The sequence below is a fragment of the Pongo pygmaeus genome, chromosome 3, assembly GCF_028885625.2.
Source record: "Pongo pygmaeus isolate AG05252 chromosome 3, NHGRI_mPonPyg2-v2.0_pri, whole genome shotgun sequence".
In the NCBI taxonomy this organism is placed as follows: domain Eukaryota; kingdom Metazoa; phylum Chordata; class Mammalia; order Primates; family Hominidae; genus Pongo; species Pongo pygmaeus.
The window spans coordinates 82,331,586-82,386,806 of NC_072376.2; the positions used below are offsets into that span (position 1 = coordinate 82,331,586).

The 55,221-nt window shown below is 34.8% G+C and overlaps 1 protein-coding gene across 6 annotated transcripts; it reads left to right on the forward strand.

Annotated features, from left to right (window-relative positions):
• The first annotated feature begins 24,912 nt into the window (after positions 1 to 24,912).
• ODAM (odontogenic, ameloblast associated) lies at positions 24,913 to 38,851 on the forward strand. 6 transcript variants are annotated; one of them, XM_063663208.1, is made up of 12 exons: positions 25,000 to 25,226; positions 30,410 to 30,475; positions 30,573 to 30,614; positions 31,155 to 31,202; positions 31,801 to 32,034; positions 32,460 to 32,507; positions 34,388 to 34,492; positions 35,345 to 35,392; positions 36,149 to 36,220; positions 36,652 to 36,813; positions 37,051 to 37,109; positions 38,075 to 38,134. In XM_063663208.1, the coding sequence occupies exons 2-11, from the start codon at positions 30,425 to 30,427 to the stop codon at positions 37,078 to 37,080; spliced, it is 840 nt and encodes a 279-aa protein (XP_063519278.1). In that variant the 5' UTR covers positions 25,000 to 25,226; positions 30,410 to 30,424; the 3' UTR covers positions 37,081 to 37,109; positions 38,075 to 38,134. The 6 variants fall into 6 exon arrangements, with proteins under 6 accessions (XP_063519293.1, XP_063519278.1, XP_063519294.1 ...); XM_063663202.1 differs by lacking the exon at positions 25,000 to 25,226 and adding an exon at positions 29,555 to 29,672 and having other exon boundaries at positions 38,075 to 38,851; XM_063663223.1 differs by lacking the exons at positions 25,000 to 25,226; positions 30,573 to 30,614 and adding an exon at positions 24,913 to 24,935.
• Positions 38,852 to 55,221: the final 16,370 nt, after the last annotated feature.

Below are 55,221 nucleotides of genomic sequence, written 5' to 3' on the forward strand. Positions count from 1 at the left end.
ACCATTATTCAGACATAATCAATAATCACTGTATTATTTGTATAGATTACTCATGCTATGGTAATAGATAATTCTCAAAATATTAGTGTCATATATGATACAAGATTATTTCTTCTTCACATCACTTCATATTCTAATGCAGGCATGATATATGAATTTCATGTGCTACCTCTTGAACACATCACCTCCAAAGTTCTATATCAGAGTAAGAGAGAGATAGGGGAACATACCAATTCTTATTGAATTGCTGTAGCCAAAAAATGGCACACACAACTTATCACAGCCCATTGGTCAGAACTAGACATATGCCTTCACACTACCTGCAAAGAAGTCTGGGAAATATAAAGGAGAAAGTGTAGCACTTACTCTCTCTACAATAGTATTGTGTCTATTAGTAATAGTGTGGGTGTATGAGGGGGTGGAGATAATTTGGAGGGCAATCAAATCAAATTAATGAAACTTTTATCTTAAATTTTGAGTCATTATATATCATATATATTCAAATTTTTGGATATGGATCCCTGAAACATCTCCCTACAAAATACTGACTTATATACTTCTAACAAATCAAAATCTTACTCAATACTCCTTACTCAGAAGTTTGGTCCTACTATGGTAGCATCTGTGGATTATATCATGTACACTAACGGAAATGAATAACAAATGACTTTGGGATGTTAATTGCTTTGCTTTTACTAATAAATCTCCCTTGCAAGTATATAATTTATTGCTACATTTTATTTCATTTTTCTAAGACTCACCTATAACAGTCAAGGTTCTTATTTTTCCTTTGGCTTGTCTAACTGTTAAGTCTCTGTTTTTACCAAATGTGTATTACTAATGGTATCATACCCCTTACCATTCATCAAAAAATAGCTAATTTATCCTGCAAAATAAAAGACCCAAAATCACAAATCATAGACTTAAGTAATATATATAAAGGAATCAGACCTCACTTTGCTATTCCTTGAGCTCTGCTCCAAAGATATTCTTTCAACAAAGAGCTTTTTCATTTCCTCTGTGCCAGGAGCTTTTCTACATGCTGGAAACTTAGACATAGACAACAGCAAGGAGTCTACTCTCACTGAAATTACATTACAATGGCATTAAGCAGAAAATAAGTAAATTTAAAAATTCAAGATTAAGATAAAACAGGTGCTTAAAAAATACTCCTAAAACATAGTGCTATGAAAAAGAGTTTGGGGGAACCACGTGCAGTGGTTCATGCCTATAATCCCAGCCCTTTGGAAGGCCAAGGTGGGAGGGTCCCTTGAGGCCAGGAGTTCAAGACTAGCCTGGGCAAAATAGTGAGACTCTGTCTCTACAAAAAGTAAAAAAAAAAAAAAAAAAAAAAAAAAATAGCAAGGCATGGTAGCACATGCCTGTAGTCATATCTACTAGGGAGACAGAGGCGGGAGTATGGCTTGAGTCCGGGAGTTTGAGGTTGTAGTGAGCTATGATCATTCCACTGCACTCAGCCTGGACAACAGAGCAAGACCTAGTCTCTAAAATAAATACATACATAAAATTTAAAAGAAAATAGTTCAAGGGGATTTCAACATACTTTAACACAAAATTTAAGTGTCAGCTAATAATATATAGCAAGTCCTCACTTAACGTCTTGATTATATTCTTGGAAACTATGACTTTGAGCAAGAAGATGTATAACAAAACCAATTTTACCATAGGCTAATTGATAGAAGAAAAAAGTGTAAAGCTCCCATGGCATATTTCTGGTCATTAAAACATTGAAATACATGTGAGCTATACATACATTTAAGAAAGATTAATAAAAACAAATAAGAAAATCATTTACCCAATTTTTGGTGAGTCAATGAGCAATGGCAGTCACGGTGGTGGTAGCTTAGATCAAAATGCAAATGTTTGCAAAACAAAAATTGTAAGGAGCACCTTCTGCCACCATGTAGTTCAAAAACAAACAATAATTAATGTGATGGTCTTGCTGAGCTCTTTTGTACCACATTGTTCATTGTTGTGCATTTATATGATCTTTTACCATTTTTCTTTTATATCCTTTACAATTCTTATTTTTCAATAATTTGTCTTCATTCATTCATTCATTTTCCAACTCGTTTATTTCAGCTTCAGTGATGAGAGACTATCCCAGCAGCTTAGGGAACAAGGTGGGAACAGCCCTGTACAGGACATCATCCCAACTCAGGGCACACTCACATTCACACCCACACTCAGACTGGGACAACTTAGAGAAGACATCTCACCTGTCCTGCTCATCTTTGAGATGTGGGAGGAAACCAGTGTATCTGGAGAGAACACACAGATTTGGAGAATGGAAAGAATAAGCAATCCCCACATAGACCATAAAGTTACAAACAGCCCAATAAAAAAGGTATAATATGTGAACTGTCATTTCCCAAAGAACATAACTAAATGGCCAACAAAAGGGAAGTTGATTAACATCTTTGCTTACCATAAAAATGGATATTAAAACCACAGTTAGTTGCTTCTACACATTTGTCACAATGGCAAAAAAAACTAATGGCACCATATGTTGATAAAGTTGTGGACTAACTGGAACTAAAACCAGTAGATGCATAGATGACACAATCACTTTAGAAAACCGATGGTGATCTTGGGGAAAGGAATTGGTTTATATCTTGGACCTAAGCAAATACATGGATACATAAAAATGTAATATTTTCATGAGCTGTACACTGATATTGTATATGTTTTACAGTATGTAAATTTTACATAAATTTTTAAGTGTTCCAAAATAACATTTTTTATGTTCCTTTTCATCAAACATTATCAAGAATCTAGGGGTGGGGGATCCAATAAAAGAAGGGCATGACTTCTGTGGGAAAGTTTATAAAACTTTGGTAAAGTAGACCAAAAAACTGCAGATCCTATGTTCATAGATTGGGAACTTTGATAATGTAGATACAATAATATGTTTCAGAAATTCAAACCGGTAATTGAAAATTGACAATATGATTTCTACATTGTCAGATAAAATCAAAGAACTTGGAAAAAATCAATAAACTTAAATAAATGCATGTTTGAGGGGCCTATTCTAGAAGATAACAAGAGTTATTATAAATCTATAACTAATTAAAACTCTGGTATTGAAAAGACAAAAAAGCAATGGCACAGAAAAACAAACATAAAAACAGTCTCATGCATAGGGACACAATTTATGAAAGGGTTAGTGCTGCAGTTTTTTTCATGGTAATACCATAACCAATTAGTTATAAATATGGAAAAAAATTAAATTTGATTTCTACTCAATATCAGGTCAAAATTCAACTCTATGGTTGTTATGGACCCAAATGTGAAAGAGAAAACTAAAGTCTTTCAGAATATGACATTGCAGAATATCTTCATGACATTTAAGTAGAGGAAAAGTTTTAACCTGAAGTAAACTAGTGATGATTTTGACTGTGTTGAAATTAAGAATATCTGTTCATCAGCATATTCTGTAAAGATAGCAAAAAGACAAGCCACAAATAAGCAATAAAATACTCACACCTTGAACATATATACACCCAAACATATATATGCATGCGTATGTTTCTGTATGTATGTAGCTTCTATGAATAAACTGCACAAAATGTGTGGATGAATTTTAATATTTTAATATTGATCAAAAGAAGCAAATTATAAAAAAGAATACATACCATTATAACTTCCTTTATATAATGTTCAAAAATAAGGAAAGCTAAAATATGTTCATCAGGGATGCAACAGATGCAGTAAAGCTATAAAGAAAACAAACAGTAATGACAGTCGTCTTTAGAGATTAGGGAGGGTACAAGAAAACAGACACACACGAAGATGTTGGCAATGCTCTATGTTTCATGAACTGATGGCCTGTGGTTCATCGGTGTTTGCTCGATAGTTACATTTAAGGTACTTTCTGGTATTGACATTATATTTTATAACGAAAAACTATAACAAAGACTTGCAATAGGAAAATTTTGTAGCAATTGAATATAGTATATTATGAAAAGAATGCCATGAGGGAATTCCAATTCTCTGCATTAGATGACTCTACTCAAACCCTCAAACCTAGTTCCTTCTTTACAGAGAAATGGTTTTGAAGAAGAAAGCATTCAACCACCAAACCACTGAATGCACCACTTTGCATATCCACACACGCTCCTCTCCTTTATTTTTTATGTAAGACTAGCCCCTCTTTTTGAGGACCATCTCTGTTTACTATCCTCTATCTTTGACTTCTAGATCTCTACTCTATTCCACCTGTCATCACTTGAACAAGCTAAATTCTCTAACAGAATATAAACTCTAAAGAAATACCAAAGGCCTTGACATTCTTAATCTTGAGTTGTATTTTTTTTTCGCCATCATAGCCAAATTTTATCAAGAAGCCTGCACCAGCAGTAATTTTTCTTTTCATTTAGAATTCACTTCTCAGGCCCTACAGTCTAATTTTTACCTTTTTCTTACTCTGAAACTGTCTTATTAAGGTCACCGGTGACTCCTTTTTGATAAATCCGTGGATATTTTAAAGACCTTATCTTATTTTATATCTCATCATCATGGTATAAACCTCAATCCTCTTCTTTTCTTTCTAAAGACTGACTTTCTAGGAAATTTCAATTCCATGGCTACCCACACACATTTAACACTGGGTGTAAAGGCCATAACCACAATAGCTATGTAAAAGACCACTATTATATGTCCTATAATTGAATTTATTTTCTTTCCTGAGTTCCTGAAGTAGAAAACTTAATCTAGTCAGTTCTAAGTAAATTCAGCCAGCCTAGGCGACGCCTCATTTTACATGTAGTTAAAATTCAGACTCATTAAGGATTTTCCTTCTCTCCTTCCTGAGTATCTTCTGTTTTTACTAGATACTGACATAACATCCTGCCTGTGATAAGGTGTATATATTTTGGCCAAAGTCTACATTCTGGCTTTTACAGATGTGTAATTGTTCTCAACTGGCCCACAGGCCTAGTCGTTTCACTCCATTGTGGTCAGCCTAAGAGGACCACAGCCTTATCTGATTCCTGTAGAGTGCCCACTCCTTTTTTCTCGTTCTCTTTGCTTTCTTTCTTTTCTTTTCTTTTTTTTTTTTTTTTTCTTTTGATAGAGTCTCACTCCGTCTCCCAGGCTAGAGTGCAGTGGCACAACCATGGCTCACTGCAGCCTCGACCTTCTGGACTCAAGCAGTGCTTCTGCCTCAGCCTCCCAAGTAGCTGGGACTACAAGCACACACCACCATGCCCAGATAATTGTTGTTGTTGTTGTTGTTTTTTAAGGAGAGATGGAGTCTCACTACGTTGCCTATGCTGATCACAAACTCCTGGGCTCGAGGAATCCTACCGCCTGGGCTTCGCAATGTGTGAGGCACTGTGCCTAGCCACCAGCACTCTTTACATCAGGTAATTTTTGTACCCTACTTCAGGCTGAAAATGATATGTTCAGAGGAAAATTTGAATGCTCTCCCATACCCTACTTTGTCTGTGGAAGTATGAAGCCATCGCTCTTTCATGCCATTTATCCAGTTTAAACATAGATGACACACAAAGATGCACAGGAAAGTTCTCTGCAGGGGCTCTCATCTCCCCAGTCTAGACCCAGAAAGAAATGCACTGGGATATCCCAACCTCACTTGAGAAGGAAGGGTGTCATCTCCCATTAGGCTGGAGCTTGGCTCTGTTTGTGGGTAAGAGAGAGGGTCAGGATTTAGCATCAAAAACAATCGCTTTTTAAATATACATATACACTTTAAGTTCTGTGATACATGTGCAGAATGTGCAGGTTTGTTACATAGGTATACACGTACCATGGTGGTTTGCTGCACTCAAAACCAAACATCTCATGTTCTCACTCATAAGCAGTTTTTAACTCTCTAGTATCATTTCCATCTTTCACTTTTCCCCACCTTAAGTCTGTTAATAGGCTTGATGATCTCATATACTTCCAAAGGTTTTTTATTACATCTGAAAGCCTGACTATTTAGTTTAAAAGCTAAGATTTTGTTCCATTATTCTTAAAAAAAACAGATTTAATGAGGTATAATTGATATATAATACACAGATTTAAGTGTTCCTATTTTGACAGTTACATGCAACATCTAAGGTCAATGAGACCCTCATAACTCATAGCTCAAATTGAGAGGCTCCTGAAGGAAAAATGGGGAGAGAAAAGAATAAAACCTTACTAATATTTCACATAAATATACCTTCACGTATCATTGATTCTCAAGTCCAGATTTCTTACTGCTTGTGGGTTACTATTTAGATACATGACGACACCAATGTTTGGTAGGCATGCATAGAAGTAAGAACCCACTAAAGACAGCAGGAAGAAATAGTCAAAGAAGTAGGACACTCTCAGAATGTGACCTTACCTTAGAAAACTACATCTATAGGGTTAAGAGGGAGCCACTACTGTGTGCTTGAAAAGACTTCCTTTGCCTTCCATTTTTCATCCACAAGAGTTAAGTGAGAGACAGAAAATGCTGTGTGCTCCTGACAAACATGACTTTCTTCTAGCTTCTCTCCAGAGCTCACAGCCTAATCACACTCTTCCTGCCAACCATCAGGACTAAGCTTGTCATGTCTCTTATTTCTATTTTTCTGTGATTTTAGCCTTCACAAACAACATAGATTTCCCAATGTTTCCTCTTTTTCTGGACCCTAATCTTCATACATATCCAGGTATTTTATTTTTCTGAACCATCTGACAGCACTTCCCATCTCCTGAGTACTGTATGTTATATCCTATGACACTCATAAGTCACCGGTAAATATATTATATTCTAAACTTCTTCTCTAAACCTTCACTTTATCCCTTGATCTAAATTAAACCTGGCACATTCCTAAGGACATTGTTGGAATAACTTACAAAATATCTAAATAAATGAAAAGGTATTTCATGTTCATGGACCAGATGACTTAATATTTTAGGATGGCAATACTCCACAAATTGAACTATAGATTTAATGCAACTTCTATCAAAACCTCAGCTTCTCTTTTTGCAAATTTGACAAGCTATTTCTGAAATTTATGTATAAATGCAAGGAGTGTGGAATAGTCAAAACAGTCATATAGAAGAAGAACAAAGTTGGAGGACTTATACTTCTGAATTTCAAAGTTTACTATATGTTACTGTAGTACTGACATAAAGATAAACATATAGAACATTGTATTAGAATGGAGAGTCTAGAATGAGACTTTACACTTATAGTCAACTGAATTTCAATAAGAATGCAAGAAATTCAATGGGGAAAGAAATTTTTTTTCAAAACATAGTACTGGGACTATTGGACATCTACATGCAAAATAATTAAGTTGAACCCCTACCTATTAATCATTAACAAAAATGGATTATAGACCTACTTAAAAAAATAAAAATTATAAAAACTCTTGGTATAAAGCACAAGATTAAATCTTCACAACCATTAATTACACAGGGTTTTCAGATATTACACCAAAAACACAAATGGCAAAATAAAAAATAGATAAATTGGAACTCAATACATATTTAAAACTTTTGCGCATCAAAAAAGCACCATTAAGAAAATGAAAAGACAATCCACATATAATGAAAGAAAATATTTACAAATCATATATCAAATAAAGGACTTGTATTCAGAATATAAAGAATTCTTACAAATAACACAATTTAAAAATGGGCAAAAGATTTCAACAGACATTTCTCATGACAAGATATACAAATCGCCAATAAGCACAAAAGATGCTCGACATCATTAGTCATCAGGGAAATGCAAATAGAAATCGTAGTGAGATATCACTTCACACACCTACAAACACGGTTAGAATAAAAATAGTCAGAAAACAAGTGTTGACGAGGATCTGAAGATATCAGAACCCTCATACATTGCTAGTGAGTATATATAATAGTATAGCCGCTTTGCTGCTTTGAAAAACAATTTGTCAATTTGTCAAAACATTAAACATGGAATCATTACTATATTTACACGTTTTTACTTAGCTGTCCAGTAAACGACTTAAATACAATGCTTGTCTAATACTCCACTACTGATTACCTCCCCACAGGATCTCTCCCTACTGCTATCTTCCTCCTCTTAGTAACTCAAAACTTGAGTCCTTCAGTTGTGCAAGCAAAACACTTAAAAGTCTTTCTTAATTATACTCTTTTTCTAAACCCCAGTAGCTGACATGACAATGTATTTTGGAAATGCCAACTTCAACATACATCTAGAATCCAAACATTTCTTTGTTTTAATTCTTGTGGATACATAGTAGATGTATATATTACGGGGTGCGTGAGATGTTTTGATACAGGCATGCAATGTGAAATAAGCACATCATGGAGAATAGAGTATGCATTCCCTCAAGCATTTACCTTTTGAATTACAAATAATCCAATTACATTCTTTAAGTTATTTTAAAATATACAATTAAGTTATTATTGACTATTGTGCTATCAAGTAGGTCTTACTCATTTTTTGCCATCCCTCCTTATCACTATCATATACAAACCACCATAATCTCTCACTGATTATCACAATCACCTTCACCTCCTAACCTCTCCTTTCTTAAGTCTTCCACATCCTCCTAATGTGTTTTCTACACAGCAGTAAAAGGGATCATGTCAGAGTCATCTCTGTCCTCCCGAAATTCTGCAAGTGAATCACTGTGTCTCATGCGCAAGTTTAACAGGGAGAATAAAGTATTTGAATAAGTGAATCATATACTTAAGATTTATTTTTCCAATAAAAGTACAAAAGCAATTCTACTATTCTACAAAGGAAACGTTCGCTGTATTTATATTGACAAACATTGCTTCTTAGCAGTCTGGAATATCTCTTTTTTAAATTAAAGAGATAAAGAAGACATCTACAAAGAATACTGCAAATCTGTCATGCTGTGCTCCCTTTTTTATAATAGAGGAGATTAAAAACTTCTCGAAATGATAAAGGATATGAAAGCCATTAATTCTTTGAGTAATGATATAAATTACTAGTGGTGCTTAGATGAAAAGACTGGTATGTTTAAAGATAACAGGCCCTGAATTTTTAAGAGTTTATATAGCTGTAAATCTAGGCATTAGATCCTTTCAGAAGAATTATTTGCTTATCATTAATCTTGGAAATAAGGTAATTTTGTTAGCAACAACTTTATTCCCTCTGTTCTCTTCATATATGTGCCAGAGGAGAGGAAGTTATTCAAAGAATGGCAGTAAAGTTTCTTGTGGAAAGCTATACTGATTGTATCTTAAATAAACCATTGATTAATTAAAATTCAATGATTTGTGAAGGGGAAAGTAGGTTAAGGAGTCATAAAAATAATACACAGCATAAGCACTGTGCATGACAATGCTAATATTAAATATTATCAAGATTTACTTATCATACTACAAAGAAAAATGTGAAGTTCAAAAGCCCAAAAGAAGTATCAACATTACATTGTCAATATATATGTCTATGTAGGGTTGGGTCATATATCTCATTGCTTTGAAATGTATTTCTTTTTTCCAAAACATTTCATTATTTTTTCGCCTTCCTGTTCATTGCTTGCCATGTGAAATAAAACTTCTCTATACATCTCAACCACAAAACAATGCAGCTTCTTTTCTTAGGGGTGTTTATCTCTTCCATTGTGTGAAAGTACAGCGTTGCTTTCATTACTTGGACAATAAATATATTCTCACTAAAATCAAAGTTACATCCTGCCACTCTCTTCCTGTGCTTTTCTTTTTACACATTTCTTCAGTTTCAATGCAGAATCTGATGTAATATTTTACAGGACATTAAAATGTCAATTTAATAAAAAATTCACTATTTTTAAAACTTAATCTAAACACAGTAAGGAGACATCTATTATTAGATAGATCATGAGTTGAGGATATTTAAATATGAAAAACATGCACCTAAGGATCAAAGAAATACAGCACCTTTGAGCCGATCATAAAAGATAATAAAACGGTGAATCAGAGATTATACATGGAGATGTCAGAGGAATTATTAATGATTTAAAATGATTTAAACTTTTCTTGCCTACAGCATGAATAACTAAAGTATGATTTCATAAATTATTTTAGATATATGAAGAACAGTGACATATAATTCATGAGAAATTAACCTCCATCTACATAGGGAGGGAGAGTAGAATTAGTCTCAATCCAAAGAGAAGGACCAAATAAATATGCAATATGGAGGTTATGGGTTGCTCTTCATAAGGGTCTTAATCCCAAATTTCCCACGTCCTAAAACTCTGCCTAACTCCTTTAAGCCTCAGATTTCCTCATCTTCAAAAAAGAAGATAATGACTTAGAATCTTACAAATTCATATATAGAATTGATGAAAGAATATTCCAAAGAATTTGGCATAGTTTAATCATTCAAAAATGTTTCTTCATGTTAACATTATTATTAAGACATTTAACAGGAAATAAGCCAGCACTTCTAAATAAATTGAAACAGAGGGTTGTTTTCAAGCAAGTAGTCGTTATATATAAAATGTAATGCTTCCCACTCAGTTTCAACAGTTTCACATGAATTATTTTATGCATACATGACACATTCAAAACCCTGAAATAATAACACAGTTTTTGGGAAAATAATAAAAATAAAATGGTAATTAATTAATTAGTGAGAAAAATTAATTACATTATTTGAATAATTAAATCATATTACTGTCATCTCCAAGTATCTAACTCTTTTGACTATGAGAAAGTGTAAGTATTTCTCTTGGAATAGTTCTATCAACATTTCATTAGCATTCAATTAGTGTTCAATGTTGAATTTAATATTTTATAAATGTATTGGCTAGTTTTACTTATAATGTTTTACTGTTGTTTCTATTTCAAAATATAATTGGATTCTCATTTCTTTTAACTAGCAAAAAAAGCTTTATGAAAAGTTTTTATTATTAACCAAAAATATTTATTAATTGAAACTGTGTTTTTCCATTTTTCCTTAGCATTTAAATGACCTTGAATATGATCAAAACAATGTTCATATTAAACACCTAACTATAGAATAGAGTCCTTGGTTTTCTGGTGATCAATATACCTCTGTTTTGTGTACACCATTAATGGATACTGGTAACTTATGATTTACCCTGGATGTAACAAATGAGCTCTAAATTGTTTTGTTATAAAATATTTCATAAACTCAGACAAAAATATGCGTAATAGATAGTAGAGTATATAGGTTTAGTGGTTAAATAATATGGATCTGGAATCAGATAAAATAGAATTAATGCTAGAATAAGATACAATAGGTTAGAATTTCAGGTTCATTAATTAAAAAGAATGTAGCTCAAGGCAAATTGTTTCTCTGGTGTTTTCTCAAACAGCACTGGGAAAATGCTAGTACAGCAGGTCCTCACATAACATCGTTTAGTTAAACGTTGTTAGTTACAACGTTCACGAGGAAAAACGTATATCGAATCCAGCTGGAGCCACTGTCTACGGAATTTGCACATTCTCCCCCAGTCTGCATGCATCTCTCCAGGTACTCCAGTTTCCTTTCACATTCCAGAGATGTGCACGTTCTGGCCACCTGCAGCCCTGAACTGGAATCGTTGGGTAATTAATTGTCTTACTTGTTTTTATTAACCTTCTTAAATGTATGTATGACTCACATTTATTTCAGTGTTTAATATTAGAAGTGTTTTGGTCTTTATTTAGAAGTTTGGTGATGGTTTTGTGAGCAGAAATATACCATAAGAATTTAACTCTTGTTTATATCCATTAGCCATTGGTTTCCTTAGACATCATTTCACTTAAAGTCACAGTTTCCAAGAACCTATCAACAATGTTAAATGAGGACTTAGCATACTGAACTAATAATTTTTAGTAGCATATGAGATTATGTAATGTGTCTGTAATATAGTAAGCACTCACTAAATTCTGTTATTGCCGTATCCTTTTACATATCAATGGGATTTTTCCTTTAGAAAAAGATTTCTTTCTATGCAAATAATATCAGTCAAGTACTGGCAAGCACAATTATTTCTGGCCTAGCCTCCTGACTTATCTAAAATATAAAATTGAACATTTCCAGAAATAGTCTAAATCCAATTAACTTTCCACCTTTTCATAGGAGTAAAGTCTTGAGTACGTTTTACTAAAATAAAGGAGGCAAACAGGATGTGGAGGAAGTAAATTGTAGAAAACAAGTGATTATCTGGCCTCTTCATGAATACTCCAGAAAACGTGAACTTAACACTACTGGAAAGAACCAGACCACTTCAATTTAATTAAAATTGAAGTTAATTAAATTGACCCCAAAATGATCAATATAATATTTTACAATATTACTACTAAAGTTGAGAGAAGAATAACCATATTGGAGTTAGGATGGTTGGTACAGATATATCATTTGTAAAAACCCAACCCTCATACTTGCCCCTGTCTTCAAACCACAATTTTAGAATATACGTTAAAATAACACAGTCTTAAAACATCCACAAGCCCTCCTTCTTCCCTTCTCCTCACTCCACATCCCTCTCCAATTCCTTACTCTATCTCATTCCTCCACTCTTTCCACCTCCCTTCCTCTACTCATCCCTATCTACTCTCCTCTCCTCTCCTCCCCTCCCCTCCTCTCCTCTCGTCCCCTCCCCTTCCCTCCCCTCTAGTCTCCTCTCCTCCCTTTCTGTCTCTCTCCTTCCCTCTTCCTCCTTCCCCACCTCTCACTTTTCTCTCTCCTCCCCTCCCCTTTCTCTCCAGTGCTCTGATTGGCAGGAAAATCACGCAAGGATTTTGCTGGGCTGCAAATTCGATTCAGTGTGTCTGCAGTGGAGACTGAAATTCTACATTTCCAACAGATTCCAGGTGATGCCGATGCTGCTGGTCTAGAAGCCACAGTTGTGTAACAAGGCAATCCAGGGACACAAGAAATCAACACCATAATTCGATGTTCTTATTTTTTTCCTTCCAAAATCAGTCTAAATTTTAACTATATACTATGCATTGCAAGAAAATAGTAAAGCTTGTTTTACTTTTTTGGCAAATCTATATGTCTACTGAGTAGGAATCAGTAACTGCATAATTTAAATTCACAATTAAAGCAGTGATAACAATTCTTCTAAATACATACGTGGCTCCAATAATTTAAAAGCCTGATGTTCATTAAGTCATGATATCTGCTGTCTTATTTTTTATTGTCCCCACTATCCAAAAATTTATTAAACATTTTAAGACAGAATTCACATTTAGTTTATGAATGTAATTATTAGTTATTCGTTTACTCCGAATTTTCCAAAAAGCCTCTCAAGAAAGATCTTTCAACATAAAGCAAAGGAAGACCACCAAGTAAAAATTTTCAATGACAGTACCAGTAGATAATATTGATCAGACAATCAGAATCCCCACATATGGCATTCGCATATATAAATGATAAAATACAAAAGAAAGACCCTGAATTATTTCCAATGCCTACGCCTATTATAAATCTGTTATTTAAAAAAGGTTATTGACTGCCAAAGTCTTATTTTAAGAAATACTAAGTTGCAGCAAAAAGAAAATGTTGAAATTACAAAGCCAGAGAAACTTCAATTTTGCTTTTATGAGCCTTTATGCATTTTATAAATACCAACTTAATATTACTGTTATTTTAATATTATTGTTCTTTTTACAGATGAAATCAGTGAAATCTATATTAAATGCCTTTCCCCTCTTTAAAATTTTACTTCTGATTATGCATTAAAATATATTTTTGTTTTGCATCGTGTTCTTTAGTCAGCTTAATTACAGAAGTAATGATTATGTGGATTGTCTTTCATTCTCTTTTAAGAAAAAATGTGTTCTATAGCTGTAAAAGAATACTGTTAGAATTTAAAATATGCAATGGCAATAAATATGCAATGGCAAAAAATAATTCTTCAGAATGTATGTACTTCATAAACAGACTATTAAATTGTTTTTATTTATTTAATTTTGTTTTTTTATTTCCTAAACCTTCTTCCTGAGAGAGTGCAGGAAGTAGCAGGAAAGGAAGAAGCTATTGATCACCGTTGACCTCTCGCAACTCTCCACTATGCCCAATCTGCATTTTCCATCTCAGGGAAGGACAGGACTGTCTTGGAGGTGTCCCAGTGCAAGATAGGGAGACATCACTTTTCCTTCCTCCTTTATCACAGTAGGGACCAAGTCTTGTCTATTTCTCTGGTTCCAACTTTCCTGTGCATTTCTACCACTCCATCCTATTCGTGATGCCTCTGTCCCACTCCATCCTATTCATGATGCCTCTGTCCCTCTCAATTAGGTGGCATGCTTCCCGTTTCTCACCACATCCCAGCTGTTGTTAATCTAGTCTTGAGATTAACATAAGCTCAATGGGAATTGCATTCAGTTTCGTTGGCAAATTTACAAGCACTCATATTTAATTGTGAGATATTTAATAAGATCTCAGATCTTATTTGTAGGCCTTATACATTTTTAAATGTTCATTCTTGGGTTTTCTTTCATGCTATTTTGTTTCTGTTGATTTATTTTTATTTTGTTTATTTATTTTTAAATATTTTATGAAGTTGTCACATGCATATCAAAAGTATACAACTTATAATTTTGCAGCTCAATGAATTATTGCAAAGAAATTATATTATTCTTGAAATAAAATCTGAACTGTTCTCCTCTGGTCTAATAGACACACTCTATACACTCTCTTCTATATATAACTAAATAAGACAAAATTATTCTAGTTGTTCACAACAAAAACACTGATGTTATCCTTTGTTCCTTTGTCATATGCCACATAGGAAATCATTAATCAGTCATAATAACACTACCTTTAAAAATATCCAGAATCTAGCAACTTGTCATCATCTGGACTACAAGTTCCTTATTCACAACCACTATCATTTCTCATGTGAGTAGCACAGTAGCCTCCAAACTGGGCATCTTGCTTCCATTCTTCTCATTTTGAGTCTATTCTCAAAATCAACATCATTACAACAGCGATCATTTCAGAATATCAGCCATGTTTTTTCACTCTTCTGCTCAAAGCCTTCCATGAGATTCTAATGTCATAAAAGTCAGAATACCTTTAAATGTTGGCTCTCATCTCTTTGACTATGTCTCTTAATGTTCTTCCTTCTACTATAATACTCCTACTATAATACTGGCCTCCTGGCCAACCTTTGAAAACACTGGATATATTCCTAACTCAAGGCCTTTGCATCTGCTGTTTCCTTTGCTGATAATGCTCATTTTCTACATGATTTGCATCCTCACCTCCTCTGGGTGTTTGCTCATATGTAAGGTTGCCAGAATTAGCACAAATAAAGGGTAAGATATCAAGTTAAATTTTAATATTGAATAAACAATGACTCTTTTTAGGATAAGTATATCCTATGCAATATTTGAGACATACTTATGCTAAAAAATGTTTTTTATCTGAAATTGGCTAAAATCCATAGGAAAGAAGGAAGAAAAACTAACCTCTTTGTTATATTGTTTCTAGTTAACATAATCCATTAATTACTTAAACAGAGTACACACAATTTAAGTAGCGTCACTGTCCTCATCCCTGGATCCAGGTAATCACCCTTGTTTTTAGTCTTTCTCTCTCGCTTCCCCCTCACACACACACAAACACACACACACACACACACACACACCCCTACATTTACTTCAACCAGTATCTCTCTTCTTTGAACTATTGTAGTTGTTGATTATACAACTTCCTCCAACAGAGAATCAGAGAATGGAAATAACTTTGCCAATATGAAAAGAAGAATTAATGTCTAAAATTATTGTGAAAGATAATAGTTTCCTGTAAAAAACTGATCATAATAAATTTTTAAATTGCAATACAATTATTGAACTCAATGTTTCTGCAAAGAAATTAGTGGTACCTGGATGCAAAGCACAAAAGAGAGACTGATTAACAGGTCTCAATTGTGACTAAAATCATCAAGTAATTATGGAAAGGAGAAGCTGATCCACTTCAACAAGGCAATGGAAAAGCAGAATAATTCACATAAAGAAAGACATTCAAATATGATATCTGAAAAATTCCTTCACTTCTCTCCAATTGTGTCACCAACGATTCACAGATACAAAGGAATTTTCATATAAAAATTTATAAAAAATACTTATTATATTGTTGAATTTCTATCCCTGCAGCCTCTTTGTCAGCTCTATTTCTATCAGTTCCTCCTGAAGAAAGAACAAACCCTCCAGTGATGGCTCCAGAAAGATCTCAAGAGCAGCTTTCATCCTCCAGCACTGGAAGGAGGGTGATGTGAGGAAGAGAGCAAGCCACTACTGTAACTTTCTGCAGTATAAATTTTAAATACATGTAGCACTTGGAAGTCTTATTTAATAGGCCAAAAGATCTCAATTCCTTAGCCTATATGCATGCATCTGTTTCCCAGACATTTAATTGTCTTAATTATCTCCCTAAGATTTCCTATAAATCCTCCACACACTTCAAACTACAAATCTAGACACAGTAATCTAAATACCTGGCATTCACTTAGAATAAAAGTTCCCTTATTTCAGGAGAGTTGTTCTTTAACTCCAACAACTCAACAGGTCAGGTAAATGACAATACACAAAAGACAATTTTCAGTGATACCAGCTCCGGGAATAATTATAAAATGGTTAAAAGCTGTCTGTAGTGGTCTCGGGTTTATAAACCTGTTCCCATCTACCACAAAATCCTCTCACTGTCTTCCTATTCTATTCCTATGTATACCTGGCCTTCAAAGGTACCTTAACAATATGAATGACCTTTTACAAAGCACTTCTTTCTAGGGCAGCCTGCACTTTCATCTTCAACCTTTTGAAATTTTAAGTCTTTGGCACTTATTCATTTAAGTAAATGTTTAAGCATTTCTTTTCAAGAAAATGCAGCACATTATCAGAGCTCAAAGCCCTAATATAAAATGGCTGTGTTTGAACAGAGATCAAAAGCTCTCATGAAAATGAAATCACCCTTTCCTGGGGAAAATCTTGGCATCACTGAGCAAGTGATAAGCAGAACACATGGATGAAAAAAAATCTGGCCTTTGAAATTACCAAACTACATAAACAATTGGCAAAAATACAGTTCAGTCATGCGTTTAGGGATGTACACATTTGGCTGGCCTCTGGTCTGTCCTTTTAAGCCCTAGTGCACCAATAATAGCATTGTCCCTGAGGTACCTTGAGGTGAATTTAATTCTGACTTTTCCTCCTGTCTTTGTTTCCTGTGACTTTTCTCTGGTTGGCAAACAAAGTGTCTCTGTTCTTGTCTGTGAATGTCTGTATTGATTTCTGTCATCATACTTATTTTCCTTGTACTAAACATTAATCCCTGGTACATGCCTTGAGTGAACTTGTCCTTTGTGGTCATAAATGACCTGTTCGTCTATGCCCTTCTTAGTGGAATTTGTGCAGAAGCTGGATGATACACCTCCTAATGTTGTCATGAGGGTTTAGGGAATCATTTTGTAAGCTTCTGAGTGGGCACTAAATTTCTATTGGTATTTAACATTAAAAAACCTGTACATTAAAAAAATGCCTAGATTTTAATTGATTCCCACTATGGATTCCACTTATATTTCATAATGTGTAGGCATTACTTAATAAACAGTAACAGACAAATAGCACCCATCCATCACAGATTAGATTTAATAATTAAATTTCAACAGATACAGAGCTCTTCCGGAAGAAGTAGTTTGAATATTCTCTCATTTTTACGCTTCCAAACTTTACTTACAGAGAAACTATTTGAGATACATACACATCTGTGAATCCCAATAAACACCATAAGTACAAATCTACTCAGCATAATTTCTCCCTTAGCAATAGGATCTGAAGCCTTTCAGAATTTTTCAACAAATCCAATTAGCTAAGATTGTGTTATCTACAGTATTTGGAGATGTATTTTCTATGGCATGAATCTAGGATTTCTGTAAAATTTAGGATGCTCCATGATAAATATGCGGTTTTTTTTTTTTTTTAATTAGAAAAAAAGAATAACACTGAAGGGGAAAAAAAAAATACTGAATATATGTATAGCTGATGGAAAGAGCGCCCTCATGTGGTAATGCACAAGCAGAGCTGGATTGCATTGACAGAAGTTGAAAGTTTTAACCAAGTCATGGGGCCCCTCTTGTGCCCATTTCAGCCATTGACATGGTTTAGCCTTGAAAATCCAGCACACCACAACATTCTAAGTAGCTACATATCATCGGTTATGACAGGCACTTAAGATAAAACTTTAGTTCCTTTAATTAGCTGCAGAAACATTTAGGGAAAATATTCAGAAGTAATCAGATTCAACTGTAACTTGTAAGATTCATTTTTTCAAGTTTCTGATTTCATATTTCATTGTTTTTTCTTTAAAAGTTAATGTTTCTATGTGAAAGACTTCATTGTCCAAAAACAGGCAAGTAAAATGAAAAACTTAATTCTGCAACAGTAGCACATCACCAACCATATATAACCCGTTTCTTGTTCTCTCTCTCTCTCACTCACACACACCCATAGACAGGCACACACACATACACACACACACACACACACACACACACACACACGGGTATCCTTTCATTTAGGGACTTTCTTGTCCTATTATCTGTAGTTCGTTCTTACCAAAACCATGTAATATTTATTCTACCATCACCCTATCAAGTACCTATATACAAATGAAGTCACACAATTTGTAAACTTGACTGGCTCTATACATTGTTCATAGAACAGAGGATTTTGCATCCTAAAGTAAAATTATTGACAAAATATATACAGCCTATATTCATTAATAGAAACCCTCAAGTAGCTGTTACTATTTCAAGAGTGAAATTGTAATTAAAAATCATAAGGGTTTGACAGTACTACAACTACCATTAAATTAGCATGGCTCAAATAAGTGCTGAGATATCAACAACCTTATGTCTCAGGTTACTGAGATTATTACCTAACCAGAGTTATAAAACCTAAAGTTCAAAGAATGACTGGGATTGGTCACTGATTGATTGTTCCAGAAATTAAGCCCCTTGCATTACGAAGCGCTGAGAGTTGAGAGGTTGAGATGAATGAAGTGGGCATATTAGCAATATTAAAAATAATGATAGATATAGCTACTATTTAATGAGTACCCACTATATGCCAGACAGTATACAAAGTACTTCTTATAATGTGTTTTAACTCTCACAATGGTCTCACAAGGCACATGTTAGTCTAATTTTACAGATCAGAACATTAGGACATGGAAAGGTTAGGTAGCTCTCTTGAAGTACTATAGGTAATACATTACAGAGAGAGAATAATCTGATGCCAACATAATATACTGCTTCCCACTGGAAAGTAAGATGAAATGAAAAATCCTAGGAAAAAGCTTTAGTAGGATTAAGGGAGAAAAATAATTTGGGTGGAGTAGAAGGAAGGGTTGTGGCAAGGGAAAAGTTGAAAGTAAAAATCAGTAAACTTACTGAGATCTTTGATTCCATTTTTTTAAATTCTATATAGTCAGAATATATTTATTCTAGTTGTCCATAAATTCTAGTTTCCAATCTCTATAATTGAATGTCAGAATTGGAAAAGTCAATCAATAAATCCCTCTTCTATGAAATCAATAATTTCCTCAAAGATGTCAATGACTTCTAGATCTCACAGTTAGTAAATGGCAAAGTCAGGATCGGAACATGGTTGGGCCCTGTGCTTCTGCCACAGCACCAACTCAGTGGCCCATTGCATTGGCACCCTGCCTTCACATTTGCCTTAAGTCTGTCCGTGGCACTGCTGCCAGAGTGATTTTGCAAAAATACCATTCCGACAGTGTAATAATAAAGACAAGCTAAACTATGCTTCAGTGACAAACAAACCCAAAATATCAGTGGCTTGAAACTATGAGATTTATTTCTCCCTTGCACTATATTTTCCCTGGGTCAGTTCAAAGTTCTGCTTTACATTGTTCCTACTCAGGGATCCCAATTGTAGAAACTCAGGTTCATGGAAAAGCTACCACCTGGAACATTGCTAGTGGACACAGCTAGTGGCCACAGCAAACAGAGACAGTGGTGAATAATCTTAAAATTTCCAGCCAGAAGTGACATGTGCTATTTCTTGTTCATACTTAATTTGTCAAAGAAAGTCACTAAATTCAAGGGCTGGAAACTGGAACATTACATGTGCCCAGAGGAGGAATGGAAATATTTGTTAGGCATTACTAATGAGTAACAGCATAGATTCCCTTGCTTAATTGATGTCAGCTGCCAACAGGATAAAATCCAGACACATTTATTTGTCTTAGAAAACTCATTGTGATGTGACCTCTAACTGCAGGCCATACCTCATTTCCCACAGGTATCCTATGTACCAATTATCTTGAATTAGTTATTATCCCACAAAATATCAAATTATGTCATGCCTCATGCATTTGTCTCTATGTCTTCCTGGTGAAATCCTAGTTTTCCTTCAGGGCTCAACTCAGGGATTTTCTGTTCCATACTTTTATCACATCACTCCATCCCCAATCCAAACACAACATGGCCTTACCTATTTTCTACCTTCATCAAAGAGTGCCACACTCATTTGTTCATACGTAATTCTCATTTATTATACTGTACGTGCCCTGAATGCAATATCTCTGGGCTATTGCTAGTGCTCAATAAATAATGTCTGGTTGAAGAAATGAAGTCATCAGCATTCTAATAGGAGATACCAAGGTTTAGCAAAACTAGTATCTATAGTAAACCAAGGGAGTTTTGAATAAAAAAGTGAGACAACAGATGGATAGGCACATAGGTACCTTGGGATTGTGCATTACCCTTTACTGATAAAGTTAACTTGTTTTCCTAAATAACTTTTTGTAATGTAAGCTGGTGACTTTTATTTAAAGTGGAAAGTCACATACATGTGATTGTGTTTTGGAGGCTTTTTCAGACTTCTTCTATCTCTTAGAGACTTCTCCCTAAAGGATCAAGATGTGTCAGATTTCCCCTAGAATGTTTTATTCAGAACTATTACCACACTGAGCAAATACATTTTCTCATTTAATGGCACATAGTTTCTGTGGATACCCTGAAGATAAGTACATATTTGCATCATTTTACAGGGAAGGGAACAGGTTCAGAGAAAATAATAAACTTGCCCAAAGTTACATGGCTAATAAGGACCCGAAGTGAGATTTCAAATCTAAGACTTTTTGATGGTGAAGCCATGCTATCAACATGCCATCTACACAATAAATGCAGGTAGTTGTAGAAAACTGTTTATGTGAAAATGTATTATATTTGCACATTAATGGGAGTTGTTGTTCTGATGAATCACTCTACCCTCTGTTTCATCAGGGCTCCTCGCCTGACAATGTTTTTATCGAAAGAGCATTGATAAGTTACAAACTTCAGGCTTTATCAGTTATGTAGGCGATATAGTAACTCACAAATTTTACTGCAATCATATTTCATGAGCAGCTGCTATTTTTGCCAGTCTCGGGTTTATGCTGGGCCTGGCGCTATGTGGTGGTTATTCACCCAGAAACCTCGTGACTTACATACCTACCCAAACCCACATGCATCATTGGGTAGAATGTGTCCTTGAATTATTTGATGTTTTTGACATTTGAAGGAAAAGAGCAATGCATTTGTTTTCTAGGAACTTCTACCAAGTATTTCCTAATATCACCATGGAACTGCCAGAGGTTTCTAAAACACATTCTCCTAAATTCTCACAATAAACCCCAGGGCAGATCTTCACAATTATTCCTTTGTGGACTCAATCTGTATCCCTCTATGCCAAAAGCATTTCTATCTTAAAGCTCGTCTAATCTTTGAATCTAAAAGTCAGTTCTCTGAAGTACTTATGAAATATACAACTAGGAACTTTATTCTTATAATGCAAGGTAAAGTGATTTTAAACTCCTTTACAGACACATTTTATACAAAAGTAATAAAACTGTCTTTAAAAATTCTACTTACAGAGTTTACTTGTTTATTCCAAATTTGTCATATCCTGGGCTTAGAATGTGTGTGAAGGACCCAAGCAAATGTAAACTGCTTATTTCAACAATAAGAAAACCCAATGAGCATGCTTCACCAGAACAAATAATTAACATGACTACACATTAAATTGTGTGTTCCAGAGGAATCAGATGAGTAATTACTGAAGAAAGAGTGCCTAAGTGGTTAAGCTGTTTCTGCTGTCCTTGCAATCCAATAGACCAAGCTGTCTCAAAATCGTTTCCCACAAAATGTCTCATTCACCTTGGGTTTTAAGAGAATCATTTCAACCTAACACTTATTCAAAGTCTGAGCTTAGACAGATAATCCATTCTTAGACATCTTGAAAATCATTACATAATGTTTATTCATGGATGATTTGAGGCCGGGTGTGGTGGCTCACACCTCTAATCTCAGCACTTTGGAAGGCTGAGGCGGGCAGATCACTTGAGATCAAGAGTTCGAGACCAGCCTGGCCAACATGGCAAAACACCATCTCTACTGAAAATAAAAAAATTAGCCGGGCATGGTGATGCAGGCCAGCAAACTCAGCTACTAGGGAGGCTGAGGCAGGAGAATCACTTGAACCCAGGAGGCGGAGGTTGCAGTGAGCTGAGATTGTGCCATTGCACAGAATGAAACTGGGCAACAGAATGAAACTGTGTCTCAAAAAAACAGAACAAAACAACAACAAAAATAAAATAAAAGAAATTCATGGACTATTTTAGTCTGCATTACAGATATTAGTTACCAATCTTTCTTGGTAATTTTTTACATTCATACATACTTTCTGAGTTACTACTTTGTAGCACTTTTAATTGATTTGTCTCCAAGACACTATTTTTTTCATCTTTGCCTGATGAATAAAGACATAAGAAAATATTTTCCAGGATATTGAAAAGTAAGCATGACGGAGATATTTTAATAATAAATTATCAATAAAGATTAAATTAATTCAAGTCTTCTACATACATAGGATACAAGAGAAGAAAAATACTTTTATGCAAACGTAGGTCCACATCCATCAACCATGCTAGAGCACCATTTGACCAAGTAAATTTTTTTAAAGTGACACTTTTTTTCAGTGTAAACATGAAGGTTATGAAATAGGTCTTTTAAAATTATGTGTTTCAGCATAATATGACTGTCAAGTAGAAGACTTCAGAGTTAAACACATCTCAGTTCCAATCTTGATCCTGGAACTCATTAACCATGTAACTTTGGGGAAAGTTTTTGATCTCAATGAGCCATATGTTCCTCACCTGTAAAATGAAACTATCAGTATCATATCTAAACCTCAAGACTGTGCTGAGGATTAACACAGTTGAGTTGATTTACGTAAATAAAGCACTTAGAAGAATATCTGATACAATCTACATGTTAGATAAACAATACATTATTTCTATTCTAATTAACATCATTATTCAGAAAAAGGTGCTGAATGTAATTCTTTATATATATCTACACATGGAAAAAGAGAGAATGTGAGAGCAAGAATATGCTCTGCAATAGTACATACATTTAAAAATTTGATGAGGCCTCCAATGTACTCATGAACTTAATTTCAAAAAAAGTAGAATCCTTTCCAAGTTATATTACCATTTATCAGAAATCACAGAAAATTCTAATTTGATAAAAACACAAATTGACTGGTAATTTTAAAATGAATTCTAATTACTTATTCTAAAATATCCAATGAAACAGATACTTGATTGAAATACAATATGGTATTTTCACAGTGTCCCTACATTTCTGAAAGCGGTCATAATGAGGAATGTTGTCTGTGGCACTGGTTTGTAAGTTCTTGGCTTTTGTAGTTTAAAATGATTGTTTTTGTAAGTAGAAAAGTTTCTTGGAAAAGGAATAGAGAAAACAAAATTTCTTTCATTGAAATGTGACCTGAACAATAAGCACTATTCATAGGTGACCTTCATGGTTGATAATCTCAGCTTAGAGCACTTAACCTGCAGATTGGAACAATACTGGATATATTTCCTCATATCAGAATGAGTTTCTTAAGGCTTTTGGAGGAGCAGAAATAGTGTAGCTCAGTACTTCTGTCTTTAAAAAGTCCTAGCAGTCCAAGACAAACCTCAGAAAATCCAGAAATTGGGAGATCCTGATTATTACAGAATGTATGTCAGGGATTATAGTAGGTTGGTACAAAAGTAGTTGCAGTTATTGCAACTGAAAGTAATATTCAGGAAACATGGAGAATCTTCAACAAATGATGAGAAAGAATGTTTAATCAAGAGAGTCATAAAGTTTATTTAATATATCCTAAAAGTGCATGGAAAAAAATTATCCAGTGTCTTGGTTATGTGAAAACCTATAGAGTATGGTGTTGAAACAAATATTTTCTTTGGAAACAGAACTGTGTTCAAATCTGAGTTCTATTACTAGAGAACTGTGCTACCTCGGGAAAATAACCTCTCTGAGTCTCAGTTTCCTCAATGTATGATGACAATGATATTTTGCATATGCTTAGGATCAATTCAGAAAGTGTGTGTAGAAAAGATAGCCGAGAATCTGATGTATGGCACTAAACATGTGCTAGATTCACGTATCTCTAAATACTTACAACCCCCCCCAGATAAATTATGGTTTTAGTATCATTACATTATATAAGAAAGATCATGTGGCCCTGGTGGGACTATTTACGCTGTAAAAACTGGGAGATGGAATAAATTGGGGCCCCCTTTTTCGGCAGAGATCTGTTTTATCACACACCACTGCCTAAAGGATAGAATTTGAGAATAGAGGCGTTGGTGAAAGCAAGGGGATTCTCCTGAACAATACTTTGAAATTAATGGTTTAGATTTTTTCAAGAATATTTTATAATTAAAATTTCAAAAAGAAAACGAATATATCAGTATGAAATGGTGACACATGCTTTGCAGAGAACTTAAATAGGGTAGTATGATAGAAGCGGCTGCCCTAGATTGAGTAATCTGGGAACATTCTTCTGTGGAGTGATACCTAAAATGAGATATAAATTATAAGAATCCACCAGCCCCTCACTAATTGGAGGCAGCGCATTCCAGGCGTAGGGAACGGCAGGTGAGAAGGCCTTAAAGAGCAATGCATTTAACATATTCAAAACTCAGAATGAAAGCTAGTGGGGTTGCAGCTTAGTGAATAAGGAGAAGAATGAGAAGTCATGAAGTGGAAGAATAAAGCAAAGGTCAGATCACTGAGGACTTTGTAAACCAGGTTTAAAAAAAAAAAAAAGAAGAGGAAAATAATTGAAATAGGACATAAGGGAAGAAGAAGAGAAGGAGGAGAAAAAGGAAGAAGAGCAAATGGAAAAAGGGAAGGAGAAAGGAGTGGAGAATAAGAAAGAAAGACAAGGTAGCAATTTTTTTGTTTTTTGTTTGTTTGTTTGTTTGTTGTTTTTTTTTGTATTTTTAGTAGAGACGGGGTTTCACCAGACAAGATACCAATTTTTTTGTTTTTTGTTTGTTTGTTTTTGGTTTTTTTATAGCAATTTTTTTGAAGAGTAGAATAAAATCCATTGCTGTCAGAAAGCATAACATCTTATCAAGGAGATAAACTTTTAATGTAACAAAATGGAAAAAGATTATCACCAGAATTCTAAGGGAGAACTAAGGCAGACTGGGCAATGTATTACTCCCCTTGACTGGGACATTCATAGGAGAGTCCCCTCACCATACCACGGGCTTTGCTAAATGTTTGGGAAGGAGGAGAAAGCCTGATATTGGCCAAACATTGTAGACTTCCTCCCTCATGACATCAATCATAGGCAAGTTACTAGAACCATAAAATTTTGTTTAAAATTGACTTGTTTAATGATGTGTTTTGTTTCTCCAAAAAGTTGTAGTACAAAAACTGGGTTAAGGCCAAACTGATTGCAGGCCCCAAACAAAGAAACAGATGCAGGAGTCATTAAAATGGCAAGGATGGAATTCACAAAGCAAAAGGCAAAATAAATATTATAGAGGTTTAGTACAGAAAGAAACCCTTTCAGGTCAAGGGACAAAAGAAATTACTTTCAGAGAAAGTGGATGTTGATTTACACCCAGGCCAGAGCAAGCTGTATTTGAGAGACACGTCTCCCATTGCATATCTGACTTGCCACACTTCGGGGAATCGCAGAAAGTTGATCATTTCTAGCCCAAACTTAACTGTGTGCTGGCCTCTCTCAACTACTCTGAAACTTATGAATTCATTCTTATAAAAGGAAGAGGTATATTCTTTTATTTTTCTTAACACCTTTATATCTAAGTCAACACTCCTGGAAATTATAGTCATAATTCACATGCACATACCTACAAATCTTAAATATAATAAAATAGACTCACCTCATCAAGCTAGAGTTACTAAGCTAGGACATACTGTCATAGTGGACCTGGGATGATTAGTATCCAATAATGTACAATATCAAATAGAAGGGATTACTTTAGTAAAGTCTCATGGTAGTTAACAGAAAACACCCAATGTAATGGAAGAGATTTAGTTGACAGCTTGCTGATTCTCTGTATTTACTGCTCAAGTTATAATTTTTTTGTTAATTGTCTTTATTATGGTTCTATGTCTTTCTCCTCTCTAGTTAGGCATCTGGGTGCTTTGAGATAGAACTACATAATTGAGAATCAAAAGACCTGAATTCTAGCCACAAGTCTGGTACCTTTTGAAAGTGTGAAAAAAAAACTGTAATTTCCATGAAGGTAAAAACTATTTGTATTAACCTTAGCACTAAGTTCTGAATGCCTAGCAAGGATATGGACTATAGAAGTTGTGCAACAACTATTTCTTGTATAAATAAACTAATTCATTAATGAATGAAGTCACTGAACCTTCCGTACTTCGGTTTTCTCGTTGAAGCATGAGGGTGATATATACATATCTTGCCTACCTTGATATATCATTAGAAGTCCCTGGGAAATTACAGCTCAAGTGGAAGAAAATTATTTTAAGAAGTGATAAAATTTAAATTCAATTGTCATGAGCCACAGAACATTGCTCTGCTTTACAATGGCACTCTGTTAAGCCTTGATTGATTTTTCAGGATAGTTGAAGGAAAAGAAAGCAGGGATAACATTTTGAAAGCACTAATTTATAAACCACTGTTGTTTACTTTTCATCATCTGTGTTATTGGAACAGAACAAAGATATAGATGGTACATAATTCAACAGTCATGTGTACTTGGCATTAGAATATGTTTTTGTACTTTTATTTGAATGGAGGGTTGTCTGGTGTTCTGGTAATTGAACTAAACCAAAATAATGAAGTTATAATGATGGTATCAGGTTCCGGATTTCCTCATCTTAGGTCCCTGCAACTTAATCCATACAGACTTCCATTGCTCTGGAATTATACCACCTTTTTTTCTTCCCTGAATGAAGAAACCATTTATTTAACAAAACTTAGTGGAATACCTATTTTGTGACTGACACAGGAATAGATAATGAGTATGTTCAACCTAGTTGAATGGGAGAAACAGACATATACAATATCCACACTACAACGTGATGAGAACTAGAGTCCCTTGCTACTTCCCCTCCTAGCTAGAGATAACTTTGCCTCCAATGACACAGGTTCTTGAAAGCTATCAGATAATAAAGCATAGCCTGTTCTTTTTCACTTCAACTGCTGGACAACTGGAGAGTTTCAATTGCTTTTCTTTAAATACTCAGGTAATGAAAAATAAAAACAAAAAGAACACAATGACGGAAGTCTTCGAATTGTCTCCAGAGTTGAGGAATATAGTTAGATAAACAATTCACCAACAGAATAATTTTTAAACTGACTGTGTTTTTCACTCTATAATCCAGTTGCTGACCTTTCCAGTGCTTGGTCTTGACAATTTTCTGGCTCAGTAGTGGGGTTAGCTGGCTAAGACCCTGCAGCCTGCAATAGAAAATAGTCTCTCAAGAGACTGAGAGCTTATGGTATATTTAATTTGACAATATTCAGAATAGACCAAAGTCATTAATTGTAAATATATATCATCATGCAATACACAACCTTCCTCCTAGTTCACTCATTCAGCAAATCTACTGCATTTTCCAGGCAACAATTGGTTACATTAACCACCTTTATGTTTAAGCTTTAGTTAAATCTGCCATTAACATCTAGGGTTTTCTAATTTTTTAGTTAATCTAAGAAGACCGCTATCACAAATCTCAGGAAAGTTACTTTTGCTAAAAGAAAAACTTTCAGCAAATTAAATTTAACAGAATTTAATCGAGTAAAGAATGATTTGCAAATCAGGCAGCCTGGAATAAAAATACATTCAGAGTGACTCCGGGGCCGCCACGTGGTCAAATAACATTTATGGACAGAAAAGGAAAACGGTGTACAGAAAATGGAAATGAATTACAGAAACAGTGAGTTGGTACGAGTTGCAGCTCTTCGATTGCCTTATTTGAACACATTTGAACAGTTAGCTGCTTGTGACTGGCTGTCACTCAGCTTCTTGTTAAAACAGTAGGTTACAGTTTGTTTAACATCATTAGGTTACAGTTCACTGGTATAAGAAATCTGTAGGTCAAACTTAAAATATGTATGGAGGCAGCTTTAGGCTAAATTTAATTCAATTTAATACTTTCTAATAGATATAAAGTCCTAGTGGTGGGTTTTCTTCTTTAGTAAAGAAAAATGTCTTTTTATTCTAACTAATGATTTATGTACTCAGATTTTTTGACTAGATAAATAACAAATAGTATAATTATTTTAGTATTAATGAGCCATGCAAGCTCTGTCTCATCCTACCAAAAAAGACAAATTTATTAAAAGGCAATAATTTTGTTTTCCTGCATAAGACTATCATGGGTTGCTCAAGATTAAGTTAGCTAAAAAGAACTCTATCCATAATAAAAATTAATTGATAATACATTGTCAAAACACTTGTGATCCTGAACTATCTATTAGAGGGGAGTCGATATTAACAACAAAAAACTACAAATAAACACAAAACTCCCATTATGAAGTAAATTTAAATAATAACAATGTGCAGAGAGTAATAGTTGTATTTTGAATATTAAAATAAATAACAAAAACATTTTTCAATAAAAACATGTATTCACAGCTATTTTTTAAAATGTAGGACATCATGCTTTATACTTATTAAATTATTTATTTCAAGCAACATGATCATATAGAAATACATTTCATAGACACATGGAAATTTAGCAATTTTTTAAGGATTGCATTCAGTAAGTAGAGGGAGATTAATTGATGTTTTCAAGGTCAAATCTAAAGGAAACTAGCCCACATTTACTTAGCCCAGCGTTGAGAAAGCAAAGAATTCTGCTAAGTAGGCTTTGAAGTTTTGCTTTTCAGACCTTTGACTTCTAACAATTCTGTATTTCGCCCTTGAAGTAAAAATAATCACCCAATTTATCCTTGGCTTTATTAAAGATATTAACTTTTATTCAGTTAGAGTACCCAGTTTTATTCAATTAGGGTATCCAGTTTAAGAATTATAAAAGAGTAGAATAGAATTATTCTAGGAGAATTATTCTAGGAGAGTTACTCATAACCAAACCAGAAGCCAGAAATGATCACAGGAAAACATTTCTCAGGGGATAATTTAATAACATTACTAAAAGTGTGGGAATCCATATACCACCTAAATGATTAGGAAAGAGGTTATTAGCTAAGCCATTGTCTGAAACCCACTGAATCACTGGTCCTTTTTGAACAATGATTGGTCCTTTTTTTCTAAAGATGAGTTTTAAAATTTAAGAGAAGCACCAAGCAGTAGAGCTGAGAGAGGAAAAGAACACAGATCTTGCATGGTTCAAATTTTTCTTTATAGGTCCAGGAGTAAGGTAAGATATCAAATCTTTGCTTTTATAATTTGAAGAACCAAAATCAGTGAACTCTGCAGGATAGACTATCAAGTTCACCCTAAATGCTTAATTAGGTCAATGATTTTAAGCAGGGAAAAAAGTTTCACATCTAGAAGACAAGAGAAATATACTTAAACAGGTTACACCATAAATCAATATCACAGTTTAGTTTTATAATCTATTGCCATAAATTACAAAAACATTGACTCAGTTGCTTAGTTCTAGTATATTATTCTGTTATTAGGCTACTAAGTGGAAATTATCTGGTATTGGACTGGTATTGTCAAATCTCTATTGAAGTACTTTTCAACATAGACGTTAAAATTGCTGCAATAATAAGTCCCTAGTTGGTTAGCCTTAGTCATGAACTCCCAAGGTCCGATGGGCCTGCTCCTCTCCTTGTAGAGCAGCACTAGGAGCAGATCATCTTGTTCTTTAATGCATTCAACCACATCATATGTCTCCAAATGAGTCTTTTGTTCAAGCTAAAATGACAAGCAATCAACTTTGGTTTTTATAAACAGCTTGTCTGAGAGAAAATAAAGAGTTATATCATAGAAATTTACAAATATAACTTTTTAAATTTTAAATTGCAAAATGTAAGTAAATACTATAGAATTCACCCAGCTATTCCTTTGATTGAACAATACTAATTATTTTGTCATGAATTTTAAGTAATGTCTTTATAAAGCTAAAGATCACAACTTATTTTCTAGATATATCATACGAAAATGAAAATTATAATTCTTCTTGGATTCCTGGGAGCCACATTGTCAGCCCCAGTAAGTGATTTTATGACACTACTAGTCCCATTGTGTTAAACCTTCAACAATCCCTTCTTTTTACTATTTCTGATTTTTTTTTCATTTTTACTTTTAGCTTATCCCACAGCGTCTTATGTCTGCCAGCAATAGCAATGAGGTTAGTTTAAATAATTAAAACAATCTCCTCCTTTTTTTAATGGAAATCAAGTGGGAAGAGATAGAAGTCATCATTTAATTTATACTGTGTTCCTCTCCACTTGCTTTTATGTATATCCAAGCACATTTCTAATGTTCATATTTGATTATATAACAGGTTACCTCTAAAATATTATTCTGCTTCCCTTGCTTGATTGTTAATTCTTCAAAGCCAAACACAATATTGTTTATCTCTTTTTGTTCTAATAACACCTAACACAGGTGTATATAGGTGTTTAAAAACATAAAATGACTAAACCACTGGAATGTGCTAACGTTGTGCAATCTCATACCCAACAGAGGAGAGGTTGTTAAATCCCAACCTTGTTTTAAATCTAACTTCTAATCACTGTAATTTAATGTAAGCCTAGTGAGAAAATGTTCCACTTCGAACAAGAAATTGAGCAACCAGCTATGACTTGTGCTATATTTGCAGTAAACATTGTTCCTACTCATTTTAGTGTGTAGTAATCTTGATTTCATATTATTTTTCTTTTTCTAGTTACTTCTTAATCTTAATAATGGTCAACTTTTGCCACTACAACTTCAGGTACCTCCATTTCAATAAGTACTTTATGGGGAATATTTTCCTATTGCTCATTTATGTTATTTTGTAAGAAAACAAAATGTTTCCTGATTCTATTTTGGAAATCTCAATTTTTAACGTTATGAATTTGTCTCATATGTTCTAGTGGCCATTTGTTTGAAGATTAAAGTAAAAACTGTAATTTGAACAACATTTATTTATTAAGAACTTGGTATATGCCAGGCACTAATTCTCACAATTATGAGATAGTTAAAAGTAATTATTTTACACAAAGTCATGCCCAGTTAACCAGTAAGAGCAGGCTGAGGGGTTTAGGGTTAAGGTAGGGGAAAATACAGAAGGTTTAAAACCAGTGTGGTATATGCAGATGTTGGGCTCTTTTATCAGCCTTATCCTGCCCCATATTTCTCATGGCCATCGGGAATTTAGCATTTGCTTCGTATTATTTGCTTGGTTCAAAATGAATCAAGATGCTGTCCTTTTTTATGTTGCAACATTGGAACTATAGAAATTGTTTGTATTTTGCCTCTTTCTTGCTCAGGACTTTTAAATTCTTTTTGGCACGAAGGGAACATGCTTTCTTTCCTTTGTGTCTTTTTAGGGCCCACTTAATTCATGGATTCCACCTTTCTCTGGAATTTTACAACAGCAGCAGCAGGCTCAAATTCCAGGACTCTCCCAATTCTCTTTATCAGCTCTAGACCAGTTTGCTGGATTGTTCCCAAATCAGATACCCTTCCCAGGACAGGCCAGTTTTGCCCAAGGAGCCCAGGCAGGCCAAGTTGACCCCTTACAGCTTCAAACACCGCCTCAGACACAACCAGGCCCCAATCACGTAAGTCAGGCCTCTTTCATTTTGTTCTGAGGAGAGAGAACTGCATGTTTAATCTGACAATGAATATGAATCAGCTTTGAAATAGGCAGGGGTTTTTGAACAATATTTTTTCTCATTATATGTTTCTACCATCACTGTAAGTAAGTTCTTTCTTATATTTTCTGATTTCTAAGACAAAAAACATTTAAATCAGCTACTCTAGGATACAGCAACAAGCCAAAAAAGTTAAAAACAAGTCTAGGATAAGATAGGAAAACTTCAATAAAAGGCAGTTTATGTCAGCACATGTAACAGATGACTTTTTGTCGTGGAAACTTGTTAACACAAATGATAAATTTATATGGCTAGCTCTATGAAAAGCAGCTCAGGGATTTTTAAATAACAAAGTCAAGCATACATTTTTATATAATTCTTTTTTTTGGCAGGTGATACCCTATGTATTCTCCTTCAAAATGCCTCAAGAGCAAGGACAGGTAAATGGATATAACAACACTGCCCATAGAGATGGCTACATACACTCTCCACAATGCTTTCTATTTCTACCTCTGACTCCTATAGCAAGGCTATAAAAACCTATATAATGATATCACTGTCTAGATAACATCACTGCTGGGCTAGTGTCAGTTTGTTGACGTTGGGCTCACTTAACAACTCCTTAAGGACAGGCAGCTAAGTAGAGTCTCCAAGACCCCTGAATTTCCAGGGCATTGCTATGTTGAGAGTAAAAGAGCTCAGTAAGCCCCAGGTCATGTCCTCTCTGCATCCAAAGTGCTGGAAGTTGAGAAAAACTCAAGAGAAATACCATGGGCTGACTTCATCCAACTTTAAATTTTGCTTCAGAAGGAGACGCACTAAGCTGATAATATATGATATGATGTAGAGATAAGAAACACTTGCCCATGTTATTTGGCTGTTATGAAATTCTGCTCAAAACATTTTAAGCTTCTTACACATTTCCAACTTGAATCCATATTACAATCAAATGATAATTTTTTCCATTAAATAGGATAATCTTTTAAAAAATGAATGCAAACTAGTATAATCATCATATTAATATGGAAAACCCTATAAATATCAGGATTATTAATTTTATAATATTCTGGGTTCAAAGAAACAGTATTATAAATAAATTATATTATTCATCGCAGAATATTGGCCTTTTCATAAAAAGTTACAGCATTTGGCTCTACTGTAATTATAACTAAATAACTTTGTCCCACATCCTCTTCCATTATAAAACAAAAGTTACTTCTAGACATTATCTCATTTTATGACACAAGCATCTAAAAAATTAGATGTATACCTAGAATTACTTCATCTTAAGAATCAAGAAACCTAGTCTTAATGAGATCAAATTCCCAATCCCATTGAAAGTAAATAGCTGAGTTGGAATACAATTCTCCACCCCTTCTGTCTCCTTCTTTAATCACGAAACCAGTAGCTCTCCACCCTGGCTTTACATTAGAATCTCTGGTGTTAAGTTTGAAAATTACAAATCTCTGAACCCTACCCCAGTGAATCAATACCCCATGAATAGATGTTAAGTTTGGTCATCTTCTAAAATGCTCAAATGTGGTTTTGATTCTTAGCCAGGATTAAGAATGCTTGCACAAAATATAATCCTTCTGAAACCCTAGTTGTTTTTTTTTTTTAACTCTCATGTCTAATACAATCTCTTACTTTATGCAAATAAACAAAACAGCATACAAAAATTACCATATGTACTAAGATTCTCATTTTCTATGAACACATACACAAATAAACAGACACAGACATATAAGTAGAAGGCAATAATATAAATGGAAGCCACATGGCAATGTAGGTGGTGACGTTTCAGATGATTTCATTTGTTACTTGTCTATGTCTTGATTTACCAAATATCCTAAAATATATATGGATTGTTTTAATAAAGTAGCAATTCTTAAATGCAATACATTCATAGAATTTCATTTATTATGGCAAAACGTCTAATACCACATTCTGCAGAATCATGATTCTCAAAAATACAGGGAAAGTGCTACATAGGCTATCTTTCACTTAGGTATTTGCAAAGTAATTTGTATATAAAGTTTCCAAGATGTCCTTTGAAAAAAAAAGCTCTTTTGCTTAGTTCAACCCACTATTTCCTAAATGTGTTTGACCAAGCAAGCTTAAAAAACAAGTCCAGTATTACCTGGGATACAAGTTGTTTCCAAAGTTTGGGAAGGGAGTCTTCATCTATTTGCTTTGTATTTAATCGTATAAAGCTGCTAGACATAAACCAGCTTTTAAATAAAATTGACATTAGAAGATAAAAAGTATGTCCTATGCTGATTTAATGGAATCTCTTGTATACTTCTCTTTTTACAAGTAGATGTTTCAATACTATCCAGTTTACATGCTCCTACCCTGGGAACAACCTCAGCAAACAGTTCCAAGGTCACCTCAACAAACAAGAGAGCAGCAGTATGAGGAGCAGGTACTGCAAATGTTTTATTTTAATCCTACTAGTTCCACTTGAAAATAGAGAAAATAAGGTATATTACCATAGAAAAAAAGTTTCTGAGTATATTTAATGCAAACACTCAACAGCATGAAACAGATAGGCATAAGAGGGTAGATACAGTGTTCTCTGCTATAAATCATTTGTGTAAACTTATTTGGTAATATTCCAGGGCTGGATTTTTAGCCAATGAAATCAGTAAGTGGACTTCAATAGAATCAAGGCCAAAAAGCTGAATAACCTCGAAAAGTGAAGTTTTCTCACATTTAAAATTTACTAGCATCCACCTTTCCACATATGTGTGTGTGGTTACTATTTAAAAATAGTAAATGGCAAAAATATTAGCTACCTTGATGAAAGATATACTTGGTCACTGGATTTTGAGATACAATTAGATACCATTATATTAAATTTTGTGAAACTGAAATAAATTTTTAGAATTCTAACATAAATTCAGGTGGCTCATATATAATTAACATCCTTCCTGTTAGAATGAAAATGTCTTTTTTTTAGTTTAATCATAACTCTAAAACCTGGCATTACAAATTAGAGAAAACTCAGAATTATGCTTTAAAAAACTGGAAGAATTAATTCTAATTGTCATGTTGCTTTAAAGGGAAAGAGAGAGTTTTATCCTAGAAATGATATGGTATTAAAAAGATTCTTGCTAATTTAACAATAATTAACTTTTAGTTACTGGAACATACAAATTTTTAAAGTGCTTTTAATTTATATAAAAAGATATGTAAGTTTAAGTAATCATTTACTGCAAACTTATGACAAGAATAATCACAGAAAATATAATACATTTTTTTAAAAATCTGACAGATACCATTCTACGCTCAATTTGGATACATTCCACAACTAGCAGAACCTGTAAGTAAATGCATATTTTTCATTAAAAAGTATTTTGAAACTACTTGCTTCATTGTCTACTAAATCTATCAATGCCCTTCAGCCAAAGATGACCAGGAGAGCACCTCTGAACAAAATTGTATGTATCCACTCAGTACAAGGAGGAGAACACACAAGTGGGGATTCTTGGGTGTCTTAATAGGAAAGTATTAGAATGACTTCTCACACGATTTGGGCTTCTTTTAGGTAATTTGGGGAAGATTGCAAAGAAGTGGTGGTTCACTCTGCAGTGGCTATTCTCAAAAGTAGGGTAGCTCTATGACTGTTTTAAAAGCTCATTCCTCTAAGGCAAGGATAGTGGAGGCAAGGTGAAAGCTTTAATGGGTAAAGAAGCATCAGTCGCTCATATTAGCCAAGATGTGAGAACACCTGGTATTTTCAAGACTTGTACGGTGACCTTACTTTAGAAAAAATTTTGAAGTTGTCTTGGTTTTTTCCACTCTTGTCTGATGTTGGTGTTCTGTAGAATTGTTTATGCTCAACAGGTAAGCACCTGGTCCTAGCAGAGAATGTTAGAAAGTAGCACTTCCAGAACAGAAGCAGAGGTGAGATGTCAAGCCAGTTCTCTAATAGCAAGAATTAAACTATTATTTCTGTTTTTAGCAAAATAATTTAAGAAGTTTGGGAGTGTTTTACTACTCTGGTACTCTGGGTGGCCAAAGAGCATATTTTCATAGGTCACTGATTTAGACTTTTTGAAATGTTTTGTGTTTTTAGGCTATACCAGGAGGACAGCAGCAACTAGCTTTTGATACCCAACTAGGCACAGATCCTGAAATTGCTGTGATGGTAAGATTCCTTACAACACTTTGCCTGCTACTGGAAATCAACAATTGACAACTTACTATACTAATGTTGATTTTAATATCAACTCTGTTGTAATTCCATCAATAATTTTTGCTTCTTCTTCTTCTTCTTCCAATATTTTGCCAGTGAAGATTCAGTTTACTCTTACTCAATTCATCAATATTTTTCAGTATGCTATGCCAGGTACTCTTTGATGTACCTTTATTTAAAAGCAGATATTAAGAGATAATTAATGTTTGCTGGTATATATTCATGGTCTTTTATGTAGCTTATAATCTAAAAAAACTAATAATAGCAACTTATTTTTTTAATATAATGCTTGTGTTGCATCTCAGTCCTGTTGCTTTACATTCTTCCCAATTGTGGCCTTCTTGAACTTATGACAACTTTGTTTTCATTCTCATTCTCTATAGTCAACAGGAGAAGAGATACCATATTTACAAAAAGAAGTGATCAACTTTAGACATGACAGTGCAGGAGTTTTCATGCCCTCAACTTCACCAAAACCCAGCACAACCAATGTTTTCACTTCTGCTATAGACCGAACTCTTACCCCAGAGCTCCCAGAAGAGAAGGTAGAGTCAGGAAAACTTCACTTTATGTAAAAAATTGTCTAATGAAAAAATACAGTGATAAAATTAATGCTTCCATTTATAGGACTTAGTCGTGAAATTAAGAAGATAACTAATGAAAAATATGTAGTCTTAACTCTGAATAAGGTGGCCAAAAGTTGTTTTTGATAATCAATTAATCAGAATATAATTTAATTTCAATTTAATAAGAGCTTCCTATGAATGTCCTTTTCTCACTAGGCCAAGACTGATAGCCTAAGGGAACCGTAAGAAGTTGCCCTGATCATTCAGAGATTTTGGTAGGTATTTGCCAAAGTCAAGCATTAGGTGCCACGACAATTTCTACATAAGAAGACAAAACAAAAAAGTTGGCGGAGGAGCTAATGGAGTTCTTACCAAAGTAGTTATAAAAACAAGTTAGCTATATATACCTGTAAAATTAATAATAATTATAGACTTCAACAATTTTTAAAAACAAAATTAAATTTTGAGAATCATGTCTGCCTATACTATAAGTTTGGTATACTCTCTGAAAACACAAATAGTAGATATGCTATGTCCATTATAAAAGACATTCTATAGACACTCTATACAGAATCAATTCTCCCAAATCATCATTTCAGTTTGCAAGCTAAACATTGTAATAATTCGAATATATCTGTATTAGTTTGAAATAAAATAAAAATCTCAAAATGATAAAGAAATTGTACAATGAAAAGAAAATTTCAAATTCCATGACTTTTATATCAGACATAATCTTGAACTAATTACCTGTTTTAATCAGCTTGGTTGGCTATGAGGCTACAACAGGAGTTTGATAGAAGGGCAGTCTGGGAACAGCACCAAAAAGTAAAAACATACACTGAAAAGCAAACAATTTAACTTGAAGGGCAAACTAAAAGACAAAGTTTTTGAAATCTCTTCCCTGCTGCCTTTGAGCCTCTTTTGATCTCTCCTTCCATAAAAATGAGCACTCAGCATTCTTCAGATGAAAAAAGTTTATAAAAACATAACTGAGTGAATAGTAATAATACCTCTTTAGGAAAGCCTCCTCACTAATGTACTACATTGTACAAGGCAAATCAAGTTATTCAGTAAGAAATACTAAAGAGATTTCAGTATTTTATGATCTTTTTTGTGTATGTATGAATGCCAGTGAAAGAACAGCTTTCTATTTCTTTAATAAGCAATTTGTAAGATATCTAGGATGTTTTATGCAAATAAGTCCAATGATATTAAAATGCTTTTCTATTATATTTTTCAGGGAAAAAGATGTGGCCATGCCTTGGATATAATTTTAGGCTATTAGCTTCCTCAATGCTAGTATCAGTTCTCTGGAATACATGAAATATCTTGACTCTTCTCCTAAATTTGTTTTTACTTATAAATGTTATTAAACTCTTTAAATATGTCATAGAAAATAATACAATCATGTAATGAGTCTTGTCTTACAAAATTATATGTCTTTTCAAATATCCTATCATTGTATAATATGGAATATAATAACACTGAGAATGAAGCTAGTATCATTCAATCAATTGGATAATTGCATTAGTAAATGATGCCTCTGGAAAATGGCAGTACCCATGAAGATATGTATATTGTCATTGGTTGTATGATGAGTCTTGTGATTGGAACTGATGAAGTAAAATAAGTACCTAGATTTGACATGTCATCTCTTCATTTCCCTAAGGTCCATTTAGTCAGTTTCCTCCTGAGACATTCTCATGACAATCAAAATTATTTGGTGGCAGATATCATAAAGTGCTTATTCCTAATATGACACAGTTACATAAAGAGGTGTCTGTCCTTACTCAAAAGGATAGGAAAGTGTATGCTTGTTTGGGGGAGGCAGCATCCTGTAGAGAATAAGTTAGAGATTTTGGGTTTCATCAGATCTGGCTTTCAATCTAGAATAATTTCTCTAAAATCAGCTTTGCTTACATTTGGTAATTCTCAAAACTTTCCCTACCAGCTATTCTCCACTGGATGTTTCCTATCTAAATAAAACAGCATTAGTTCAAGAATAAAATATAGACTAACACAGGAACAGAAAACCAAACACCACCTGTTCTCACTCACAAGTAGGAGTTGAATAATGAGAACACGTGGACACAGGGAGGGGAACATCACACACAGGGGCCTGTTGGGGGTGGGAAGCAAGGAGAGGGGAGAGCATTAGGACAAATGCCTAATGCATGTGGGGCTTAAAACTTAGATGACAGGTTGATAGCTGCAGTAAACCACCATGGCACATGTATACCTATGCAACAAACCTGCATGCTCTGCACATGTATCACAGAACTTAAAGTAAAATTTTTAAAAAAGAATGAAGTATAGAATCCATGCATGACTTTAACTCCTCCATTACATCTATATTCAATCTATCAGCATAGCCTAATAGAGTAATACTTTCAAATGAAGACATTTTAAGTGTGTAGTGTGAAAAATGTATGTATTTTGTAACCATCACCCCATCAAAATACAGAACATCTCCAACACCCCATAAACTTCTTTCATACTCTTCTCCAATCAATCTAGTCTCCCCACTCTCATGCCAAGCAACTATTTTCATATTTCAATCAACATATATTAATTTAGCCTATTCTGGGTTTTTATATAAATTAAATCATATATGATATATTCTTTCGTGTCTGGCTTCCTTTCCTCAACATAGTGCTTTTGTGATTCATTCATGTTATTGCTTAAGTGTTATATCACATTGCATTAATATATGTCATTTTCTTTATCCATTCTCCTATTGTTGAACATTTGAGTTGTTTCCAATTATTGGATAACAGAAATAAAGCTGCAATGAACATTCTTGTACACTTTTTTGTAAACACATGTTTTCATATCTCTTAAGTAAATACCAAGACATAGGTCTAACTCAAAGGATATGTATACGTTACAAGAGACTGCTAAATAGTTTCTAATGTGGCTGTTCCATTTTATACCCTTATTAGGAGTGAATAAGAGTTCCAGTTCCTCTCATTTCTGGCCCACAATTATTATAGAATTGTCTTTTCTTAAAATTGTTTGTATAAATTCCTCTTTTGTCACACATCCCTTAAATGTTAACCTTCATACAGGTTGACCTCAGTCCTCTTTTCTTCTCTCTCTCAAAAAATCACTGCATCGATTTTTTTTAAATTGCTACATGAACATTTCCATTTTGACTTTAATATGATTTACAAAAAGGTACTGGCTCCTAAATCTGTATCTCAGCATATTTATAGTCTCACCTATTAAATAGTTCTGGATTCCGTGTTTTATTTTAAAATGTTCAAAGAGGCATCTCATGGTTTTAATTTGCATTATCCTGATGACTAATTGTGTTATATTTGTTTCTACGCTTATCAGTCATTAGTATAACATGTTTTTTGAAGTGTACTACTTCTACATATAACTTTTAAATAATTTTTAAAAGAAAAAATATATTTACTTACATATTTACCAATTTCAGTGCTCTTCCTTCCTATATGTCTGAGATTTCATCCACTATAATATCCCTTTTATATCAAGAAATGTCTCCAAAATTTATTTAGTTTGCATCTGATGGCTATAAATTCCCCCATTTTTTATTTATCAAAAAATGCCTTTATTATGTCCACATTTTATAGATTTTTTTAATATAAAATTCTAAGTTGACTGACTTTTTTTCTTTCCACACTTGAAAATTGTTCTAACATTATCTTCCGGCTTCTAATGTTTTCGATAAAAAGTCACCTGCCATTCATATTGATATTCCCCTGTGTGCAGTGTATCTTTTTCTAGAGCTGTATCTATGACTTTCTCTGTCTCTTTGGTGTTCAGCAGTTTGACTCTAGGAGAGTTAAGTGTGGCTAATTTTGTAGGAATCATATTAGGTGTGCACTTTGCTTTCTGAATCTGCATATTGGTTTTGATAAAAATTGGAAAAGTTTCATCAGTACTTCTTTGACTATTTTTCTGCTTCATTTTTTTCTCTTCTCTCCTTCTTACAACTCCAATTGCATGTGTATTGGATTAATTGACACTATTTCTTAGGTCATTGAGCCTTTGTTGATTTATATTTTCTGAGCACTTCAGTTTGAAAATTTCCATTTACCTTCAACTTCACAGATCCTTTCTTCTATTAGAGCCAATCTGCTTCTGCTACTGATATCATCTAATAAATACATCCAGTTTTTTAAAATTTTAAGTTTAGGATTTTTATTTAATTTTTAACAGTTTTCTTATAGCTCCAGAAATTTTCTAACTCATCACTCGATATACTCAGCATATTCCTATCAATCTTTTAGCATGTTTGTTCTAGTTGAAGTGTATTTTTTTACTATTATTATACTTTGAGTTCTAGGGTACATGTGCACAATGTGCAGGTTTGATACATAGGTACACATGTGCCACGCTGGTTTGCTGCACCCATCAACTCATCATTTACATTAGGTACTCCTCCTAATGCTATCCTTCCCACAGCCCCCTACCCCCCGACAGGCCCCAATGTGTGATGTTCCCCACCCTGTGTCCAAGTGATCTCATTGTTCAATTCCCACCTATGAGAGAGAACATGCAGTGTTTGGTTTTCTCTTCTTGTAATAGTTTGCTGAGAAAGATGGTTTCCAGCTTCATCTATGTCTCTACAAAGGACATGAACTCATCATTTTTTATGGCTGTATAGTATTCCATGGTGTATATGTGCCACATTTTCTTAATCTAGTCTATCATTCATGGACATTTGGGTTGGTTCCAAGTCTTTGCTATTGTGAATAGTGTCAAATAAACATACATGTGCATGTGTCTTTATAGTAGCATGATTTACAGTCCTTTGGCTATATACCCAGTAATGGGATTGCTGGGTCAAATGGTAAGTCTAGTTCTAGATCCTTGAGGAATCGCCACACTGTCTTACACAATGGTTGAACCAATTTACACTCTCACCAACAGTGTAAAAGCATTCCTATTTCTCCACATCCTCTCCAGCATCTGTTGTTTCCTGACTTTTTAATCATAGCCATTCTAACTAGTGTGAGATGGTATCTCATTACGGTTTTGATTTGCATTTCTCTGATGATCAGTGATGATCAGCATTTTTTCGTGTGTCTGTTGGCTGCATAGGTGTCTTCTTTTGGGAAGTGTCTATTTACATCCTTTGCCCACTTTTTGATGGGGTTGTTTGTGTTTTTCTTGTAAATTTGTTTGAGTTCTTTGTAGATTCTGGATATTAGCGCTTTATAGGATGGGTAGATTGCAAAAATTATCTCCCATTCTGTAAGTTGCCTGTTCACTCTGATGGTAGTTTCTTTTGCTGTGCAGAAGCTCTTTAGTTTAATTAGATCTCATTTGTCAATTTTGGCTTTTGTTGCCATTGCTTTTGATGTTTTAGTCATGAAGTCCTTGCCCATGCCTATGTCCTGAATGGTATTGCCTAGGTTTTCTTCTAGGGTTCTTATGGTTTTAGGTCTAACATTTAAGTCTTTAATCCATCTTGAATTAATTTTTGTATAAGGTGTAAGGGAGGGATCCAGTTTCAGCTTTCTACATATGGCTAGCTAGTTTTCCCAGCATGATTTATTAAATAGGGAATCCTTTCCCCATTTCTTGTTTTTGACAGGTTTGTCAAAGATCAGATGGTTGTAGATGTGTGGCATTATTTCTGAGGCCTCTGTTCTGTTCCATTGGTCTATATATCTGCTTTGGTACCAGTACCATGTTGCTTTGGTTACTGTAGCCTTGTAGTCTAGTTTGAAGTCAGGTAGTGAGACCTCCAGCTTTGTTCTTTTGCTTAGGATTGTCTTGGCAATGCAGGCTCTTTTTTGGTTCCATATGAACTTTAAAGTAGTTTTTTCCAATTCTGTGAAGAAAGTCATTGGTAGCTTGATGAGGATGGCATTGAATCTATAAATTAGTTTGGGCAGTATGGCCATTTTCACGATATTGATTCTTCCTACCCATGAGCATGGAGTATTCTTCCATTTGTTTGTGTCTTCTTTTATTTTGTTGAGCAGTGGTTTGTAGTTCTCCTTGAAGAGTTCCTTCACATCCCTTGTAAGTTGGATTCCTAGGTATTTTATTCTACTTGTAGCAATTATGAATGGGCGTTCACTCATGATTTGGCTCTCTGTTTGTCTGTTAATGGTGTATAGGAATGCTTGTGATTTTTGTACATTGATTTTATATCTTGAGACTTTGCTGAAATTGCTTATCAGCTTAAGGAGATTTGGGGCTGAGATGATGGAGTTTTCTAAATATAAAATCATGTCATCTGCAAACAGGGACAATTTGACTTCCTCATTTCCTAATTGAATACCCTTTATGTCTTTCTCTTGCCTGATTGCCCTGGCCAAAACTTCCAACACTATGTTGAATAGGAGTGGTGAGAGAGGGCATCCTTTCCTTTTGCCGATTTTCAAAGGGAATGCTTCCAGTTTTTACCCATTCAGTACGATATTTGCTGTGACTTTGTCATAAATAGCTCTTGTTATTTTGAGATACATCCCATCAATACCTAATTTATTGAGAGTTTTTAGCATGAAGGGATGTTGAATTTTGTTAAAGGCCTTTTCTGCATCTATTGAGATAATCATTTGGTTTTTGTCATTGGTTCTGTTTATATGCCAGATTATGTTTATTGATTTGCATATGTTGAACCAGCCTTGCATCCCAGGGATGAAGCCCACTTGATCGTGGTGGATAAACTTTTTGATGTGCTGCTGGATTTGGTTTGCCACTATTTTACTGAGGTTCTTTGCATCGATGTTCATCAGGGATATTGGTCTAAAATTCTCTTTTTTTATTGTGTCCCTGCCAGGCTTTGGTATCAGGATGATGCTGGCCTCATAAAATGGTTAGAGAGGATTCCCACTTTTTCTATTGATTGGAAGGAATGGTACCAGCTTCTGTTTGTACCTCTGGTAGAATTCAGTTGTGAATCCGTCTGGTCCTGGACTTTTTTTCGTTGGTAGGCTATTAATTACTGCCTCAATTTCAGAGCCTGTTATTGGTCTATTCAGAGATTCAACTTCTTCCTGGTTTAGTCTTGGGAGGGTGTATGTGTCAAGGAATTTATCCATTTCTTCTAGGTTTTCTAGTTTATTTGCATAGAGGTGTTTATAGTATTCTGTGATGGTAGTTTGTATTTCTGTGAGATCGGTGGTGATATCCCATTTATCATTTTTTATTGCGTCTATTTGATTCTTCTCTCTTTTCTTCTTTGTTAGTCTTGCTAGCAGTTTATCAATTTTGTTGATCTTTTCAAAAAACCAGCTCCTGGATTCATTAATTTTTTGAAGAGTTTGTGTCTCTATCTCTTTCAGTTCTGCTCTGATCTTAGTTATTTCTTGCCTTCTGCTAGCTTTTGAATTTGTTTGCTCTTGCTTCTCTACTTCCTTTAATTGTGATGTTAGGGTCCTGATTTTAGATCTTTCCTGCTTTCTCTTGTGGGCATTTAGTGCTATAAATTTCCCTCTACACACTGCTTTAAATGTGTCCCAGAGATTCTGGTACGTTGCATCTTTGTTCTCATTGGTTTCAAAGAACATCCTTATTTCTGCCTTCATTTCATTATTTACCCAGCAGTCATTCAGGAGCAAGTTGTTTAGTTTCCACGTAGTTGTGTGGTTTTGAGTGAGTTTCTTAATCCTGAGTTCTAATTTGATTGCACTGTGGTCTGAGAGACAGTTTGTTATAATTTCTGTTCTTTTACATTTGCTGAGGAGTACTTTACTTCCAATTATGTGGTGAATTTTAGAATAAGTGCGATGTGGTGCTGAGAAGAATGTATATTCTGTTGATTTGGGGTAGAGAGTTCTGTAGATGTCTATTAGGTCTGCTTGGTGCAGAGCTGAGTTGAGGTCCCAGATATCCTTGTTAATTTTATGTCTCATTGATCTGTCTAATATTGACAGCGGGGTGTTAAAGTTTCCCATTATTATTGTGTGGGAGTCTAAGTCTCTTTGTAGGTCTCTAACGAATCGGGATGCTCCTGTATTGGGTGCATATATATTTAGGATAGTTAGCTCTTCTTATTGAATTGATCCCTTTATCATTATATAATGGCCTTCTTTGTCTCTTTTGATCTTTGTTGGTTTAAAGTCTGTTTTATCAGAGACTAGGATTGCAACTCCTGCTTTTCTTTGCTTTCCATTTGCTTAGTAGATCTTCCTCCATCCCTTTATTTTGAGCCTATGTGTGTCTCTGCATGTGAGATGAGTCTCCTGAATACAGCACACTGACGGGTCTTGACTCTTTGTCCAATTTGCCAGTCTGTGTCTTTTAATTGGGGCATTTAGCCCGTTTACATTTAAGGTTAATATTTTTATGTGTTAATTTGATCCTGTCATTATGATGTTAGCTGGTTATTCTGCCCTTTAATTGATGCAGTTTCTTCATAGCATCAATGGTCTTTACAATTGGGCATGTTTTTACACTGGCTGGTACTGCTTGTTTCTTTCCATGTTTAGTGCTTCCTTCAGGAGCTCTTGTAAAGCAGGCCTGGTGGTGACAAAATCCCTCAGCATTTGCTTGTCTGTAAAGAATTTTATTTCTCCTTCACTTATGAAGCTTAGTTTGGCTGGATACGAAATTCTGGGTTGAAAATTGTTTTCTTTAAGAATGTTGAATATTGGCCCCCACTCTCTTCTGGCTTGTAGTGTTTCTGCTGAGAGACCTGCTGTTGGTCTGAGGGGCTTCCCTTTGTGGGTAACTTGACCTTTCTCTCTGGCTGCCCTTAACACTTTTTCCTTCATTTCAACCTTGGTGAATCTGACAATTATGTCTTGGGGTTGCTCTTCTCTAGGAATATCTTTGAGGTGTTCTCTGTATTTCCTGAATTTGAATGTTGGCCTGCCTTTCTAGGTTGGGGAAGTTCTTCTCGATAATACCTTGAAGGGTGTTTTCCAACTTGGTTCCATTCTCCCCATCACTTTCAGGTACAGCAATCAGACATAGATTTGGTCTTTTCACATAGTCCCATATTTCTTGGAGGCTGTATTCATTTATTTTTACTTTTCTTCTCTAACCTTGTCTTCTCACTTTTTTTCATTCATTTGATCTTCAATCACTGATACCCTTTCTTCCACTTGATCAAATCAGCTATTGAAGCTTGTGCGTGCATCATGAAGTTCTTGTGCCATGGTTTTCAGCTCCATCAGGTCATTTAAGGTCTTGTCTACACTGTTTATTCTAGTTAGCCATTCGTCTAATCTTTTTTCAAGGTTTTTAGCTTCTTTGCAATGGGTTCAAACATCCTCCTTTAGCTCAGAGAAGTTTGTTATTACCAATCTTCTGAAGCCTACTCTGTCAACTTGTCAAAGTCATTCTCCATCCAGCTTTGTTTCGTTGCTGGCAAGGAGCTGCAATCCTTTGGAGGAGAAGAGGAACTCTGATTTTTAGAATTTTCACCTTTTCTGCTCTGGTTTCTCCCCATCTTTGTGGTTTTATCTACCTTTGGTCTTTGATGTTGGTGACCTACAGATGGGGTTTTGGTGTGGATGTCATTTTTGTTGATGCTGATGCTATTCCTTTACGTTTGTTAGTTTGCCTCCTAACAGTCAGGTCCCTCACCTGCAGGTCTGTTGGAGTTTGCTGTAAGTCCACTCCAGACCCTGTTTGCCTGGGTATCACCAGTGTAGGCTGCAGAACAGCAAATATTGCAGATCAGCAAATATTGCTGCCTGATGGTTTCTCTGGAAGCTTCATCCCGGAGAGGCAGCCACCTGTATGAGGTGTCTGTCAGCCTCTACTAGGAGGTGTCTCCCAGTTAGGCTACACAGGGGTCAGGGACCCACTTAAGGAGGCAGTCTGTCCGTTCTCAGAGCTCATATGCCATGCTGGGAGAAACACTGCTCTCTTCAGAGCTGTCAGACAGGGACCTTTAAGACTGCAGAAGTTGTCTGCTGCCTTTTGTTCAGCTATGCCCTGCCCACAGAGGTAGAGTATAGAGGCAGTAGGCCTTGTTGAGCTGCAGTGGGCTCCACCCAGTTCAAGCTTCCCGGTGCTTTGTTTACCTACTGAAGCCTCAGCAATGGCGGACACCCCTCTCCCAGCCAGACTGCAGCCTCACAGATCAATCTCAGACTGCTGTGCTAGCGGTGAGCTAGGCTCCGTGGGCATGGGACGAACTGAACCAGGCACAGGAGATAATCACCTTGTCTGCTGGTTGCTAAGACCTTGAGAAAAGCACAGTATTTGGGCAGGGAATGTCCCGTTTTTCCAGGTAGTCTGTTACAGCTTCCCTTCGCTAGGAAAAGGAAATCCCCAGGCCCCTTGCCCTTCCAGGTGAGGCAATGCCCCACCCTGCTTCAGCTCATGCTCTGTGGGCTGCACCCACTGTCCAACCAGTCCCAATGAGACGAATCAGGTACCTCAGTTGGAAATGCAGAAATCACCTATCTTTTGCATTGATCACACTGGGAGCTGCAAACTGGAACTCTTCCTATTCAGCCATCTTGGAACTGAAACCTAGTTGAAGTTTTTATCTGCTGATTTCAATATGTAGGTTGTCTATGAATCTATAGTGACTGATTTTGCTCTCAAGTATGGGTCACATTCACTTGCTTCTGTCATATATGTATGGTTTTTGTTTTGTTTTAGTTTTGCTTTGCGCTGTATGCTTGACTTTGTAAATGATAAGATAGAAACCCTGCGTTCTGTCATCTTCATCTGAAGAGTGTTGCAGTGCTCATATTGATTTTGTAAAGGTTTGTTTTTTGTTTTGTTTTGTATTATCTTTTAAAAAAGTATTTAAATATTTTTAAGTGGCACAAGAGCAGTTTTGTTACATCAATATATTTGTAGTGATAAGTCTGGATGTTTAGTGTAACTATCACCCAAATAAGGTACAATATGCCCCTTCAGTCAGTTCTCACCCTTCACCACCTCCCACAATCCCACTTTTCTGAGTATTATTCCGTACTCTATGTCCATGTGTACACATTATTTCGCTTTCACTAATAAGTTAGGACAAGTGGTATTTCATTTTCTGTTTCTGTATCCAACTGAATAACCCATAACCCATTTAGAAGTTTGATGGTATATCAAACCCAACCTATTCAAAACCCAACTTACTATTTATGCCTCTTAATATGCTCCTCACTTTTATTTAATCCTCAGCTGATGATCATCAATCACTCAGTTATCCAAGCAATCAATCTAAGACTCATCCTATCTTTTTCTTATGCCTTCTCTTCCACATCAAATGGTCATTTACTTTTTCCTTCTTGTAATGCCCTGGAATAAATCTCTTCCACTTCTTTTTCTTTTCCTTAGTTTAGTTTCTCATTCTCTCCTAAAGTGTTACAGTAGCCTCTTATTTAGAGTCTCTATCCCCAGTATTTTTCCACTTCAAGCTATCTTCCTCAATCACCCTATAATGGTCTTTAAAGTGGCTTTCAAAGTTTTAAAAACAAAACCCACAGTAAAAAAAAAATGCATTATATACCATAAATCAGTCTGCGTGCACACACACACACACACAAAACTGAGACAAGGGTTTAATAAAATAAGTTTTACCTTGTTTACATGAGGAACATACTGAAATTTTCGATTTTTTTCATTTATGTTCTAATCTAGTTTTTTACATGTCTTTCATTCTATTCTAATTTATACCTCTTAAATTCTAGTGACCCACAAAATTCGTTTCTCAACCGAAAGAGAAGGATTTAAATAGTGGCAGAATACTAACAATCTAGAAAATGAAATGAAATGCTCAGTGTATTATTCTTACTCATTTGAAAGTTTTAAATATTTTAAAATAAAATATTGAGGAAAATTATTTTACTGAAACATTTTCTTCCTCATTGGCTTATAAGCACCATTAGGGCAAAGATGATGCATTTTAAATCCTTAGGTGTTGGATACCTAGCATAATTATTGCCCTATAAGAGGTAATCAATAAATATTTGTTTTTCAAAGAATATGCATTGACTAGTTCCTAATATACTTGGAAAAACAAGAAAGAATTCTGTTTCGAAAGGAATAAGAAGATCAGAGGACTCTAATCTAGAAAAAGGAAGGCAAATTTGTATGAACAATTGAAAGTTGTTATAATGGCATTCACTGAACAACTACCAATACTTTCCATTACTATTGTTTATAATATAATTTTGCACCAATGGATAAAAATATGACTTAATATGAAAATATTTATCCCAGAATTTTGTATGAAAAGCCTTCTTTTTCAGTTACATAAAAAAAAAGTTACAATTTTCAGAAATTAAGCCTGATCCTTATCCATGTGCAAACATGTAGGCAAACCATGAGACTTAGTTTTTGTACCTTTGGTGTATAACTAAAGGCATTTTAAATATTTAGTTTAATATGTTGACTCCATAATATTAAATGTTGTGTTGTGAACATTGCAGATAGTAAATAATTGTCAGCTATATTGAAGGAATATTCCTCTCTTAGCCATGTTTTTATCTTCAAAGAAAATAAAAATTGCTAGTTTTTCAGGACAATCTGCCTTTACAGATTATTTTGAAAATGAATTTGAGTAACTGAGGAAGAGAATAAACAGTTTTCATTGAACAGTCTCTAGTTATTAGTTATGCTTGAAATGCCTTTTGTGGTTCATTTTCAAGGTGAAGCTATCAACTCTGGGTTTGTGGAAGGTTTGCATTATTTTTCTTCGGAAAAGTACTCTGATAGAAAAACCGAACAAAAATAAGCTATACATTTCTTATGTTGGTACGTCTTTCCTGTATAGAACTGGATTCTAGTGAGCACTTTTTCTTTCTTGATCTTTGGCTCCCATTTGTGTTGGCTCATAGGTAGTTTTGATCAAGCCAGGAGGTTGTTGCCTAAATCTGAGACTATCCTGTTACTAAAATTCTAGCCACCACGAGGCAGTAGGAATAATGAAGTCAAGGATGGATAGCCCCAAGCTAAATGAGTTAGGAAGAGCTATTGATTTCACTGATGAGACTGTGTTTAGATATTTAAATCTTCCTCTTTATTAGTTGTAAGTGGACAAATCAGGCTTTCTGAGTTTCGATTTTCATCTGTAAAGGGAATTGTCTCTGGAATTGAGAATAAAATGAAATGAAACGTATAAAAGCACTAATCATGTGTCAGACATCATTAATGGTGGTTTCAGCAGCATCAGAGGCATTGGCTCAGGATATCTTTTAAGTGTAGCTTTGAGTAGATCAGACTTCTTGCTGCCACCCATTTTCAGGGGTCCTCAGATACTTAGGTTCCCTGGCTAATCTAAAGGTATATGAAAGTCACTTAAGTAGTAATTGGAATAAGATAGGGGATTAATATGTTAATTAAATCTGAATATAAGTAGGCAAATTCTGAAACCAAGCAGTGTCAGGTAGGGGTAATTGTTTTTTTTGGTTGGCCATATGGTTATGTGACCTCCACACAACCTCCAAGTATTGTCTAACAAGCTGTAATCTTGGCTTAATTTATGCAGTAGAAGCTGGGGTTGCTTTCTTGTGTGAATCTTAATTCAATTGGCAAAATATAGAAAAGACTAACAATGTAAAAGTTACAGCTACAAAAATCCCCTCTGCAAATTCTTCAGCACACTATTGTCCTTAAAAGGCAAGGGCAATTGAAGGAACAGCAACCAGGATGTTTTACTGGAAAGAAAAGTTGTGAGTGGCTTCATAGGAAAGAGGTTGGACATGCCATATGAAAAAAGTCATAGGTTTATTTGGGGGGATTCAGACAGAAGAAGTAAAAACTCATTTATCAAGGTATTAAATTACTCTATAAGAAAAACTTTTTAAAGAATGAAAACATTCATCTATGCATATATTCAAGGAGTGGATAGATGACCAGAGGCTGAATTACAGCAGAGGGGATTTTTGTGTAGCCATTAGAATTTATTAAATGAACTCTCTGTAATTCCCCTTTCAACCGTAATATTCTCAGACTGGGTGTTACAGGGATGAGAATTATCTACTGGAAGAGGTTAAGCAACTTACTAAATACAAAGGCACCATTATCATTAAAGGATTAGACATTAGTATTAGGGAAATGCCCACTATGGGAAGCCTTAGCAGTGGACTAACTCACTATTACATCAATAAGAGAGCAGAAATATTTTATTTCACGTCTTTTGGCTTAGAGTTTGCAAAAATTAAACATATGCATACCTGTTAGGCAATCATCCTTCTCTGCCGTGAATTGGGAACTGTGATAAATGATCTGACCTTTACCAGGCTCACATATATATCAACACTAACGAGCAATTTTTAATTTTAAAAAGTCTGTGAGAGACTTTCTAAGAGAATAAACACAAAACAATCCATGAATTCTTATTCCATACTCTATGTCCGTGTGTACACATTATTTAGCTTCTACTAATAAGTGAGGACATGTGGTATTTCATTTTCTGTTTCTGAGTTGCTTCACTTAAGAAAATGACCTGCAGTTTATTTTACTTATTCATATTCTTATTTAACTTTTATCCTTAGTGCTAAAGCAAAACTCAATTCTATCAACATGGGGTTTTGCAGTTACAAGGTTGCTTTTCTGGTTAAAAAAAAAAAAAACAGTGATGTTAATCAGGTTCAATAAAAAGCCAGGGATGCTTATCAGTTTCCTCCAAGTAGGTAGGACTCTAACTGCTTGCTCATCTCCACTGCAAAAGAAACTGCTGAAATGACTGCTCAGTTTTTTAGTTTTCCAGCTATTGGTTTCCCGTGGGATCCTCCTTAATATCTTGTCCTGCATGTGCATATTTTATAGGTCAGCCAAGGATTTGGGAGAAATACATACACAGATTTCAAGGCTCCTAATTCAGAAGCTCTCATCTTATGGGACTTCTCCCCTCAGCCATTCCCAAACTCTCTCTTTTGATGCTTCAGGCTAAAAAGACTGTGACTTCCTTTTTGAAGTTTCTGCCCTCACACTCTGAAGCTGGGAAATGCCTATAGAGGAAAACACAAATAAATGTTTATCTGACATTTCTCTCAAAAATCAATTTCCTTGAGTTTCTGCCTATATTCCATCATGTTCAATGCCTCTAAAATGTTGTTTTTCATATTTTGTCCAGAGTTTATCATTATTAGTAACAGAAAGTTTTAGGTCAACATAAGCTTTGTCATTACCAAAAGATGCAAGTCTACATTCTGAAGGTTTTCTCTCATAAGTATCTCTTCAATCGCTTTCTCTTTATCTTCATTGTCACTACTCTCCTAAAGGTCATCCTCACTGCTTAGGAGGATCGAGATATACAATGCTTTCATATTCGTTCTTCTAACAAAGAATGATCCATTCAGAAATGGAAGCCTAATCATATTCCTCCCTTCATTAAAACTATTCAATACCTTCCAATTCGTCTCCGTTTAAATTTCAAACTCTTTTATTTGGCTTAAAAGGTCCATAATCACTTGGTCCTGGTGATAAATGGTCTGCCATTTACCTTCGTTGATTATTACACTCTAGCCAAAGTAAACTCCTTTATACTCCATGGAATATACCTTGTACCTGTGATCTCCAAAATTTCATACTCTGTTCCCTCTGTCTGGAACATTGCTCTTGATCCTCTTAATTTGGCTGATGTCTTATTGACTTTTACATCTTTACTTTTGTGTATTTCTATAGTACTGAACTTCCTGAGTCATTTCACATATAAATTCTATTGTTATTTTTGTTTAATTTGTCTAACAAGCTTTATAGCCTCTTATGGCTCTAGGAAGGTAGGGATGATGTCTTCCCTGAATACTGTATTACAGTCCTATGCCTACTGCCTGGCATATAATTAAAACATGATAAATGATTAATGAATTAACAAGTATAAACTACTTTGGAAACAACCTGATTCTATCCATAATTTCAAAACTTAAATGGCAAGGGTCAACAGCTGGGCAGTCACGTACTAATTTTCCCCAAATCATAAGACATGAAAACTCTATCAAAACACTTTATATATCATATAATTTTATTAAGAATTATGTTGGGAAGCTGAGCCGAGCAGATCACGCAGTCAAGAGATTGAAACCATCCTTGCCAACATGGTGAAACCCTGTCTCTACTAAAAATACAAAAATTAGCTGGACATAGTGGCACACACCTCTAGTCCCAGCTACTCGAGAGGCTGAGGCAGGAGAATCACTTGAACCCGGGAGACGGAGGCTGCAGTGAGCCAAGATCGCACCACTGCACTCCAGCCTGGCGACAGAGCGAGACTCCATCTCAAAAAAAAAAAAAAAAAAATTGGTTGGTTTCAAAACTTCACTTGTCTCTATCAAAAAGTACCACCTTGTAAAATATATGGTTGTTATTTAAAGCATATAAAACTAAAAGACCACATTGTAAACTAGTCTTTTGTTTAAACATATTTGAATGAAAAAATAAAAATTGTTTTTAAAATAACAGCTAATGAAATTATTTAAAATTTTTGCCATCCCACCGTGATTCACTTAGTGGACTTTTCCCTAATTCATTTCATGTTCTGTGTGTTGTGGTTAGGAACTGACTCATTCTGAATTCCAGTTACACAGTTTATAGATTTGTAATCTTAAATACCTAACTTTCTAAGCACATTTTCTTCACCTATAAAATGGGGTAATTTTATAGTTTATCCTATGTACGTCTATGGTGAATGTGTGTGCATGTACACATACACTTGTTTGTGTGTGGGGGGTGTGTGTATATAAAAAAGTACTTGTTGGTTTCATAAGCATTTTGACAATGTTACCTTAAATAATGTATAGCTAACAGGTATTTTTTAATTATATGCATCCCTTAGGATTTAGTATAATTAGAATCTTTGTTAAATGCAAAAATACTTCTTATACTTTGATAACTCAAAGATAAAAATAACGTGACAAAAACGTAAAAGTTTGGACAATTAATGTGGTGAGGATCAGATATATATCCAAAGGAGACTAGCAGTTCAAGTTTGTACTTTTGATATCAACACATTGCCATATAGAAAGCATCATTTTTGTTTAAATTGTTAGAGCTGTGTGGCAAATAGGAAAACATGTTACTGTCATTTTAATGTGGAAAAAACTAAATGATTGGCCGGGTATGGTGGCTCACACCTGTAATCCCAGCACTTTGGGAGGCCAAGGCTGGTGGATCACAACATCAAGAGTTCAAGACCAGCCTGGCCAAGATGGTGAAACCCCATCTCTACTAAAATTGCAAAAATTAGCTGGTCATGGTGGTGGGCACCTGTAATACCAGCTACTCAGGAAGCTGAGACACAGAATTGCTTAATACCAGTAGGCAGAGGTTGCAGTGAGCCGAGATCGTGCCACTGAACTCCAGCCTGGGTGAAGAGCGAGGAGACTCCTTCTAAAAAAAATAAAAATAAAAATAAAAATACTAAATGATTGCAAAAGGTTAAGAGATTTGTCCAAGTTAAATCAACTAGTGAGTAGATGGGAATGATTCAGACCCATATGCGTGACTCCACAGGCCTCTTTCTTAAACTCTGCAAAAGAAGCTTGCAACTGGGAAAAATGTCTACTCAGCGGAGTCACAGGGAGACTGTCAATAGAGCTCTGTGTAATACAGACATGGCACCAGTACAATAAACCATGTTTTATATCAAAATACTTATGTTCTAGTCAAACATTATAGAAAATCTACATGATAGTGTATAGAAGGGGGTCTTTAATTTTTGGTGGATTTATATTTAAAGCAATATTGGTTTCAAATGGAGAAATTATAAATTTTGCAAAGAGAAAGGGAAGTTTAGGAAAAGGTTACATAGGCTATTTGTAATATATGCAAAATATAGCCCTTTCTATCACTTAAGCCATATGAGGTATATAAAATTATTAAGAAAACTTGATACACATTCAAATTATACTGGTAAAATCCAATGTTATGAGTGTGGGGGACAGTTAATAAGCAGGGCTTCTCAACTGTTGCCCTTCAGGCTTCAAGCTATGGTATAAATGATAAAAAAGCACCAAGAAATGTCCAAGGCAGGTACTGAGGAGCTTAAATCCTTCACTCAATATTTATGAAGCACATAGTTGGTGCCGATGTAAGCCGAGCCCATTTCAGTGAGCAGTATGGTGGACATAGGGCTGTCTGGCTGTGGCTCTGGCACTTGTTAGTATGAAATCTGGGCATGAGAACTCTGCAACTACTTCCCTTTTTACAGCTGGGGCCAAGTATGCCCTGGAGATTTGGGGATTGACATCTCTTCAGATTCTACAACATTGACACACAGGGTTCTAATTATTTTGCAGGAATTCACAGACACTAAGTTGACTTTTAGTTGAACACATAATGTTAGGAGAGGCTTTAATGAGAATTCATGGATTAATTTGTATTTATTCTCTTAGAAAGTCTCTCATAAACTTCTTAAAATTAAAAATTGCTCCTTAGTGTTGACATATATGCAAACCTGATAAAGGTCAGATCATTTATCAGGATTTCCAATTCACAGCAGAGAAGGAGGACTGCCTAAAAGGTATGCATGTGTTGAATTTTTGCAAACTCTATAGGCCA

What these genes read in the sequence shown, in the direction of transcription:
- ODAM (XM_063663202.1), top strand. Translation starts at nt 29,637, where the DNA reads ATGGTTCAAATTTTTCTTTATAGGTCCAGGAGTAAG. An exon ending in CTGCCAGCAATAGCAATGAG is followed by an intron (nt 30,615 to 31,154) that starts GTTAGTTTAAAT and finishes TTCTTTTTCTAG; the next exon opens with TTACTTCTTAATCTTAATAA. An exon ending in CAGAGCTCCCAGAAGAGAAG is followed by an intron (nt 36,814 to 37,050) that starts GTAGAGTCAGGA and finishes TTTTCTCACTAG; the next exon opens with GCCAAGACTGATAGCCTAAG.